At 41.2% G+C, this 72,089-nt stretch overlaps 1 protein-coding gene across 8 annotated transcripts; it reads left to right on the forward strand.

Moving 5' to 3' along the window:
• Positions 1-5,839: 5,839 nt before the first annotated feature.
• wipi1 (WD repeat domain, phosphoinositide interacting 1) lies at positions 5,840-56,296 on the forward strand. 8 transcript variants are annotated; one of them, XM_049560258.1, is made up of 14 exons: positions 5,840-6,215; positions 17,184-17,400; positions 19,723-19,805; positions 23,575-23,744; positions 29,171-29,267; positions 30,681-30,778; positions 31,488-31,580; positions 34,744-34,814; positions 35,156-35,263; positions 35,510-35,674; positions 41,662-41,769; positions 42,845-42,984; positions 48,440-48,540; positions 50,429-56,296. In XM_049560258.1, the coding sequence occupies exons 3-14, from the start codon at positions 19,772-19,774 to the stop codon at positions 50,537-50,539; spliced, it is 1,296 nt and encodes a 431-aa protein (XP_049416215.1). In that variant the 5' UTR covers positions 5,840-6,215; positions 17,184-17,400; positions 19,723-19,771; the 3' UTR covers positions 50,540-56,296. The 8 variants fall into 8 exon arrangements, 7 of the variants coding, with proteins under 7 accessions (XP_049416215.1, XP_049416216.1, XP_049416209.1 ...); XM_049560259.1 differs by having other exon boundaries at positions 23,578-23,744; XM_049560252.1 differs by lacking the exon at positions 17,184-17,400.
• The last annotated feature ends 15,793 nt before the right edge of the window (positions 56,297-72,089 follow it).

Raw genomic sequence — 72,089 nt, forward strand, 5'->3', positions numbered from 1 at the left:
CACTCTACATGCTTAATTTATTACAATAGGCCTATATCCAGAGGTGGGAGTAAGTCACACATATACAAGTCATAACCTTCAAGTCTCAAGCAAGTCCCAAGTCACTGTGGTGAAAATCAAGCAAGTCAATTTGAATCATTGCTATAATTCATGCAAGTCAAGTCATACACAAACTCATAAAGATAATATAACATAAACTGCACCCTGTGGTGGAATGTAACTAAACACATTACTCAGGTACTGTAAGTACAAATCTGACCTCTACTCCACTACATTTATCTGACAGCTTTAGTTACTATTAAAGGCTAAAATGTCCCCCAAAATTAAAAAAGAATCCTTGCTAATTTCAACAGCTATTTTAAACACATATAGATGGTTGATGACTTATTTGAAATTTGAATCCTTTATAAACTGTCATACCCAAGGCCTGCCACATCGGCCCCACATTGCCACCCAACAAAAATCTCACTCTGAACTGAGTTTAATCGACGAGGAGCGGTCATTACGCGTGACTATTATGCACAATTGTGAGGTGCGCAGCGGGAGATCTCCCAGCACACTGTTTATAAACCAGTGTACCCAGGGACGAAAATCCCATTTCATAGTTGGGGGGGACAATAAACAGTAAAATTTTAGAGAATAATTAAAAAAAGTTGTAGCCTGTCTTTTATACAGCATCTTTTACCGCAATTTGACACTTTAATCTTTTCTCTATCTCTCCAACAGGCAGGCATAGGACCTTCCACCTGCACATGTCCAGATTTAAAACAAAATGATTGAAATCAAATACTTATGAGAAATGGCTTAACAACTAAACATATTGTGCAATTAAACTGGTACACTGGTTTATAAACAGTGTGCTGGGGGATCTCCTGCAGCGCACCTCACAATTGTGCGTAATAGTTGCGTGTAATGACCGCTCCTGGTCTGTTCTTAACTTATCAGAGGAGGAGGGTGGCTGGTTGATTGTTATTTCATTTATCTATTTTATTTAGATCCCCCCTGTAGCCACAAATATTTTTCCTTGAGCTTTTCGAAATGAATGGTGAAAATTGCATGACCCTTCACCATGAATTAGATTTTTAAAATTTAGCTGAGTTCATCGGATGAACTCAGCTAAGCGTGCCAGGCAACCCAACTACAAAAGCCAGTGGACTAAAGACATCCTTTGTGTCTAATAGTAGAGCAGTAGGCCCAATGTAGCCCTGTGTGTGTGTGCCGGGCCCTTACCACACACATGATGGAGGAGAGGGTGGCTCCAGAGGAGCCTTTGTATTTTGTTGTTTTCCTATTGTGTGTTATATATGGGGCATTCTACCAAATGTGTGCAAAGTTAGGCTGGAAATATTTTGAAATTTTGTATGTTTTATTTCCAAAACTTTGTCCCTGTATATATTGTACCATATGTAAAGGTCACATATCTAGTAAAATGACTGTAAATTTTTATATTATATATTTTTATATAATATATATTTATATTATATATTATATATGTTTTTCCCTCTCCTAAAATTTGTCACTACTGAAACATATAGTATTATATTACACAAAAAAATATTTATCAACCTGTCATCCCTTGTCTAAAGATTTAAATTTTTACAAATTTTGACTGAAGGTTTTCACAATTAAATCTATAAAAATTATTTTAACAAATTTCTAAGTTCAAATTATAGAATTCTTCAAAATCTAATCTTTCTTTGTAAAATTCATAACGCTGATCAGATTGATTTCAGAGTTAATAATTGATGAAACAGAACATAAATGTAAATGATAGCATCATAATACTTTAGTTGATAACTCAATATACTTTATTTTTTACATAACACCCAGGGTTTCGGTAGTGACCATTATACTGTTTTTAAGGTTGCATCATATTTCCTCAATGTATGCTTTATGGTGGGAATTACAAATTCAAAGACAAATGTTTTGTGGTCAATAAAACAATTTAATTTTTGAGAGAGCAGAGCAGAGCAGAGTAGAGTGGAGAAGAGTATAGTGGAGCACAGTATAGTAGAATAGAGCAAAGTAGAACAGAGTATAGTAGAGCAGAGAAGAGCAGAATAGAGTAGAGCAGAGTAGAGCAGAGTATAGTATAGTAGAGCAAAGTAGAACAGAGCAGAGTAGAGCAAAGTAGAACAGAACAGAGTAGAGCAGAACAGAGCAGAATAGAGTAGAGCAAAGTAGAGCAGAGTAGAGTAGAGCAGAGCAGAGCAGAGTATAGAGTAGAGAAGAGTAGAGTAGAGTAGATTATAGAGTATACCAGAGTAGAGTAGACCAGAGTAGAGTAGAGTAGAGCAGAGTATAGAGTATAGCAGAGCAGAGCATAATAGAGTAGACTAGAGCAGAGCAGAGTATAGTAGAGCAAAGCTGAGCAGAATAGAGTAGAGCAGAGTAGATTAGAGCAGAGTCGAGCAGATTATAGAGCAGAGCATAGTAGAGTAGAGTAGAGCAGATTATAAAATAGAGCAGAGTATAGTAGAGTAGAGCAGAGCAGAGCAGATTATAAAATAGAGCAGAGCATAGTAGAGTAGAGCAGAGCAGAGCATAGTAGAGTAGAGCAGAGTAGAGCAGAGCAGAGCAAAGTAGAGTATAGTAGAGTATAGTAGAGTAGAACAGAACAGAGCAGAGCAGAGTAGAGTAGAGTATAGAGTAAAGCAGAGTAAAGTAGACCAGAGTAGAGCAGAGCAGAGCAGACTTTGCAAGACTTTGGACCACAACATTATGGGGTTTAAGTACTGACCATTCCATTTTGTCACTACCGAAATGATAATATCACTACCATAGATGTGCTGTGTTATTTGGGAGCGGATATGCATACATTAATGTTATGCATGTGTGGCCAAATGGAGAGCAGAGGGAAATGAACCAACAACGCCATCTGTGGAATTGCACCCCAGGGAATACACTCAAACCTGTAGACTACTCTTAACAACAGAAGGTCACACAGATTCGTACACTGGTAAATATGAGGACAGGAGACGGACTTCCAAATATAACACAGAGGTCCAAAGCCACATGAATGCACAGCCACATTACAGTGTGCTTTAATTAGTCTGTGGAAAACCGGCAGAACAGCAGTGGAAAACGGAGCAGCCGCACCAGGGCTGGAGGCCGTGGATAGCCGTCCTTCAGGATGCCCAGCTGACAGCCCACGTCACTGGGCTACGGAGTGCAGCCCCACACAGTACGCAGAGGAGGAGGAGAAGCCACAAGCTGTGGTCTCAGCTACAGCAGGATAGAGAGCAGGACAACAACATGAAGTTAACTAAACTAGCAGAAGTAGAAATAAAACAGAGCGAGTTTACCGGAGCGAAGGGAGCTTAACGCACAGCGCACAGCTCAAACCCAGTCACTGTCTCGCAGTGAGGAAGAGCAGACACCACGTTTTTCAAAGTCCCCTCCGAAACTGCACACAACAGGAATGGCCAATGCCGTTGTAAAGCGAAGAGTCACGGCAGCTGTGACATTATAATACGCTTTAACAGTACACAAATATTGCAGCACCCATGCCTACCTTACAAGTCCCAAGTTTGGGTACAGAAACCGGAGCACGACACACACAAAGCACGCCAACCGGAGCACGCCACACACAGCCCTCGCCAGGTAAATGCCAGGTAGAAGTGAGTGCGCCCGTGAGGGGAATACCAAATAACACAGGTGCCACCACTGCACAATTAGGCTCCGACAACTGGAAATTAGGCCCAGCTGATGCCAATTAAGGGCAGAGGTGTAGCAGCACTCACCCTGCCACACATGGAATGTTGGAGAGAAAAGCACCGTAGTAAAGTAACGTTAATGGGATAACCTAGCTAGATTTAAAATTAACACTAGCTGGCTAGTGCAGTTAATAACACAATCTCTGTGAAATAAGGTTAGGTGAGAAAAGGGATTCATTATAGGAATGATTTTGATAACCAACTTGCTCAGCTAGCTACCCATCAACTGTGTGTGTCACCATCTTACCCAAACATTGGAGTCTCCTCTCCCAAATAACGCAGCACATCATCCACCATGGTGGATGAATGATTCAGTTGAATTCGACTCCCAAGACGATCCTTACCTAGCTGTCAATTCAATTGAGACTGGCCAATAGGAACGTGGCCCCGCCCATGACATTATTTTCACAGTGAGAGCAAAATCCTGACACCAGAGCAAAGACTTAGGTTTTGAGAGAGAGAAGAAAAATGTTTTAAGAGAAACAATTTTTTTTGAGAGAAAATGTTTTCACACTGATAGCAAAAAAATAATATTTGAGAGAGTTTTTTTCTTGGAAATCATTTTTTAAATCTCAAATTATTGTTTTTTTTATATTCTATGACAAAATATTTTCTCTCAAAACTATTTTAGTCTCAAATATTATTATTTTTTGCTATCAGTGTGAAAACTTTTTCTCTCAATATTTTTTTTTCTCTCAAACATTTTTTTCCCTCTCATATCATTTATTTTCTCGCATGTAATAAAGAATATAGCTCCATATACTACCCCCTTTCTCAGAAATTCAGGGGTGTGGCTAAAATCCAGACCAGTGCATTAAAACTCTTGTGTTTCAGTAGTGACATGAAAACAAGGGACACTATTTTTTTTAGCATAGTTTCTTAATTTGAAAATGAATCCCACAATACATCTAAATCTTTCAACTTCTGTTGAAGATGTTTTAAATTAGACTTTTGAAAAAAATATGAAAAATGTTTTAAGTGTTATTTACATGAATGAATTTTAGAGGTCAGGGTTGGGGACAGCTACTTCCCAATATAAAGTACCCTATAAATGAATAAATGAAATGAATTTTTATAAGGCTTAAAGTTGCGCATAATTGAGGGCGTGGTCACTTTGAGTGACAGGTGGCACCATCGGGGGTGGCTAACTAGCCGCTGGATGTCTGCTAGGCATCATCTCAGCTAATTTTCAAGTCACTGAACCTGACCTCTCAGCCGTGATATTTTGTTTCGTGAGGGAGCTGGCACCAAGCGGGAGCATGAGCGGGAGCAGACAAGCGTCCGGGAGGAGAAAACACTGATTTTTTGTTTTAAAACAAAAACTATTAAGTATGAATGATTTTTAATAAAAAGGAAAGAAATACATAATACAGACAGAGATCTATACGAGAAGTTCCTTAAAAATATCAGGAATACCCCCGCAATATTTACAGGAAATAATCTGCTCATTACAAATTTCCAGCAGTTCTGTTCAGTAGGCTATTTGAGTTAACTGTGTAGTCAACCAGTTGTTCTGTACTACATTGTTAAGCATTGAAAATAATACGAAATATGCATTAAATAGCCTATATAACTTAGTCAGGGGTCGTAAGTTTACTCAATGATTGAGAAGGGGTCCCTTAAGGAAAAAGGTTGGGAACCACTGCATAAATAACATAACGAAAGATTTCCTGGGATCATCAGGATGATCTGATATATTCGGCATATGCAAGTAACTATCAAACAGCACCGAATTTCATTAAAGTTGAAAAGTAGTACTGCACCACAGTGCTCCTCCACGGTCTATTTTTCATGTGTGACCAGTAGGCCTAAACAGTATTTAGTTATGTTAAGTTGATGTTATGGCCCATGTTTTAAGAAATGCAAAATACAGTCACGTTAAATGTGACTGCATCTCGAGCATAAGAGGAAAAAACAAACAAACAAAAAAGTAGCCTTGTCAGTTCCCCACAGCAGAGAGCAATGTTGATATCGCTGTAGGCTACGTCAAATGAATGGACGAACACAAACAAAGCCCTCAATGTTTAAACAGCCAATCAAAAGACACTGTTGCACGTCTGTCAAATCAAAAATAGAAGCCAGACAACATGGTTTCACTACCAGCCAATCGTAAGAGGCGGAGATGTAACGTAGTGCTGTCAGCTGTTCCTGTTTTGTTTCAGTTTTCCCCGTCTTTTCCTCCAGTGTCTGGATCACCGACTTCAGTAAATAACTGCAGTAGAACTGAAATTCATCTCATCTACAGCGGAGAAACACTCCAGCTCTGCCCGGGGCTCTTACCTACACACCAGCCGGTCACCATTTCTTCCACATTGGAGCCGTCTTCCGCCGACATCGAGCGAAGAGGTGCAGCCGATCCCGGGCCTCCAATCCAGGGCGGAGGGAGGGAAGGAGGGCGCTGGGAACCGGGATGGAGAGCGGAGAGGGTGTCGGCGGGCCTGGTGGGCCGGACGGACCGGGGCTCCAGTTTGGCTGCGCCTCTTTCAACCAAGACTCCACGTAAGCAAGCCGCCAGATAACAAGCTACTGGGTCAAGTACAGACCGCTCCTGCTTCATTTCTCCCTGGAATTTAACAGATGGATAAAGCTGTTGTCATTTAGGCCTATAACAGAACTGGGTATTCAGACTAGGTTTTAAAGTGGCACTACACAACTACAACAACAAATGAAAATCAGTTTGATTATCATGAGAAGTGCCATTCAACCGGCAAAAAAGCCATCAGTATCATGTTTTCTGTGGCTCTGGAGAGGCTTTCCAAAGTTTGAGAACATAACCCTTATTATGTCATCATAGTGATGTCACCAGAGGGGTATTCCAGGTAGGAGGTTCAACAAACTCTAAGTCTATCCCTGAACTCTGAGTTGATTTACCCTGAGATGGGAAACTCTGAGTATCCGGTTCCAGAACAGCTGATCTGAGTTAGTTCAGTCAACTCTGAGTATGTTCACTCTGAGTTAAACCGACAATAAAAAGCCATCATCAATGGAGCTCCGACTCACTATGGCAACAGGTAAATAAAAGACAGCGCCTCCATTTTAATCCAGTGGATGTAGAGATATTAATGCATGTGTAGCAGACGGTGCACGTTTATCTTTAAAAGAAGAGCCTGAGTCAGAGCGAGGAAAGTGTAAATAAGTTAACCATAAAGTTAATAAAAAAAGTTTTATTCAGAGTTGTCCATTTATTCATCATTTATCAGACTTACATTTCCTTAATGAAGATAAAGTGATGGAATCTGACTGTGTATCAGGCTGTAGATACATTAGGCTACATTATATTAATTATATACAATAATATATTTGTTCAGATTTAATCTGATGGGGAAAAACACAGGAGGCAGCAACTGAAAAAAAGTAAGATTTAAAACATATAGGCTAGGCTATAGATCAAAGACATAAAGACATGACTGTAAACTCACAGTCTGACCCAGTAATAATGTTTGGTGATTTGCACTTAAAAAGACGTTGAGGTTAAAATACAGTAGATTTTAAAATGTTTCACATCTATTTGTATCTTGACTCAACAGCATTCAGTGACTTTATTTCAGCTACAAATGTAGTAAATTTAAAGACACTGAAATGCTGCACCATTGCTCACTCAGAAATATGAACATATAATCCCCAATATTAGGCTATAGGAATTATGTTCCATCAGTGCGACCAGTGACATCAGTGATAGAGATCATTAGTCATTGATACTACGTGTCTAACGCTTCATACTGATTTTTAAAATTTAAATAATTAGACCTACACATTATGTGCAATAAACATTTCAGGATTTAGACTGTGACAGACAGTAAATCTCCGCTAATGAATGCGCTTCGATACAAGCTTTCACGGACTGAATGAATGAGGAAATGAAACAGCGTGTAAGAGGGAGGAGACAGAGAAAAACTCAGGGTTTATTGAAGAAAACCTATCAGCGAGCAGGTTATGTTCACAGAGTCTGTAACCATGGTGATTGACTCAGAGTTTCAGTTACCTCTCTTTCTGAAACGGATAACTCAGAGTTTCCCTCATCTCAGGCTTAACTTACTCTGAGTTTTCACATAACCCGCTTTCTGGAATACCCCCCAGGGTTATCTTGGTTTGAGCTTGGAGACTACAAACAACAGCCTGAAAACCTGGGTGGGTGGGTGATTACATGTAGTGGGGGAGGGGTTAAAAATCTGCAGAGTTGCATTAGAGGAAATGACAGATTCACCATTTTTTGAGCTTGAGTAAACCAGATACTCAAAGTCAGGATGTCATGGCCTCAGTGGCTGCACAGATTGTGACCAATCCTACTTTACAAACTGGGTGTCGATGTTGTCTCGAAGATGTCAGCTGCTTTTTTGCCACTTACTACTGTAGGTAATAATAATAATAATAACAATGATGATAATAATACTACTACTAATAATAATGATAATAATAATAATAATAATAACAACAATAATAACTTTATTTGTACAGCATCTTTCATACATAAAATGCCCAAATTGCTTCACATTTGAAACTTCAAAACAAATAGGTACAACAATATTATAGTAGAAACACCAATCAAATGCTGCACTCAAGTCTAAAAGAATAAGGACTGACACTCAGTTTAAGTCAGTGGCATGTCTAAGATCGTTTACTATTTTGACTAAGGCTGTTTCTGTACTATGATTTGATCTGAAACCTGATTGGAATTTCTCTAGGATACTGTTATCATTAAGGAAGGTGTTGAGCTGATTAAAAACCACTTTCTCAAGAAAGTTAGGTTAGATATGGGTCTGTAACTAAGGACAGTCATATCCAGATTTGATTTTTTGAGTAAAGGTTTCACTACAGCAGTCTTAAAGGCACTATGTGTAACAATTTCAGTTGTTCTTTGAGACAAACAAGTTTTGCAGTCAAAAGTGTGTCCTAGCACATGTGTATTTACCTCCATCAGCGTATCCAAGTAGGTCCGTAAGCTCCGAAATTCTCATTTACATATACATTGCGACCGGTGTCTCATGATGTACGTGCGCAGCAGCTACCGTTATTGCAATACGCATTTGAAACAGTGAGGAGCTAGAGTGCGCTATCCGTTTGAATGCAATATATGATCTCAACACTAGATGGGAGAAATTCCTACACAGTACCCGTCTAAAGGCAGTAGGAAATATACCTGCTTCCAATGAGGTGTTGGTTATCTTAAGAATGGAGAGAGCCAAACTGTCATATATGTTTTTGAGGAATTTTGTAGGTACTGGCTCCAGAGCACATGTTGAGCAGCTTGTTTGAGTTACAATTTTTTGCAACTCAGATTGCGAAATACTGCTTAAACATTTCAGTTTCAGGGGACTGATTTTTGGTGTATCACAGGAGTTACCAGCATTTAATGTATTAGCAATACCTGTCCTAGAGGTGACCCTGTCTTTGAAAAAGCTTGCAAATTCTTCACATTTCAAAGCAGATGCCTGCCATGCCTAAGTGCATCAAAGGGTGTTGGATTTAGTAGTCTGTAATTAGTAAGTAAGTAATCAGATAGTAAGTAATTATCTGATCATAATTTGTGATGATGAGTGACATAAGTTCAGAGAACTGATCGAGAAAACCTGCCCGTAGTTTAGGGGGATGGTACAATGTTAGTAAAAGTACAGCTGGTTCATCCTTTAGAGTGAGGGCAATGTACTCAAATGAGGTGAAATCACCAAAATACACTCTAGAACAGCTATATTTATTTGAGAAGATGGTGGCAATTCCGCCTCCTCATTTGCCTTGCCTAACCGAATGGAAGAAGTTGTAGTTGGGGGTCAGGTCTCAATAAGAGATAAAAAGTCTAGTTTCTTTTCAGTGATAAAATCATTGATTGTAAAGGTCTTAGAGGTGAGAGTTCCTACATTCAGCAGAGCCATGTTAATTAAAGATAAATCTGGTTGTAGTGGTACATTTCGAGGTACAGTTAAAATATTAGTTGGATTCCTGAAATTTATAGCTTCGGAGCTGCCATGGGAACGGAAAGAGCTTGTTGTGACAACAGTCTGAACGGGGAGACCAACAGCAGATGGGGTTAGTGACGGCTGGGGCCTGTAGGGGGAGTTGTCGCGGGAAGAGGTAGACTGAGAAGGCACTGCAGAAGAAGAGGGAGGTACCTGAGCATGTGTTAGATGTGTAAATAGTCAGTCACGTGGGTAGGATTGCACAGCATGTTGCAAATTGGTCGTTAACATGCGGCTGCCCAGCTTGTTGGGATGGACACCGTCGGCCTTAGAAAGGATTTGCGCTCCCAGAAAAGATTAAAATTATGAATGAAGCCTACATTGTTTGACCTGCATGCAGACAGGAGCCATGTATGCAGGGAGAGGACTCTGGTGAACCTTTCTGACCCACAGCTGTGAGCAGAACGTGGCCCACTGATAAAAACAGATTTTCCACAGTCTTTTAGGAGCTGCAGAAGTTTGTTAAAATGAATTTTGGTTACCTCAGACTGTCGAAATGCCGTGTCATTATAACCAAGGTCAACAATTACACTGTGGATGGAGGACAGCAGTGTGTGCAGCAGACCTGGGAGCTTCGCCAAGATGTCAGGGACCGTGGCTCCGGGGAAGCAACGCCTTACTGCATTGAAAAAACTAATGTTTCTGGTTATGGAGTCACTGATAATCAGGATAGTCAGAGGAAATAGGGGGCGAGGAGATGTTGTGTGTGGGCTCTCAGGACTGGATGATGGAGGAGTGGATGGTGTAAACAGTGGTATGGAGCGGCGTCTATTGGAGTGGGAGGATTGCTGAGGTATGACTGGAGGAGGGGTCGGAGTTGATGAAGATCCACGGGGCCCCTGGAAAGGCAGGAGGAATGGAGAAGAAGGCTGGGGCTCCTCAACTAGTGGAGGAAAATTGTGCTCGTCGAGAGGGGCAAACTTATTCTCCAGCATAGTGATAGGTTGGCGATGGAGGGTAGTAGCCGCTAGCAGGGAGGGTACGGGCACTTGCACGCAGGGGCTCCAACCCAGAGCCCACAGCGTTGCAATGGTTTAAGAAACACAGAGAAGACCGGGTGTCAGGCAGCGGGACTTAACCGGCATGCTGCGGAGATCAGGCTTCAGCTGGTGGAGATGTTTAGACAGTGTCTTGACACCCAATAAAGTCCTCGGTCTGGATTAGCGCCGCAGCTAAAAACAAGCCGGTGTAGAAGGCAGAAGGGAATTTTCCCATGCTGACAAGCAGGTTGTCACTTGCAATGATTTTGATAAAAGCATAAAATCCAGGGCAGGCGACTGAAGTCCTCAACAGGTTGAATTATATAGTTAAAACAGCCACTATAAAAAAAGTGCAGTGAAAAAAAAAATGCGGATAAAAATTTGATAAAAAGTTAATATGGATAGAGGAACGGATAGAGGAACGAGCTCCTGGCAAGCATACACAGATGCCGATGCATGCACTGACGCAGACAGCACTACCAGCACTACCAGCCAGGTAGGCTGGCCCTCTTACACATTGACTACTGTGATGATAACACTAAAATTAATTGTTATGTAATAGCCAGATATCAGGGCTGGGAATCACCAGAGCCTCTACACAGCCTGTACAAGGCAGGAATATTGCCTCTTCGTTGCTGTGTATAAAAGGTACAATTGCGGAATGAGAGGACAGAGTTGTGTTGCCTCTGAGGTGGCAACAGAGGTAGTTATGGTGCTGAAACACTCTTTGTAGAAATCGGACAGGACGCGATCGTGGTTGGCAACGTTATGACATTTTGATAAAGTGTTATGCGTTCAACCCACTGCAGGAGACTTAAAAAGTAGGTGGTAGCAGTTAGTGGCCATCTTAAAGAAGAAGAGCCGTGGCTGTTAATGTCTGCAAATTGGGAAAGCAGTAAGGTCCAGGAGCTCCTTAACCTCCAAGCAGAGGATGAGATCAGCCGTCATAACAGAGATGGTCAATGATTGTTATTGACATATTATGCCATTGTTAATGTTTATAAAGTGCTGCCGACGTGTATGTTATATGTTACACCAGAAGCCGAAGCTGTTGGGTTACATGTCACACCTCTTCTGCAATGCCAGTATACTGTCTGTAATCACACACTGGAGCAGCATGATGCTGCAGTTGTTTTGTTCTATGTAAAAATACAAAGGCAGTATGATTTGTAGCACCCCTGTGATGCGATCTCTGTGTTAAAAGGACTATATATTCAGATTTTTTTTAAAAATTTTTTCAACTGATTTATATAGTAGTGAATTGTTACTTGGTGTCTGTGTATCGATACAATATTGCCACACAAAGTATTGCAATACTATACTGTATTCATTTTTTCTCCGAACTCTACTATAGATACCTCCGTCCCACCTTGTACTTACCTGTCCAGGGCAGGCTGTTAAATTAGCAGTGATAAATTTGGCACAGTGGCTGCTGTCTGTGGTGCTGATGCCAGGCTGTTTGCAGGATCAGAGGTGCTTGGCGAGCCTCTCCATGGTGACACAGTACTTGTCTGCTTTTTTCTGGAGTGGTTGTGTGTCTGGTGTGCACGAGTGTGTGCTTGTGTTTTGGATAAAGCGAGGGCCCAAGAAAAACTATTTGCTCTGGGGCCAGTCCCAGTTATGCTAATCTGCTGGGCCTTGGAGTTAACAAGGTGAACTGTTTTTTCATTCATCCAAACTAGGGTCATGCTGTGTCAAGATATATCGGCCTCTGCTGGAAAAAATCTGTCTCAAAAGTCCACTTGTTTCGTAGAATGAGGTTGGGGTTGCTGGAGTAGTCCTTAAATCCCAGTCCCACTGGGAGCTGCCCAGTCTATCCACAGTATCCTCTGTTGATGGCTGTTACAGCAGCTCTACTGGGTCAGTAGGGTGTTCTCAGTGCCTTGATCAAGGGCAGTCTCTGCCAAACAGATGCTCTAATTTAAGGGTGTATCTCTTGTTGCATAGAGTCACTGTAAGCAACTGCAAGTTCCAGCCAGGATTCAAACAAGAGGTCACAAACCCCTTACTTAAATAATAGTACAAATATACAACTACACAACTACAAAGAGTTGCTTTATGCTGAGTACGTTCCACTGTTTGTACATTAAACAGGATGTTCACACAAGTCAGCCTCTGTCCATTCAATTTAAGTGCTGTGTAATGCAAAGATAAGAGGGAGATGTTGCGAAACAAAGGACTGTGTTCATTTCGATGTTGTCTGTCTGTCTGTCTGTCTGTGTGTGTGCTAACTCACACTCACCTGACATAATCATCTCCAGTTCATGTGGCAGGAACAGTTTTCAGACAGCAGAAGACTCCATTTTATGTTTTGTCTCCAGCATGTACAGTATCTCACATAAGTGAGTACACCCCTCCCATTTTTGGAAATATTTTATTATATCTTTTCATGGGACAACACTACAGAAATGACACTTTGATATAACTTAAAGTAGTCAGTGTACAGCTTGTATAGTAGTATAGATTTACCTTCCTCTGAAAATTACTCAAAACACAGCCATCAACATCTAAACAGCTGGCAACATAAGTGAGTGTGCCCCACAGTGAACATGTCCAAATTGGGCCTAAAGTGTCAATATTTTGTGTGCCAACCATTATTATCTAGCACTGCCTGAACCCTTTTGGGCATGGAATTCACCAGAGCTCACAGGTTGCTCAGGAATCCTCTCCCACTCCTCCATGATGTTTTGAGTAATTTTCAGAGGAAGGTAAATCTATACTACTATACAAGCTGTACACTGACTACTTTAAGTTACATCAAAGTGTCATTTCTATAGTGTTGTCCCATGAAAAGATATAATGAAATATTTGCAAAAATGGGAGGGGTGTACTCACTTATGTGAGATACTGTAATTACCCAGTCCTCTCTCTTACATTAATCAACTCTGTACAAACTAAGGAGGAGATCAGAAAAAAAAGATACATCTGTCACAAAATGAGATGATTGTGCATGAGCAGCAGAGATGTGCTGTATCTTCTTCAGAGTTCTGCAGGTTTCCTTCTGCTCAGAAACAGGATGAGGCAGGACAGGAATGTACACATCTCATGGTGGGGAATGAGGGCACAGGTGGCCATTAAGAAAATGACTGGTGTGAAAAGAGACAGGTAAGCAAGCAGGTAAGAGACAGGGAGTGACAGGAAGTTGGTTAGCTTGTTTGACAAGACATCAAATGAACTTTTAATGTGTGGTCCTGAGGGCTATGGCAACAGGTGAGCATTTACAAATGTCTCACCTTGACAAAATGTTTTTCATTTTTGCCCTGGTGTTGCGCACCAATTGGAAATCCATTTCAGGGCATGTTTTTAAATCACATATCAATTTTTGGACCCAGCTACCGAGGGGAAGTGAAGCACTGTAAAACCAGTTGGAACTGATTTTTTTGATTAATGAGGAACTTATATTTTCTCAAATATAAATATAATAGGGAAAAGAAAGGGCCAGTGGGTGCTATTTAAATCAACTAAACAAACAGAATCAAAAGAAGACTCTAAAATTGGTCCCCTGACCTGCAACTCCTGAATTGGAGGTTTGGACTGGGTGCTACTCCAGTCAGGATCTCTGGATATCTAAGCAGGCAGTGAGATGAGCAGTTCCAGGATAGAGCCAAACTTGAACAGGGAACCACACATCCTACTTGACTTGCAAAGGAAGCACTACATGGGTTATACACATACACAGAAGGTGCTGGAGGCAGCTCTAACCACAATAGAGCAATGATCCACTTGTGCTGTGTCTTGGATCTGTATCTCAGTTTTGTTATAGTGATGCATTGTTGTTTTTCTATGACTAGAAAGACAGTTTACTGGTGTAGACATGGTCAGCAATAAAATGTATTTTAGCCACCTAAAAAAAAAAAATCAATATTAGTTTAAATGTATGCTATATTGAGTGTATTTTCACTGCTTTACCTTTCCATTAGACAGCAATTTCCGTCAGGGAAATGAAGCCATTGCATCGCTCTAAAAGCCAGATTCCACTGAGAAAAACAGTGATTTAACATAACTGAACACAGGAGCTGCTGGTCTACTGCTGACTCTTAGTTAGTTTGTTTTGTATTGTGTGAATTGGGCACTTTCAGCAGTTAGATTAGATTCACCAAAGTCACACAATAACACAAACTAACTAACTGATGATGGCAGTGATAGATCAGCTGCTCCTGTTTTCAGCGAGCTAAAATTACTGTTTTTGTCAAAGGAGTCTGGTAGCTTTAAAGAGAGCACAGATGTGGAACTGAAGCTGTTAACAGATTCGCTGTTAAAATGGGCTGTCCCACGGAAGGGTATAGCGGTGAAATATAGCGCACACTTAAACTGATATTGACTTTTTTAGGTGGGGCTTTTTTAAGGTGGGTAAAATATGTTTTGCTGATGCCCCCCATCCACAGCAGTACAGTGCTAAGCTTCCATTTTGGCACTCTTGACACTTTTCCATACTGTAGGGGTGTGCTGACAGACATCTATCGTAGGTAATACATTGATTTGGAAAAGGTCCTCATACAACCCCACTTCATAAACATCTAAAGTATCACATCCAAAGTATCCCTTTAAACTATCCCTGCCTACTGAATGCATATTTCTTTAAAACTCTACAGCACCATTGTAATGCAGGATTTCTATGAAAAGTTTTAGGTCTAAAGCCCAAATCAAGATAACCCTGATGACATCATCATATTTTGTCTGACTTGACTCTTCCAGATTAGATTAGATAGATTAGATTAGATAGAACTTTATTAATCCCTTGGGAAGACTCCCTCAGGGAAATTAAGATTCCAGCAGTATTGGATAGCAGCACACAGGGTAAAGAGCACACAGGGTATCAAAACGTAAAAAGTAAAAAAAAACAAAATTTGCAAAATATAAATATAAGATATATGATACAGATATGATACAGTACAGGCCAAAAGTTTGGACACACCTTCTCATTCAATGCGTTTTCTTTATTTTCATGACTATTTATATTGTAGATTCTCACTGAAGGCATCAAAACTATGAATGAACACATGTGGAGTTATGTACTTAACAAAAAAAGGTGAAATAACTGAAAACATGTTTTATATTCTAGTTTCTTCAAAATAGCCACCCTTTGCTCTGATTACTGCTTTGCACACTCTTGGCATTCTCTCCATGAGCTTCAAGAGGTAGTCACCTGAAATGGTTTTCCAACAGTCTTGAAGGAGTTCCCAGAGGTGTTTAGCACTTGTTGGCCCCTTTGCCTTCACTCTGCGGTCCAGCTCACCCCAAACCATCTCGATTGGGTTCAGGTCCGGTGACTGTGGAGGCCAGGTCATCTGCCGCAGCACTCCATCACTCTCCTTCTTGGTCAAATAGCCCTTACACAGCCTGGAGGTGTGTTTGGGGTCATTGTCCTGTTGAAAAATAAATGATGGTCCAACTAAACGCAAACCGGATGGGATGGCATGTCGCTGCAGGATGCTGTGGTAGCCATGCTGGTTCAGTGTGCCTTCAATTTTGAATAAATCCCCAACAGTGTCACCAGCAAAACACCCCCACACCATCACACCTCCTCCTCCATGCTTCACAGTGGGAACCAGGCATGTGGAATCCATCCGTTCACCTTTTCTCTCACAAAGACACGGCAGTTGGAACCAAAGATCTCAAATTTGGACTCATCAGACCAAAGCACAGATTTCCACTGGTCTAATGTCCATTCCTTGTGTTTCTTGGCCCAAACAAATCTCTTCTGCTTGTTGCCTCTCCTTAGCAGTGGTTTCCTAGCAGCTATTTGACCATGAAGGCCTGATTCGCGCAGTCTCCTCTTAACAGTTGTTCTAGAGATGGGTCTGCTCTGGTCTCTGATCTGAGCTGCTGTTAACTTGCGATTTCTGAGGCTGGTGACTCGGATGAACTTATCCTCAGAAGCAGAGGTGACTCTTGGTCTTCCTTTCCTGGGTCGGTCCTCATGTGTGCCAGTTTCCTTGTAGCGCTTGATGGTTTTTGCGACTCCACTTGGGGACACATTTAAAGTTTTTGCAATTTTCCGGACTGACTGACCTTCATTTCTTAAAGTAATGATGGCCACTCGTTTTTCTTTAGTTAGCTGATTGGTTCTTGCCATAATATGAATTTTAACAGTTGTCCAATAGGGCTGTCGGCTGTGTATTAACCTGACTTCTGCACAACACAACTGATGGTCCCAACCCCATTGATAAAGCAAGAAATTCCACTAATTAACCCTGATAAGGCACACCTGTGAAGTGGAAACCATTTCAGGTGACTACCTCTTGAAGCTCATGGAGAGAATGCCAAGAGTGTGCAAAGCAGTAATCAGAGCAAAGGGTGGCTATTTTGAAGAAACTAGAATATAAAACATGTTTTCAGTTATTTCACCTTTTTTTGTTAAGTACATAACTCCACATGTGTTCATTCATAGTTTTGATGCCTTCAGTGAGAATCTACAATGTAAATAGTCATGAAAATAAAGAAAACGCATTGAATGAGAAGGTGTGTCCAAACTTTTGGCCTGTACTGTATATACAGAGAAAATAAGTAATGCCTTATTATATTCCTTATTGTAGTGGCTACAGGCTGCTGGTTACTGCTTCTTCCCATCCTCTGTCTTCCTGTTACTCCTCCTCCCCCCGAGTAAGGAGTTGTACAGTCTGATGGCCTGAGGGACAAAGGAGTTTTTCAGTCTGATAGTCCTGCACTTGGGAAGGAGCAGTCTTTGGCTGAACCACAGAGGAAAAGAAAGAGCACTCAGAAAAGTACTCAGAGAGTGCAGACCTCCGCCAAGTAGGTGATATTCCCTTCCCCTCTGCATCAGATTTTGCAGCCTGCATCACAATTAGGTTAGGTTATTTGCATTATATATATATATATATATATATATATATATATATATACACACACACATATATATATTAGGTTATATATGCCTTCACCATGGAGACACTGTGGTGTATTTATTTTGTTTTTATTTTGTACCAACACAGAATATAATATGTTTTTTGTATTTTTAACTTTCTTTCTTTCCAACACAGAACATTAATTTCAACTTTAGAATTACAACAATATTTAGCAAGTAGAACAAGATGTGCTTTCTGGCCACCAGATGGCACTATTTAGAAATTGGAATTGCTGCTGAGGCTGTTAGACGATAGACTTTATTTTTCATTATTTTATCCACTTTGCTTCAACCGATCACCACCAAAATTTTATCATCTGTTCCTTGCCCCATTATCCACGTTTCCTGAAAATTTCATCAAAATCCGTTCATAACTTTTTGAGTTATTTTGCAGACAAACAAACAGACAAACAGACCAACGCCGGCGAAAACATAACCTCCTTGGCAGAGATAATTATACAACTGTTTTCACAAGCTGAGTGATACTCTTTGAGATGACTAAACGGAACTTGAAATGTTAATAATGCGAAATGCACCTTTAACCTAAGCTTGACCTACTGACTGTACACCTTGCTTTTAACTGCTTCCAGTGGTCTTCCTCAGCAAATACCATGAGTCATCTGTGATCAAAATTACTACATCTCTATGACCACTGACCAGAATTCATTCACTTAGGAAGGCTATTAGATGCTCTGGAGAAACGTAGGTAGTAGACTGAAGCACTTTGATGAGCTGTGAGGGTTGTTTGATTACAACTTCAGCTGATCCCTTTGTTCCCACAAAAGCTTACTTTTTGTACATGACAATTCTTACCACTAGAGGGCTCTATATAGCAAGTATCAGGGAGAGTGTGACGATCAGGAGTGAATCCAAACCCCCTCATATCAAATTTCCCCTGAATATTCAGGTGGAGTGCAACAGAATTTGATAGATTTATTCTTTCCCTGCTGAGAATGGCTGTAAATTAAATAGTGAGAGAAATTAATTAAAGGGATAGTGCACCCAAAAATGAAAATTCACCCATTATCTACTCACCCTCATGCCGATGGAGGCCCTGGTGAAGTTTTAGAGTCCTCACATCCCTTGCGGAGATCAGCGGGGGGAGCGGCTAGCAAACCTAATGGCAGACGGCGCCCCAGACTAACGTCCAAGAACACAAAATTGAATCCACAAAGTATCTCCATACTGATCATCCGTAGTGATCCAAGTGTGCTGCAGCCGCGACATAAAAAGTTGTTTCAAAAAACATCATATGAACTCTGTTTTTAGCCTCGCTGTAGCCTGTAGCTTTGACTGCTTCTCTGTGCTCTGCGGTCACGTGTGCACGCTCAGGGTGATTGGTGATGCACGGTCTCTGAAGAGCAGCAGTCTCGTCATTACTGATGTTCTGATTCTCAAGTGCAGGCATAACCAATTCCCAGTCTGAGCAGCAAAGACTTTCCTCATCCGTTGGCACTGCTTTGCATTTGAAACAACTACACCACCAGGTTTCCAGTGCTCGACTCCGGGATTCTGCGGCTGGCTGAGGGGTAGGCTCATGAGCTGCGGCAGCTGCTTCATCCAGTAGCCTGAGTTCCGTGCGTATACTCAGGCTCAAACAAATATGGCTCAACAAAGAAATGCTGTTCCTCCTCAATTTCAAAGTCTTCAGACATGTTGGGCTGTCCTTTGCCAAAAGACCGTAGTGAAAATTATCTTTTAGCTACTGTGGTTACCGTTGTCTCCCCTTGTGGTGCACGTGTCACGTGATGCAAACACGGGTGAGCAAAGCTCATGCTTTCGCTGGTCTCATGCAGGCGTGCACACATTAACGTGGAGCATAGAGAAACAGTCAGAGCTACAGGCTACAGTGAGGCTAAAAACAGAGTTCATATGATGTTTTCGAAACAACTTTTTATGTCGCGGCTGCAGCACACTTGGATCACTGTGGATGAGCAGTATGGAGGTACTCTGTGGATTCAATTTTGTGTTCTTGGACGTTAGTCTGGGGCGCCGTCTGCCATTAGGTGTGCTAGCCGCTCTGCCCGCCGATCTCCGCAAGAGATGTGAGGACTCTAAAACTTCACCAGGGCCTCCGTCGGCATATGGGTGAGTAGAAAATGGGTGAATTTTCATTTTTGGGTACACTATCCCTTTAAAGCTTTATAAATGTGTTGCAGTTGTACTGATGGTGGATATACAGCATGTACATGTTTGTGTTTGTGTTGCAGGTCACTGGCTGTGGGAACAAAGACTGGCTACAAGCTGTTTTCTCTGACCATGGTGGAAAATTTGGACTGTATCAATGAGAGTGGTTAGTATGGAGCTCTAACTCTAGACTTTGCATCAGCGTGGACTAAACATCCTTCCAATGGCATCAGTTTAGCCATTAAATGAGGACAGCATGAACACCAGAATCATCCATATATCCCTGATGGATCATTGAGTTTTATATGACAAAAAGGACAAACATTTTTTTCCACTTTTATACACTTGTGCACTACTTCTACACAAGCTGTTGTGTCTGTTGTGTTAGCTCATCTGTCCTAGACTCACCTCCTTAGGTTTCACTGAAAGGAGCACAGTTATTGAAAGACTGAAAATACTGGTTACATGTACCCACAGTGCATACTCTGTTTTTTTTTTGTTTTTTTTTTATCTCTAGTTAAACTCCTATTAAGGTTAATCTGTTTCCATCAAACAAACTTTTTTCTGAATCCCTCTCTTGCCATGAGTTAACCTAACAACTATTAATTCACCTCTACTGCTGCCTTGTAAAACAAAGAATATACGTGAAAATGCTAAATATAACTCTTGGTCGCATTTTTACATCAAAATATACCCACGGCATGATGTGCACCTGGGTGAGAACACAAACACAAATTCAGAGTCACACACACAGTGACAGGGCTAATCCTTAGCCTCTCATGGCTAACATTACATGGTGGTTATTAACAGGTTTAATAACTTAGTCATTTATGTGTCGGAGTGAGATTAACAACTCAGTGTCAGATGTTAACCACTGCTACAGGGCTTCTGCCCAAGTGGCAAAATATGACAACTTGGAGTGAGATCACGTTGTGCTGTGTTAGCTCATAATAATTGGCTTAGAATCCGTGTCAGCATTGGAACTGTTTTTGCAATTTTCACTTGCAAAATTGCCCCCACAATTTCATCGCAAAAAACACCTATAATCATTGCAACATGCATCACAGTTTTTTAGAAAAGGTGCAGTGAAGTCACACATTTCAGGCCACAACAATCCCAAAAACAGGACTGATTGAGGGCTATGGATGTCTGGGTGCTAAGTAGCGGTGGGGGAAAAAAATCGAGACAGCATAGTATTGCTATATTTTGTGTGGCAACATTGTATCGATACAGGAACACCATTTCTTGATTTTTTACTAATATAAATTATAAATATTGCAACTACAAATGAAACTTTTGGTAGCCCAATAGAATAATGACATAAATTGTATTTTCAGTCCACTAGACACATGTTGCTTTCATAAAAATGATTAAAGTGAGATGAACAAAATGTGATCTTACTACATAAAAACAGATGTTGACAAAGTTTTTCCTTAATTTGCAGTTGAAAAATGTTTATAAGTCAGTATATCTATCACAATACTCAACATATCACAATACATTTAATATTGCAATAATATTGTATTGTGACCAAAGTATCATGCTAGTATCAGATTGGTGGGCCTCTGGTGATTCCCACCCCCACTGCTAATCATTTTTGCCATCTTTTAAGTTGTCAAAAGAAAAACAAAAACAAAACAACAAAGGATGGAATCTTAGAAATGTTCTACAGGAGCCAGCTACAGTATTAGCAAATTTTGTAAATTTGGTAACACATATGTATGTCACAATGTGAAAGTGCAAAGGAGTAGGTGTTGTGTATTTGAGCTGTTTCTCATTAAAAAAATAGAGAAATGTAGCAGCCAAACAACCAACAGTACTATCCACAGAGCTATGTCAGAAGTATGGTTAACCATGAATTTATGAAAATAATAAAGATCCTATATTAGGTGGGAGGCAGCAGTGGTATGCAGTGATGCTCCAGAGTTATAGAAGAGTGACTGGAGTGCTTTTGATATTCTGTCAGTTTGTAACACATCTGGAGAATGAATGTTCTGATTGTCTAGTGAGCTGAAATACTGATTGGCACTTTTTTTTCTTTTTTTTCTTTACTTTTACAAATATGCTTAACATTTCCATTTGGTTGGAAAGCTACAGTCACTCTCAGACTCTCAGACAAGGCTGTGCTTGCTGTAATCACACAGTGCTCAGTGCTTTTGGCAGCAGCCTTTATAGCACAACAATTTAAAGTCTAGCTGATATTGGATTATGTAGATATATCTATATTTGGCAATTTAAACATCAGATCCAAATCTGATCAATATGTTTTTGGCATTTCTGCACTGCAACTTTTGTTACTTATTGGCCGACATATCCACCGATACTGATATTTGTGATAAACTAAATTGGTTGATCAATCAATCAATCAGTCATTTATATGTCACATGGATTTATAAACATACAACTCCAGTGAAATGTGATCCCATCATCTCCTTTAACTTGTGCACTGTATTTTGTCATTTGTTTGCATCTTCTTACATTGTTAACTGCTGCTTTATAATTGTCCATGTTGCTGGATGGTTCTGGTAATCCATCGTTTCTGCTTGTGACATAATTTAACTGCCCACACACCCTGACTTCAGCAAGACGGTTGTATGGTCGCTCCTGCTGAACACGGGCAGTGCCGCACTGCACATGCCTCTGAGTGGTGTATAGCAGTGATCGGCAGCAGGAACAGGACAGCACTTCACATTCCTACTGTCACACCAGTCCTTATTCACTGTAAAGCGCTCTCCCACAGTCCTCTGCTCTACCAGATCAGCATATAGAAGAGAGCGTCCTTTTTGAGAGGCGCTGTCCAGGATTTAGCCAAGTTTAAGCAAATCAAAAGATATAAAAGGTTCTGATATCCTGTTGGAAACTGATGCAACATGGAGGTCGTCCAGTTTATTATCCAGTGTCTGTGCAATGGCCAGCAGGATGCTAGTTCAGCTGGTTCCCATCTTCTCCATCTTTTCCTGGATGTTTACTGATGTTTACATTTCAAAAACCCTCAACATGGCTTGTTAGCAGAGATTGGCAGGAGGAGAGTTTATAGACTGATGAATGGATTTCCTCATCCCTATGAGTGACTTGCAGGCACACACCAACACTGTCCCACACCAACCACAAAAGGCGCTACCAAGACTTGCAAAATAGACATTAGAGCATAATTTTAGCCCAAAATTGACAGTTCACAGAGAGGTGACTGGAAACATCTGCAACTGCAGTAAGTCATATTCAACGAAAACATTTGCTATACAATATATTGATCAGGCTGTAGATATAATGCACCTAAATTAATATGACAGATTTCATAATAAATTTATTTGCCAGCAGGTGACAGGTAGCCTGAACTTGTTAAAATTCCGATAACCTCAAAGCTGTTTCTGATCCATCTCACCTTTCCAAGTTGTCCATGATACAGTTTAAGCCTGTAATGAAGCATTGATGGATACTGAATGGACCTAACAGCCACAGGCCTTTGGGCTCCTGAGCCAGAGTTTCTGTTTGAGGTGACTGTTGCTAATATTTCTTGTCAGGCTTGTCACCATGCCTTTCAGAACAGATGTGAACACACTGCCTCTAGACATGTTTAGAGATACTCAGAACAAACTAGCTGGTTTGAAGCAATCTGAATCAATAGCAGTCCTCTGCAGCTTTACCTGTCTCACAGGTGTTTGAAGGGTCGACCCGAAGAGCTTCGACCCTCAGGCCCCCAGGATCCTGAATAACAAATATATAGTGAATAGAGAATACAGCGTCACACAGGATGGGAAATTATTTCTTCTGACCTGAAATTAAAGAGAACATCTGGGTTGAAGTGGGTTAGAATGGCTGTATTTCTTTTGAGGGAAAATTTGTAGGTGGCCTTCTGGGTCTAAGAGATAGTTTTGATTTGTCGACATTAAAGCTGTATTGTCATCACTGCCTGTCTGCCCCCTGTTCTTCCCCAGCAGAGACTCCAGATGTCTACATCGTGGAGCGTCTATTCTCCAGCAGTCTGATAGTCATGGTGAGCACCACCATGCCACAGCGCATGAACATCTACCACTTCAAGAAGGGGACAGAGATCTGCAACTATAACTATCCCAACAACATCCTGGCTATCAAGCTTAACAGACAGGTGAGCTACCCCATTTCATACCTACAACCCTCAAATATTAGTGTGTTTCCATGTAATTCATCATATGTAGGAACTGATTCACACAGGAAGCCTCTTGGTCAAAAACATCCATGTTGCTGAAGCATCTTTTTTGCCCTTGTGTCTTTAAAACCTGCTCACCATCATTTGCATTCTGAATGAGATGTGAGCTGCAGCACATGTAGAAGTGCAAATCTACAAGTTTAAAAACACACCCCATCCCATGAACTCCTCTGGATGCACAGCACTATGCAGATTACAGTTATGGCACTGGCAGTTAGGCTTAGGTGGTATCTATTTTGGGCTGCTGTGGCTCAGAGGGTAGAGCGGGTCGTCCACTAGTTGGAAGATGGGCAGTTTGATCCCCGGCTTCTCCAGTCCGCATGTCAAAGTATCCTTGAGCAAGATACTGAACCCCAAATTGCTTCTGAGGGCTGTTCCCTCGGTGTGTAAGTTAAAAACTGATCAGCAGATGGCACCCTGTATGATAGCCACAGCCACCAGTGTATGAATGTGTGTGTGAACGGGTGAATGTGACTTGTGGTCGGAAGACTAGAAAGATCAGAAGACGAGAAAGGCGCTACACAAGTGCATTCCACTTACTATATTTTTTTGTACCCTCATATCTGGAATTTCCCCCTGGTATTCAGTATATGACGATATTTATATATAGCGCTATCTGCACACATCTTTATTACAACCTCTCTAGTATGAGGTTAATAGACAGATGAGCATCTGTATGAGCATCTGTCAGGATTTCTAAACCACCTGGTATACCCCAATACTCTGATACTGTCCAAGCCTACTGGCAGTCCTCTGTCATAGCATTCATATCATGTCTCACCATGGGGAACACCTTCCGCATAAATTTGTCAGAAGATCAAATAATGTTATGTCAGCCTTAATTGGCTGGCACTTGTGAAGCCTATGTTAGGATGAGATGTGACCCTCATCCTATATATTTGGTTGACATAAGCACCTCTTGTCATTCAGAAACCTCTTCTCGCTTCTTGCAGAAGCCTGTTGAAAACTGTGCTATTGGGTGCTACGCTAAACTATCCACAAACAGTGGATAGCAGTGCGTAACTCTGATAATGCTTTGTTCCCAGCTGTATAGTTCACAAACTAGTTTACAAACAGTAGCAAAACTCTTCTACATCTAGTTTTGGTGTAATGTAGCAATACCTTTAACTTGGTATATTTTCCAAAGTAGTAACACTTTTGCGAATAGAGTTACTATTAGCAATATCAAAATGTGACAACACCTCATAGCAGGTGGTGTTAGCAGTACGTCCCAACAGGTAGCAATACATCACAGGGAGCAGTGCCTCCAAAAAAGTAGTACTTCTTTTTGCCCCCATGCTAGTGGGGAAAATAGCGATATTCTCCAACCTTATTCCACTCAGTTGCTGCACAAGCTGTTAAGCAAATTCACAAACCCACTAGCATCTACAACCCACTAACAAACCATGGCTACAGTTAACTACCCTAGTGAGGTTGGGAAAAGGCCAAAGCTTTCTTCCTGCAGCAAAAGAAATATCTATCTGGGACATTAGCCCTGTGTCTAACAGAATTAAAAGTGCACCAAAATGCGTGTATGATGTTTCAAATTGTAAACAAAATAAATAATAGATTGTCTGAGCTTTTTTGAATCTGCAGTCCTCAGCACATTTACAATACCAGAAAAAACATCTTATCTATGGTAAAAAACAGAAGACTTAAAAACACCAGTCTGACCATTGCTTGCAGGGGCCCGCAGATTTGGAATGAGCTCGATGAGGGCTTAAAAATGTCCATCTCCACCTTCAAAAAACTGTTAAAGGACAGTTCATATATTTGACAGCACTCGTAGGTCCTACATCTAACTGATCTGAGAAAGCTAGAATTGTGATGTATATGGTATGTATGATGTTGTGTATTGTTATGTTATGTATTGTTAGTATATTGTAAATTGTTATTTATGTACCCCAGTCTCCCTTTATGAGCTTTAGATAGCTCCTCTGGGAGACCTGATTCACACACTGTAACCTCCTGCCATGTTCTAAGGAAACGTGTGTGTGTGTGTGTGTGTGTGTGTGTGTGTGTGTGTGTGTGTGTGTGTGTGAATAAAGAAAGATAAAGATAAAGAGCATGCGGCACGTCTGGGCTTACCCCTTATATGCTGCTTTAACCTCCACCTATGAGTGTATTCACTGCGTTGCTTTTCCCACACACTACTTCACTGCTGGAAGACCTGCCAAGCTAGCCAGCAGTGAAGAGAGGGGGCCCATCTATGTGTGATGAAACTGTGCTGCAGGGAGAAGCAGATATGTCAGAAGGCTTGGCCTCTACACCTGGACCAAGCTGGGTGGAGGCAGACCCCCTGCTCCTGGCCCCTGTTTTCATGTCACAAGAGACAGATAAGGGTTACAAAGGCATCACTGCTGCTCATGCCATCCTAAAAGGAAATGATGATGATGATGATGATGATGATGATGATGATGATGATGGGGGAAAGTTGGCCGATTTGAAGTTTCCTATTTGATGACAGTGAGGAGAAATTTACCTTCCTAGGCAGCGCTCGCAGGGCTGCAAAGCCCCTCGCTGCTAAGAAAGGTAACCAACCTTCTCCATTTTCTCCTCTGGATCTTGACATGCAGGACGTGTATAAGTGTGCAGCTACTTAGCATTCCATGCCTGTTGTCTAAGTGGAGGGTGTAAAATCTTAGCCTGGCATTGCCAGGCCCAATTCGCAAAACGTGAATGGGTCTGGATACGGACTGTACATTTCCTCTATTCCCGAAGGGTGGTATCAACAGCTGTCACTCAAAGTCCCCTTCACGCAATTGGAAAGACGGAAAACCAATCAGAGTAAACGAAACGTGTGACTTAGGCAAGCACAACGCCACTGTAAACAGACCAGCAAGCAAGTGCAGCGTGCACTGGAGATGAGCTGTGATGATATTTGGGATAGATTGTTGCTGTCTTTGCGGATTTCCTCCTCACTGTGGACTCCGAGTTGCATGGCTGTGATTCCTAGTGATGGTGAAATCGAAGCTTCATGAAGCAGTGAAACACTTTGACACAACTGCTTCAAGAATGACACACTGCTTCAAAGCATTTCCTACAGTCAGAAGAGTGACATCTGCTGGCTGTGTGTCAGAACGGCATCTAAGTGGAAGACCTGGAAAAGCCTGTAACGAGGCCTCGCTCTCGGTAGTCACGTGATTGTGGGCGTGCCAAAGCAGGGATCGAAACACTGTCTCGGAACAATTGCGCTTCAAAAGATCGACACTGTGTCGAGCAAAGTGGCTCGAGCGTAACATCACTAGTGATTCCCAGCTTGGTCGCTTCCCTGACCTGCTCCTCCATGAGAGCAACTAGCGGAGAAACAACAATAGCCACTGGGTTTTCACTGAGTCCCATCTTTTTCCCGATCAACGGAGCCAGTTGGTAAATTAAACTTTTACCAAACCCCATAAGAAGGACGGCAAACACATCCTTTTTGTCAATAAAAGCTTTCAGTGCAGCTGTTTGTTCTGCTTTTAAAGAAAATGAACATTCCAGTTCGTTCAACACATTTACCATCGCAGTTTCAAAATCAGTAGCCATGTTGGTTGTTTACAAAATGCATTCACTCCACTCCTTGTCCCTCCTACTCTGATGACATGATTTCAAATAACCCGCACTAAAGTCATAAACGGTTGTGATTGGCCCGGTAAGCCAAAACCGATGCCAGAATTTGCGTTTATGACTCCATGGCCAGAGTGATCTGCGGAGCGAAATACAATATGAGCTTGCGAGATCAGGATGGTTTCACCAGGCTAGTAAAATCTTGGTTTCAGCAATAAACTACAGAAAGTGAAAAAGACGGTTAGGTAAGTGTTTGCTATTTTCGTGGTATTTCTCCCTCCATGACAAGTTTGCAGTGACGTGAAAAGATAAGCGATACAGTGAGAAACACCCTATCATGGTATGCTGGCTGATAGATTGTAAGGTGATGGAAGCCCTTGGTGTCCACCAGATGCATCCTATAGAGCCACCGGTAGTGACCCACCTTCAGACATACTGTCTCCGAAAATGGTTGCAAAATTGCACAAAATGATTGCAATCTGGAGCCGTGCACTATGGACATACTAGCCACACCGGCGACTTGGTTTAAGGGAGGGCAATGTCAGTGGGTCCACTATGTTAGTTCCATCTGATATAACTCAGTATGCATTGAGAGGATTGCCATAGAATGTTGTACATGTATGTTCTCCTCAGGATGAGGACATCACGGTCCGGGAGGCAGACACCGTCTCCACATTTAAGACTAGACTTAAGACTTTCCTCTTTGATAAAGCTTATAGTTAGGGCTGGCTCAGGCTTGCCCTGTACCAGCCCCTAGTTAGGCTGACTTAGGCCTAGTCTGCCGGAGGACCCCCCTATAATACACCGGGCCCCTTCTCTCCTTCTCTCTCTCTCTCTCTCTCTCTCTCTCTCTCTCTCTCTCTCTCTGTCTCTCTCACTCTCTCTCTCGTATTCTATTACTGCATCTTGCTAACTCAGCCATTCTGGATGTCACTAACTCGGCTTCTTCTCCGGAGCCTTTGTGCTCCACTGTCTCTCAGATTAACTCATATCACAGCGGTGCCTGGACAGCGTGATGTGTGTGGTTGTGCTGCTGCCGCGGTCCTGCCAGATGCCTCCTGCTGCTGCTGCCATTAGTCATTAGTCATACTTCTACTGTTATTATACACATATGATTATTGTCACACATGTATACTGCCAGGTATTAATACATACTTTCAACATATTGTACCGCAGTAACCAGAACCATAACTATAATATTATTACTTTCATTAATGTTGTTGTAAGCTACTGTCATTACCTGCATCTCTCTCTCTCTCTCTCTCTCTCTCTCTCTCTGTGTCATATGGATTACTGTTAATTTATTATGCTGATCTGTTCTGTACGACATTTATTGCACGTCTGTCCGTCCTGGAAGAGGGATCCCTCCTCAGTTGCTCTTCCTGAGGTTTCTACCGTTTTTTTCCCCGTCAAAGGGGTTTTTTTGGGGAGTTTTTCCTTATCCGCTGTGAGGGTCTTAAGGACAGAGGGATGTCGTATGCTGTAAAGCCCTGTGAGGCAAATTGTGATTTGTGATATTGGGCTTTATAAATAAAATTGATTGATTGATTGATTGATCACCATGTCAACATTTTAAATGTGTCCAATACCTTGGTTTATGACCAGATACCTGCAAAAGTAATGGCATTTCCATCATCCTCGGCTGTACCTTGTGTTTAGTGCAGTCAATATGCTAGCAAGCAAGCTAGCAAGATCATTGACTTTTTTTTAGTGGGATTTCACTGATGTGAGTAATATAAGCCAGTGCTGACTGCATTACATTAGAGTAGAATGACCTGAGGTCTGCTGTCTTGCAGAGGCTCGTGGTGTGCCTTGAAGAGTCCATTTATATCCACAACATCAAAGATATGAAGCTGCTCAAGACTCTGCTCAACACTCCTATCAATCCCTCTGGTAAGACATTAATACCAACAACTGCAAGTAAGTTGTTAATGCATACAAACCCACTTCCTGTGGCACTGTGATAGCTGGGTTTGTCAACTGAAACATCTTTTGAAAGGATAATTCCAGTTCAAGGCCGTAACTACCATTGAGGACACTGAGGTCATGACCTCAGTATTTTTTCCCGACCTAAATGAATGAATAAAATGAAAATAAAAATAAACCATTTCATTTGTGCGGTGAAAGTATGTGGGGGGACCGATGGAAGGTGATTGAGTGACTCTCTCTTCTCTATAATAACAATTATTTAAAAAAGAAAATTCTGGTACTCTTGTTTGATCGACGCAGCTTTCATACAGCTTTGCACACACATTATTCTTAGATGGATTACTCACGAATGCACAGAAATGTCACACATATCACATGAAAGTGCAGGACCAGAGCTTTCCGAGGATACCACACACATCATTATGCTGTCATCCCATCACGCTATAAATCCAGATTAATTGTCTACAAAATAAAAACCTGATGAATTTCTTTACAATCCATTATACAGATCTTGTTATCAGTCACTTCATATAGTGAGGAATATCATATCGTTCCACGTCTGAGGCTTGTGTGTGTTTCTCCCTGTCTATCCACATTTGTAGTCCGGCTTTCAAGATGCAAATATCTCCATATTGTCCAGTTGACGCTCCATCAAACTTTGTATGACAAGACCAGCCACTTCACCTTTGCGCACCCAGACTAACTGGGTGCCTAATTGGGCTGTAGCCTAATTATGCATGCATGACAGAGAGTCTCCCCTCTTCATATATGGCAGAATATGTCAACTTCCAACTTGCTATGGTGAGATACATGTAAAAATGTAAGAATTTAATAACGGATTTTTTTTCATTGATATAAAATTAATATAAAATAACTGACAACTGACAGATGAAGAGAAGTACTTCCTGCTAAAGAATAAGTGGTTCAAACATAATTATAAATACCCACAAACGAAGTTTGGCGAAAGGCAATTACGCTATAGTACGAAGTGGGAAGAGAAACATGATAAGATTGGATTAAACTAATATGATGTGTGTAGTTCTTTATAGATGTAGCCTCTTAATTTGGCTGTCAAAGTACACCAGATTGAAGGCTTGTGATATATAATTGACAAAAATTTCTGACCCCCCCCACGTGCACCACGACTAAATGACCTCGGTATTTCAAAAATCTCTGTAAAACACATCTGTGCTCATTCCTTGTTCATATTAAGTTTCTTCATCCTTGCTTGTTTGGAATGTTGGAGTGGTTTAATAGTCTTAGTGCTCTGCCCATAAAAAATGATTGTTGAGTTTCTTGACTGACAAGCTCCACATCTTTCATGAACCGCCATTTGCCATTCAATAGATGTTTCTTTTTCCTTTTTCTCCTCTGTAGGTCTCTGTGCTCTTTCTATCAACCATTCCAACTCCTACCTGGCCTATCCAGGCAGTGCCACTATTGGGGAGATCATAGTGTATGATGCCAACAGTTTGGTAAGAAATATGGCATCACAGAACACAGTCAGTTGATGTTATAACAGCTACACTGTTAGTTGTATTTTATTTAGTGTGTGTAGACTTGGCATATACAGTATAGTCCAAAACATAAAAACATGATAAGTCCTCACCATCAGCCAGAATTCTAATTTATATCAGCTGTTAAATGGACAATCAAGTGCAACCATGCACTTTTTTAATAATATTTTTGATGGCAAATCACACAATCAATGTGTTGGTGTTTAAAGTGTCTTTTGACAGTAGTGTATTGAAGCCATCCCAAAAAAATCTGTTTGGCTTCCCCCACAGTTTTGAACTTTTGGCAGTATAACAACATGTGACTCTATTGTAAGTTTAAACCATATGTAAATTAAGAGGATTATTACCAAAAGACCCAAATTCTACTATATAAAAAACAATGCAGGCCAAGCCTGTGATATTTTTTATTTGACCAATGGTTTCCATTACAATTATATCATATAATTTCTTTATCAATAACAGTTTCTTTCAGGAGACTGTAAACCATTTCACTGTTGGAAAATTCTGAATTTCTGGATTTTACTTTTTTTTTTAATTTGATGCCTCTCCATGATAAACAAACTGCAGCTAGATGTAAATTCATCTCATCTTAGTGGCATGAACATAATTTCAGTATGGAATAACACTCTTTTTCCTGTCCAGTGTATCACCCTCTTGGTCATTTCAGAACACAGTGACCATGATCCCGGCTCATGACAGTCCTGTGGCAGCTCTCACCTTCAACGCCTCGGCCACCAAACTTGCCAGCGCCTCAGAGAGGGTAAAAAACCTATTTCAACTCTCAGACCCCCTGTGATAGTTTTACTGTAATTTACCTCCAAAGATAAAACGATAGTGAGGGTGGCAGTCTGTCCATCCAGCACTTTTGTCCTGTTATGGATGTTCAGGGTCCCCAGAAAATGAATTCTTGTTATTCTGACCTTTCTTTTTATGCCACTGTCAGACCATAAATTTTCTTACACCAGCATTTTCATCCAGGGCAAGGCAGTTCAAAAGCTAGGGCTAAATTTCCATTACATTTGTTTTGGATGTTGGATCTTTTCCTTAAGTGCCACCACCAGGTTTTAACAATCATTTAACAAAAATTAATATATCCAGCAGATCACTGAAATATGTTAAGCACATTTATTTTCCCCAGAGGATGAACCTTTTTCATTTTGCACAAATTGGCTTTCTACTTACTATATCTTTAAGCCAAAATGTGGAGTTTGGGCAGGGCATTTTGCAATGACAGTTGAGCACATCCTGTTTCCTAATGGAATAGAGTTTTAAATTACCTCATAAACTTTTCATGTGCCACCTTCAGGCTTTATATCCTTAACCAAACTACTTTTGTGGCTCTATTAATAATAGCAAATTCACAAGTACATTGTTTCTTTCTTTCAAAACTTTTGGATACAACAGCACTGTAGCCTCAAGTGCTGTAAGAGGGCTTAAGATACATTGGTATTTTTAGATGGAAAATAGATGGACAACAACTACTTTGGACTGATGCAAAAAACAGAAAATTATACCATTTGACAAAATGTGCTTGTTACGATCCCATGAATCAGCTCGTGCCAGTGGGATCGAACATAATCACAGGAGCCAGGAGTTGCGATTGAAAAGCATGTTTTTTTTTTATTAATCAACAAAATGTGACCAACTCAAAAGACCAAGTCATACAAGAAAAAAAAAACCCTGACTAAATAAGCCCCCCCCCCCCTCCCAAACTAACTAACTACTGGTGGGCCAGCTGAAAAGAACAAAAGAAAGGGAGCCACCACTGCCCAGCCCACATGGGGCCGGCGGAACACGGTTCTCCCTTCTACCCTAACATAAACAACTACCCTAAACAATGAAAAGAAGCCACGAAAACTGAACCACTGGACCCACCAGAAAAGAGAAAATAAAGGAAACCAAAAAAGCTACATAAGGTCTCACCAAAAAACACTGCAGCAGCTCCTGCTGCTGCTGCTGCCAGGCCAGAGTGAGGAAAGAGAGTCAGCTGCATTCCCCTCCCCCTCTTTATAAGTACTCTTGATTAGTGTGCAGCCACACCTGGTGGAGAAGAGGCAGACACAGGATGAGGATCAAGGATCAAGGAGCAAAGGGGGGGGGCATGTAACAGTGCTATTTTACATTTTCCACACAGTTTAACCCAGGTGATAGTCTGAGCACATATATGATCTAAATTTGCTGTTAAACTGCTCAATTCTTCATTTATATGCACAGTCATTTTGGGTAGCTATATTTGCTCTTTTGAGCAATCCCAATTTTACCATGTTGTCCTGCTGCTTTCATATTCATTAGTTCTCTCAGAAAGATGCTTGAAACCCTGAAGGCCTGTTCTGGACCAGGTACCATCCCCTCTGAATAACCAACAGAAGGCAAAAAAAAGCGTCTTCTCTGACACGCTAGCAGTTAGCCTCTTTTTCCTGGAAAATGACTCCACCTAAAATCTGCCTTTTTTATGCTTCCTTCCCTGCAACAGCTGCGACTGGAGGCATTTTGTTTGCGGGTTGTCTGTCCATCCATATGTACATCCGTCCCATTCTTGTGAATGCGATATCTCAAGAACACCTTGAGGGAATTTCTCCAAATTTGGCAGAAACATCCACTTGGACTTAACAACGAACTGATTAGAGTTTGGTGGTCAAAGGTCAAAGTCACTGTGACCTCATTTATCACATTCTTGTATCTTAAGAATACCTTGAGGGAATGTTTTTCAACTTTGACAAAAAAATCTATTTGGACATAAGAGTAAATGGATTAGAATTTGGTTGTCAAAGGTCACTGTGACCCTGCATCCATCTCATTCTAATGAACTTGATATTTTAAGAAGGATTTGAGGGAATTCTCTTAAATTTGGCACAAATGTCTACTTGGACTCATGAATGAACCAGTTAGAATTTAGTAGTCAGAGGTCAAGGTCACTGAGACCTCACAAAACATGTTTTTGGCCATAACACAAGAATTCATAGGCATATTATGACAAAACTTCACACAAACATCTAATAGGGTAAAATAATAAAGTGATGACATTTTATATCCAAAAGGTCAATAGGCAACTTCACCTTGGCATCATAGTATATGGCAAACACACCGTTTTGGCCATTTTTCAATGTCGTATCTCAGGAACAGAAGGGGAGACATTTGGTCAGATACTGAATTGGTGACACTAATCTTGGGTGTCCACCTTGAAACTGTGTTGCTTGTATACATCTTTTGTGCTGCTGGGGGGAGATGTGTGTGAAACATCCACATTTTTGAATATGTAGCTTTGCAACAACATCCATATTTGAAGCACTGTCAACTGTTGTGGCTACATATTAATTTTAGGTGGGCATGGATGTAAACTGAAACCTAACTGGTTGCGGAGGCAATACAACAACAATTCTAGTTTTTGTTTGTTTGTTTGTTTGTTTTTAATCAGCAGTTAGGTTTATATCCATACCCCTGGCTGGTGGGCACTGCGGTATCTATATCTGAAGTATTTCTTCAAATGGGAAACTTCCAAATTCATGCTGTAGAAGAAAATCCACAGTGTTCATGATGACCACAGTTGCAGTCTTGTCTAAAAGAAATAACTTTTACCAACTATGAGCACAGTATTTGGCAAATAGCCATGCAGAATGCAGCAGGGCAACAGGCAATCAACCCCATCTGGCATCAAATTTGTATAATGTGCTTCAGTGTCAAAGGCTTTGGGTATGATATTGTTGCTTGCTCATACTCTGGGCACTGAACACTGAGTGCAGGGCTAAGCTCGTTTCAAACACCACTTTTCTAAAACTAAAAACTGGGAAACTTTCATGTTGCATTAATCCAGAATTATGTTAATTTCTAAGGCTTTGCCCCACTTGCCTCAAATGACCCATTACCTGACTGACACATGTGAACCAAAATAACAGTGACACCTCACTGGCTGTCTGTCCTTACAGGGCACTGTCATCCGAGTGTTCTCCGTTCCTGAGGGTCTGCGTCTCTTTGAGTTCCGCCGGGGCATGAAAAGGTCAGAGTTCAAACACAGCATTTGTGATCTGCACTCTTTTTAAAGAAATACACAGTTCTACGTATGAGCACAGCCAAAGATCATGATTTCAAATAGATATGGAGTCATTATTGGAGTGCTGCCTTGCTGGTACATTGGCATACATGCACTTATGCCTTCATTACATGCTGATGACAGATTTATAGTTATTGAATGGCACATAATCTCTGGTGGCTGGGATCCTCAAGAGCTGAGGAGACTGATGAGGTCAGATGCTTCAGTTAATAGTTTACTAATGGTCTTTAATAATTATCCACATTGAATTATTGATTATTCCTCAAGTTTTTGTACTCTGTCTGCAGGTACGTCAGTATAAGCTCTTTATCCTTCAGCCCTGATGGCCAGTTCCTCTGTGCATCCAGCAACACAGAGACGGTGCATATCTTTAAACTAGAGCAACTTGGACCAAGGTACACACACACACACACATACACACACACACATACTCTAAACACAGTTTAACCATGTGGCGAGAATTTGTAGACCTGTGTCCTATTGGGTGCTGTATTTAAGGAAAGCTACAGTTTATTCCACCTTATATTTTCTGTAGCCCCGACCAATAATTCTATCACTTTGGAGAACACTGTACTCATGAAAGTATAAATCAAGTTGTTGGATGAACTTGTTCTAAAGGGCACTTGTTACCCTGTATTTAGTGGAGGGGACGAGCCTAACACCTGGACAGCCTATGTGGGAAAGATGTTCTCAGCAGCCAGCAGCTACCTCCCTGCTCAGGTATCCGGTATGATGAGACAGGACCGGGCCTTTGCCACTGTTCACCTCGTTACATCCGGACAAAGGAATATCTGCACCCTCGCTATGTGAGCTTCTCTGTGGTTTATAATAATAATGATAATGTTAATAATGATAACTCTTCAGGGGAGTGGGGCCTTGGCACCCATGGTGCTGAGGCATGAGGTGGGGATGGTAAGGAGACCAGCAGAGGAAGAGCGCAGGTGTACTCCTGGAGGAGGTCAGAGAGATAGGTGGGCTAGGTTGTGGAGGGCTTTGAAATTGATTTACATTACCAGGGCTGTAGTCAACCAAAGAAAATCTTGGTTGACTGAAGTGGTAGATAATCTACATAATCAACTAGGGATGCACTGAATATTCGGTAACCGAACATATTCGGCCGAATGTTGCAAAAAACACACATTCGGTATTTGGTGGAATAAGTGAAAAGCAAGGCCGAACAATAGCGGCGTGTTTTGATAACAGAATCAAACAGCGTGCGGTGACGGAGTAAAATGTCGGCAGTGTGGTGATATTTTACTCCGTCTGTCACTGCAGTCGCATTTGCGACTAAAAATAGTTTTGTTCAAGCAAATTAAATCATTCAGCACGCTGTGTGAGTACAGATTTCAACCAGCAGCAGAAACGAAAGGCGAATCCCGCCGGTTGTGGGTTGAAGGGGGGTCACAGACACAGACAGGAATGCATTCCTGTCAAATACAGCAGCCATAGGCTTACCGTCGACGGAGAAGTCCGGCTCCAATAATGTCCTCTTCTTGGCGTCATGACTGCCCAAAAGTAGGTAGGTAGGTAGTAGGTAAGAAATGGGTAAGACGTGTCAGATGAGAAACGAGCCGTTCACTTTTCTCTGTTTGTGGCAGTAACGGTCTACAAACCTCACCGCACTTTAGGGACTGTTCTTTACTTATGACGGGACTGTTCTTTACTTGTCAGAGGAGGATGGTGGCTGGTTGATTTTTATTTTATTTATTTATTTTATTTCAATCCCCCCTGTGTTAATCACTTATTGATGCTGTTTTTGAAGTATGACTAAGTCATTAAGTAATTTATTCTATTGAAATATCATTGATGTATTATAGAAAAGTGATTCATCTTTTTATAAATGACAAAAGGCACATCTGCCTCATTTTCACTGTGGTATCGTGATACTACTCAGAACCATGATACTTTCACTGGTATTGTACCATGGGGCCCAATTTTGGTGCCATGACAACACTAATCTGAAGTAGAGTTTAGATTCTCTGCCCGAGCCCGAGCCCGGCCCGACCTGGCCCGAGGGCCCAAGCCGGGTCGGGCCGGGACCCGCCCCCCCTCTGGTGGGCCCAGGCCGGGCCGGTCATGATGTTTATTTTTTTTTAAGCTATGATTTCATAATGAAATGTTATAGGCTATGTATTATAAAAAGTAAAATTAAACCACACTTTGTATGACACATAAAGTTACAACAAAGTTGCGCAGCCCTTCACCACCTGTCTCCCAGTCCCCACGCTCGACGGCCTTGCATCCCAAAATGGAGCTTCAGGATGCAAAGAAGAAGTTAATATCTGGGGAATTAACACTCTCCAACTGCGCTGGAAAGTCTGAGGTATGGAGCACCTTCAAGTTAGTCGTGAACACCAGTGACAACATGTGTGTCGGCTTTGCCAAGTGCATGGAGTGTGACGTACTGATAACTTGTAACAGCAAAAAGACGGGGACCTCAACACTGAATTGGCACATGAAGAAGGCCTGCCATGGCAAAAAAGATGTAAGTCAGCCATCAGTGTTCTCATTTGTGACAACTGAGAAAACCATCCCAATGAGAGTGAAGCAAGCCATTACTGAAAAATGTGTGGACTTTTGCTGCAGGGATATACGGCCATTTAATGTTGTCAGTGGAGAGGGCTTCCAAGCGTTAGCTCAAGAACTGATAAATGTTGGTGCCACACATGGTCGTGTATCAGCCCTGTCGGTCTTGCCTCATCACAGCACCATTTCCAAAACATGTTTAGCAAAGGCAGATGAAAAGAGAGAGGCTTTCACACAGCGGCTCAAGGATGTGCTGAAGACTGGAGATGTTGGAATGAGCATGGATATGTGGACTGAAGACTATCGGAAGCTCAGCTACATGGCAATAACGTGCCATTATGTGACCCCCGACTTCATCTTAGTTGGAAAAACGCTGACCATAGCCGCGCTTCCCGCAGAGAATGCCAAAACGGGGAAAAACATAAGATGGGAAATAGTTAACCTGCTGGTTAACAGATTTGGCCTAGACCCCCTCTCCCTGAGCCGAATTGTGTGGGTGACAGATAAAGGCAGCAACATTATCAAAGCCCTGGAGCCATACAAGAGGCTGTCTTGTATGGATCATCTCATCAACACTGTCCTGCATCACGGACTGGGCACCGATGCCCTATCTGAAAACGCACCAGATATTGGAGAGACCATATCTGCTGCCAAAACACTTGTGAGGTATGTAAAACAATCTGGCCTGGCTGCTCAGTTGTCAAAGATAGTGCTACAAATGTGGGACACCAGATTTAGCACTGTTTACCTCACCCTCAAGATAGTGCAGGACATCTACTGGAGACGCGTGGAGAGCTTGAGTGCATCGAAAATATTGCAGCAGACACGGTGAGCTTTTTGGTCAGTTTTTTGCAGCCATTCTACGATGCGCAGAGAGAGCTGGGAGGCGACAAATATGCCACATTGAACCTGGCTTGTCTCTGGCTTGAAAAACTGAAAAGACACTGCCAGCCCTCTCCCACAGATTCGCAGCAACAAGCCTTTGTGTGCCAGAGACATGCAGAGTTAGTTGCGCAAAAAATCAAACTTGACATGCTGCACAAAGTTGCTCTTTTTCTCTGGCCCAAATTCAACCAACTGAGGATGATGTCAGCTGAAGAGATCGCTGAAGTACACGCCCACGTCCGCACCATGCTCTTGCCAACGATGGGGGAGGAGGAAGATGCTGCAGCAGAAGAGACTGACAGGCCGGAGAGGGACACTGGCTTTACACCGCCAAAAGCCAAAGCCAAAGCCAAGAGAGACTTTTCAGAGTGGGAGAACCAACATGTTGATTGTGAATCACACGAGGATGAAGTGACCATGTATATCTCACAGAGGCATGTCATGGAGGATGACAGGGACTTACTGGGATGGTGGAAAATCAACAGCATGGTCCACCCAAAACTGGCAAGGTGTGCAAGATCCGTCCTCTGCGTCCCAGCAAGCACCAGCAGTAGTGAACGGGTGTTCCCTACTGCTGCTGTTACTTAAATATGCTGTTGTAAAATGGTTGCACGTATTTATATGGTGGACAGCTGCAGCACTCAGCAATCGCCACACTTTCTCCGCAGGTTCAGAGCTGACCCCGGGGGCCGAGCCAGCCAGTCCATCTCTTTTGGAGTGCTTAAATCTGCTTAATTTAGCCTGTTCTTTTTGGATTTAGTTTTATTCATTTTGAATACAATTTATTATGTTCTATTTATTCTATTTATTCTATTCATCATAGCCTAAATGCAAAATTCATGTGCATAATAGCCATATTTGTTTGAGCTTTTTTGTTTATTGCAACCTGAGCATTTGCACTGTCTAATTCATTTATTTTGAAGACAATCTATTTTTCTATTATAAATAAGTGAATATGTATGTGTGTGTGCGACGTGCGTGCAAGCACGGGCCAGGCAGCCAGTCAATTTCCTCTCTTTTGGAGTGTTTAAATCGGCTTAATTTAGCCTGTTCTTTTTGGATTTCGTTTTGTTCGTTTTGAATATATTTTATTATGTTCTATTTATTCTATTTATCACTGTTAATTTTTTCGTTTGACCTTGGGATCCTAAAATAAACACCTGTTTTAATACCTTCCGTGTTGCGCCATTCATTAAGATCCCATATTTCTGTCATCCAAATAACAAGAATTGTGGTTTAATACTCTTAATTATAACAGCCAACTTATTGAAAAATGTCGGGTTTAAATCGGGCTCAGGCGTGTAATTACAGTTAATTGGACGGGCCGGACTGGGCCCGGACATAACGTGCACAGGCTCGGGCCGGGTCGGGCTGGATTTTTTGGGCCCAATCTAAGCTCTAATCTGGAGGGGGTTCATCTGCAAAAGCTAATGAAAAACTAAACGGTATTCGGTACTCGGTATTCGGCCAAGCGTATAATTTTACTCGGCTTCGGCCACAAATTTTCATTTCGGTGCATCCCTATAATCAACTAATCGATTAGTCGTGGAAAAAAAAATCTGCACGTTAGTTTTACTTCTGTGGTGGTGTGTCCAGTGTTGCCAACTTAGCGACTTTGTCACTATATTTAGAGACTTTTCAGACCCCTCTAGCAACTCTTTTTCAAAAAGCGACTAGCGACAAATCTAGCAACTTTTTCTGATGTTATTGAAGATTTCTGGAGACTCTGTTGTGAGAGCACGTATCATTCTTATTCTTCTCAACGGGCAGCGGATGCTACCGTGGGCTCCTCTCTCGCCTCAAAGCACTCACAGATGGCCCAGTCCTCCCTCCCAGCAGCAGTCAGAGCAGGAGATGTTAACCCCTCCACGTCCAGACTGCAAGTGAATCGCGCATGCGTGGAACCGCCGCTGGCTGATCCCGACGTGATTTACAGTCAGGGCGGCATGTAAATGTAAAATTTTCTTTGTCTAATATAAATCACTGAAAGAAGGTTCATTTGTAGTTCTAAACATATTCAGGGTGTTTTTTTACTCAGTTTTTGTCTCACCCACGACATTATTCCTCTGTCCTACAGCAACCATTACAATTACATGCATATGGACGATTATGCAAATTAGGCGATGACGTCATTTAGCGACTTTTAGGACAGCTAATAGCTACTTTTCTTACTGAGGAGTTGGCAACAGTGGGTGTGTCTGTCACTCTCCAGTTACACCTCCAAAACACTAGGTGGAGGACTCTGTTAAGTGTTGTAAAGTTTGGTTGATTCAAAACACACATTAAATATGGCTTAATAGAGACAGTTTCAAACACAATGCAAATTGGCTTCACTATAATTTGCAGCATTGACAGACAAACACTTGTCTTTATCTGGACACATTTCCCCCACCAATACAACATGCTAACGTTATTAGCACAAGTCTATGGCATTTTACATTGTATAAATTAGCCTAGCAGCTAGCGATCTTTTTCCCTTGTCTCATATAAAGTCAGGGACAACAGCAACATTTAAGAAAGGTAAGGGGACTCAATTTGGCTCCATTACAACTCACAAGATTCGCCGACATAACAACTGTCACACTAAACACGTTTTCCAAACAAATACAACATGCTAATGTTATTAGCGCCAGCCTATGGCATTTTACATTGTATAAATTAGCCTAGCGACGAGCAGAGATTTCCTCTGCTCATATGAAGCCAGGATAAATCCCAAAGTATAAATCCCTGAAGGATAAATCACATACAAGACTTAAAATGCTATTTTAGTGGAGGCTTTACTGTCTTCACAATTTATTGTTTCTTATCTATAAGCTTTGTTTCCACTGAGGGAAATGGTGTCAGAAACAAGGAGGAGGTCTGTCTCACCCAGGTCTCACCGCCACACTGAGTGTTAGGGTGGGTGAGTTCAATGTTGTGTAAACGAAGGGGTGTTTTGAAAACACCCCCATTTTCACAGGTACCTGAGCCTGTCCCTCCTGCTGCAGGAAATAATGGATTAATCCTGGAAAGCTATTGATGTAGCACTTTTCTCCTTATGAAAGTAACACGGCGATTATTCGACCAATGAGACTTTGGTCGGACGAGAGCATATCCACCAAATAATCAACCAGTCGACCAGGAGACTACAGCACTATACATTACGCATGGTCATACGGTGTGTTTGTTCTTGTAAGTGTAACCCTGACAGAACTAGTTGTCCACATTCCTGGTCCAGCTTTTCCTGGTACATAGAAGTGGTTAACAGCAAACTATTTGTAGGTTGACAAAGTGTAAATTAATCATTTTATTGTTCCTCTCACTGTTGGGTTGGGGGTAAGTGAATGTCTGTAATTGTTACAAAACAACTGAAACAGATAGCCTACTCACTCCGATGTTCCAGAATCCAGAAGCTTCCAAGGCTACTGGTAGCCACAGCTGATGGGCAGCTGTTCATCTACAACGTGGATCCACTGGATGGAGGCGAGTGCATGTTGGCCCACAAACACAGGTGAGGCTACAACTGATTTCATGGGGCTGGGACAGGTGTGAATAGTGTTTTTTTTTTTTGTTTGTTTGTTTTCACAATTTCACTAAAAGTTGCATACAACCTGATTCCAAAAAAAGTTGGGACGTTGCGTAAAACTTAAATAAAAACTTAATACAATAATTTGCAATTCCTTTTTGACCTACATTCAATGAAATTCAGCACAAAGATAGTTAATGTCCAAAATTATACATTTTATTGTATTTTTGTAAACATACAGTCATTTTGAATCTGATGCTGCAACACCTTTCAACAAATTTGGGACAGGAGCATGACTACCACTGTGTCACATCACGTTTTCTTTTAACGATACACAGTAAGTGTTATTGAACTGAGGACACTAATTGATTGTCTTGCTGGAATAAGCAGGGACGTCCCTGAAAAAGACGTAATCTGGATGGTAGCATATGTTGCTCCAAAACCTGTATATATACCTTTCAGCATTACCCATGATGCCATGGGCACCAACACACCTCCATACCATCACAGTTGCTGCCTGCAATTGTGTTGTTTTAAAGTGTTTGACTGTTTGCCGAAGCAGTTTTTCACAAAGTGACCATCCTTTCTTTTAAGCAACTGAGTCTTTTGAGGATGCCATTTTAATACCCAATCATGATACTGTCACCTTTTACTAATTAACCTGTTTACCTGTGGAATGTTCCAGGTGTTTTTTTTGACATTCCATAGCTTTCCCAGTCTTTTGTTGCAGGCATCAAATTCAGAATGAATGTATAAATATCTTCGCTTTGTACTGTACCAAAATGGATATCAGTTGAAAAAGATTCGCAAGTCATTACTTTAGCGACTATCCTGATCAATGATTAGCGACTCAGCTGGGTGCGGGTGAAGACCTGTTTTAAACCTGCTTGAATAAAAGAATGAATGAATGTCCAGACGGTCTTCCACTGAGAAGGTTGTAAAACACAAAACTTTGAGTCATTGTTTACAGTGCTGAATGCATCTGAAAGGAAAAGAATCAACTGTGCTATACTGCTTTGACTTCTGTGTTCTTGCTTCCTTCTTTCTCTTCCTCTCTTAGGCTTTTTGGTACTGATGATGATCAAGGTGAAGGAAAAGAGTCAGAAGGGTCAGAGGTCACCGGGCCAGTACAGGCCTGTCCATCCTATGCTGCGACTGCTGCCTTACCAGCCGCTGGTCCCGTTACTGCAACCCTTACTGGTTAGTAGTTGCAGACATTTCTCCATCTGTGTGTAATAGAAAGGATTAGACTTCTCGCTCAGTTCAGCTCATTCAGGGTTTTTTTTTTTTGTTTTTTTGTTTTTTTTTAAACCTTACTGCTGAAATCACTTCCCCATTTAAATAGAAGTGTTTAGCCAAAGGCCTTTTAGTCCTGGCTTTTTATTTACATTGTTATGACTGTGATAGCTTCATGTAACTAGGACTGCAATGTTTGTGGTAGGCAGAGTATTTTGGAAGACACAGGCAGTGAGAGTTAGAACTCTTACTAGTACTGCACTATAGCCACACTAAACCAAAGCTTGATGCATGTTGTATGCAGGGTTTTTTTTTTTTTTTCTGGCAGTGTCCGACCGTCCTCAGGCCCCCTCCAGATTGGGTCACTATTTTACGTCAACTGATTTATATACATTAGGTTTAAGTAGGTGTTCCACAGCTCCAAAAAAGTAGCCCATGAAGATCTTTACCCGTCAAGGCTCATTGGTGTTTCTCCAAATTATGCCCACATTTTTCTGTCACTGCCTCCTCCATCTGCTGTTACAGGAAGCTCTGAAAGCCTTAGCACTGTGTAAACCATACCATACCTTACCTGTTAGTCTCATGACAAATCTAGGTGATTTCAAATCAAATGTCAATGTAAAACACACCCATGTAGGCTGCTAATGTTGGTTGGTGTTCTTCTTGGTAACAGTAACAGTAATATTGTTTAAATCTCAATATGTATTGTATCATGTATCGATGTTTGTAAAACGCATGTACTTGCACCTTCCCAGTGGGGCGAGTCTTTGCCCTCGGCTTGTCAGAATGTGGTCTCAGTGTACTTCAAATAAAGTGCTTGTTGCCAGAGGTGTGGACTTGAGTCACATGGCTTGGACTTGAGTCAGACTCAGATCACATATTTAATGACTTGAGACTCAGCTTGACAACTTGACAAAAAAAACAAAAACAAAAAAACACTTGCAACTCCGCTTCAAAACTAAATGACTTGTGACTTCACCTGAACATGAGCCTTTTGACTTGAAAATACTTGATACCTAAAAAATGGGCTATGAGTCACAGGGTTCATACAGTCATGGAAAACCTGGAAAAGTCATGGAATTTGAAAATAGCAATTTTCTAGGCCTGGAAATGTTTTGTAAAATAAATAAACCTAGAAGGTTTTGGAAAAGTCTTGGAAATTTGCTGCACATGTATAGAGCATATATAATGTATAAATGTATTTAATGTTTGGACAGATCAGTCCTGTCACTTGACGTTATGTTGTTCTCTGCGTAGCCAACATCAGACTTGGACCTGAGTCACAGCTTCTACTTAGTCCGGATGTAAATTCACATAATGCCAGAAAATGCTGATTTATTAATGTCTGGCTTCACTCAGACAAGTGTAAGGCAAGACATGAGAAAGACCAGGACCTGGTATGTGCTAAATGTGGACAGAGTACTTAAACTTATGACTTTTTGAACATAGGAGAGGCAGCGTTAGCTAGCCATGCCAAATGAGCTAATGTTAAACTGCTGCTTCAAGAATCAAGTCCCATTACCAGCGCTTTCACCTGGTGACCAACGTGACACCCGCTGGCAGCTGCAGTGCTTCCCTCTCACTACCGCCAAACACAGGACCATTTTGGGTGCTGTTTCCAGAAACAAAGCCTTAACTGCTGAGGTACTATGGGTGCTCAAGGTGACTAATTCTCACTACCATTATTCTTACCAGTTATATAAAGACACAAGCTTGCTTTCTGAGGTCATAGTTTCCCCAGCAACCAGATAGCTCTCAGATTTGCATGTGGTGAACGCATGAACATAAATACTGTATGTTCTTTTGGGCTGGCTCCTAATTTTAAGAAAATGACTGTTGAATTGACATGGATTTTTATTCTTATTTATATATTATATATAAATATATCATATTTATATCATATTTTCATGTGACTTTTAAGGCAGACGTTTCAGAGAATGCTTGCAGTGTTTACCCTATAAACAGTAGTACTTCACCACTGCTACAAACTGTAGCTCCCACTAAGCATTCACTGATACTGTCAGGATTTACTGGTAACCTGGTGTCCAGCTCACCTGCCCATTGCAGACAGACACATTGTCCCTCCTCGCTCGCGACACACTCGCACGCACGCACGCACGCACGCACACACGCACGCACACACACACACACACACACACACACACACACACACACACACACACACACACTGCACTGAATGCTTCTGTAGAGGCTGTGATACACTCTACTGTTTTCTGACAGTGTTAACGTAGCTTTGTTTTGTCCTATTTCGTGCCCACACAACCGTTATTGCATCTTTATGTATTCCAACTTTTCATCTGCATTTCTATGAAATTTGAATTGTTTTGTCTCTGCAACTGGAATTGCAGGATTGATAAGGGGAGATTAGGGGCAATTAAAATGGTTTTTTGTTTTAATGTCATCACTCAAAAACCTCTTACACCTTTTGGATACAGTTTTTTAATGTAGGTAACTTGTCTGTGCGTTCCACTTGTTAACAGCCAAAACTCACTTATATGAGCACTGTTGGTGGAAAAGATCTTAGGGGAAACATGGTATGGTCATGGAAATTTGCCTCAGGGGCATAGACAAGTCATGACAGGTCAGAAATTTGTTGATAAAAATGTGTTTGAATGCTGGAATCAATTAATTTCACTTCATTTCCTGAATCGACGAACATTAACGCTATTCATTCTCAGCAAGTCAACACTTAAGCCCCAGATCCACTTAGTTTGAGCCAATCTGACAGCATCCCGTCAGGTTGCAGAAGTGAACCATGAAGAACTTATGTTAGGTTACTGAGTAGCGGTTGAAAAAAATTATATCAAAGATAATTTTACGAGATGGTTAAAAACAACAACCAAAAAAAGTAGAAATAGAAATTTATGGGTCAAAAATTAAATGGAGACTCAACATTTTCCAACTTTGTTCGACATTCGAAGTTGCACAAAGAATGGTTTGTCAGGACTAACATTAACATTAGCCCCTTCTCCACCACAGGAACTTTTCTAATTTACCCGGGATTTTGAAAAACCTCTGCGCGTTTCCACCGAAATTACCTGGGTAAAATCTTTCCCTCAACCCCAAATTTACCCTGGAAAAAGTACCTAGCAGGGGGGTAGGACTTTTCAGATTACCTGGAATTCTTGAGGGGTGGGGCTGTGTGCTGAAGAACACTGATTGGTGGAACACACACACACACAGTGTTCCACACTTCCTGGTACGGGCAGCTGCTGCAAACTTTATTTCACTTCCACAGGCTCCACTTCGTTTGTGTTTTGATTAAGGATGGGTATCGAAATCCGGAACTAAATTAGCCCTGGGGCTAAATAATCAAAGACCATAATATTGATAAGCGCTAACGGTATTGGCTCTTTTGTGCCGGTGCTGAACTCCTTCACACACACACACACACACACACAGACACACACACACACACACACACATACACTCACATCCATAGACACATACATCAGTGTGACACGATAACCGGTGAACAGCGGTGTAACGAAGTTAAGATAACTCGAAAATGACTCGAGTTAACAGCAGCTACACTCGTTACTGTAAGTGACATTAAACCTCAGCGAGTAAGAAGCCAATACTTTATCAATACATGTGTTCAGCAAACATGAACATGTAAACATGGAGACAGCGATATTCATTATGCTCTGTCCACAGCCTCTCATCCACCGACACTAACATTATGTCTTACACATGGACAGCATGCTAGTTCAGCTGATAGCGAATTGTAACTACTAAGCTCAAACGACAGCTGTCTGTATGTAGACTAACTTAATTTGACACGTATCTTAAAATACTTTAGAACTTAGTTGCTGGCTGAGACAAGACAGCCCCAACTCTCTACCAGCACGTAACCAGCCAAGCTGGTGGAGCCAAATACAGGACACATGTCAAATCATCTATGTCATCATGCTAATTTGAAAAAATTTCCCAGACCTTTGAGGTGGGTGGAAAGGCAAACCACACAGATTACCAGGAATTATTTTTCCCAGGTAAATAGATTCCTGGTAATAAAAGTTCCTGGAAATGTTAGTTGAAAAGGGGCTATTGTCAGCTAAGTAACTTTTTAACAAACTGTTTTAAGGAATAAAGACAAATTGTAAAAAGTATACATGATTTTTGTAAATGTAACACATTATTATTATGTTGTTAAGATGGCATTATCTTGGGAAAGAACACATTGTGACTGGTTAAGGATTCAAAACTCAAAGTTTAGAACTTGGAGCTCACTAGCTTGTGAGTCTTGGAACTTGACTCAGGACTTGTCTCCCTTGACTTGGGACTTGAGTGAGGACCTAACTTTGGACTAGCCTGTCTTGACTTTGGACTTGACTCAGAACTTGCCTGTCTTGACTTGGGACTTGAATTGAGATTTCATTGCAAAACAATGACTTGGTCCCACCCCTGCTTGTTGCTTAAGCCTAGTTCACATTACATGATTTTCACCCTGATTTTCCGTCGCAGAGACTATTGTAATCTTTTGAGTGTTCATACCTGGCAACGTGTGTTTCTGTCATCAGGAGTCTCGCCAACTGCGTTACGACCTGTGTGTGCACACCACAATATTTCTCCACAGAGCCCTCGCCGGCAGAGCCCCAGATAACACGGTGATGTCACCAAACTACGTTTAACTTGGAGACAACACATCATAAAGGCATGGATATTCTTCCAGTGTTGAATCAGATCTGCCTCGAGGGCCTGGGTCCAAACACAACGCACTCCCAGTGATCCTGTGGATGCCGTCATTGTTGTTGTTGCTTGCTGGCTTGTCAGTGTTGCCAGATCTTAGTAGAGAAACAAGCAACCAGGGCTATGGAAACAAGCCCTAAAGAAGCGACTATCATGCGTTTAAATAAGTTATTATATAGATATATATAGAGAAAAGTTACGTTTAGAGAGCATGCCCAAATAAGCATCTCCACTTTAGAAACAAGCCCAAAGTTGCAGCTAATAAGCAGACCTGGCAACCCTGCGGCTTGCCCTCCTCACATTTCTTCCGTCCTGCGTGCTGACGTGAGACGTATCCTGCCTCTCATTGGCTGATGCTCTTTGTCAGTTGTGTCACACTTTTCTAGCATGCCAGATATCCAGACCCAGTCGCAGACGAGGGGGCGACTTGCTTGTAGGCTTGTTCACACATGAGGACTCGTCGTGGCAAACTACCTGCCGACTCACCTCAAGGGGGCTGTCAAGATCCTCTGTGACATCACATTCACGGTGAAAATCATGTAATGTGAACTAGGCTTTACTTACTATCATACTTAGACCTAGATGTGGGTAAAACTGAGCAGATCCGATGGGAACTCAGGGTATATGGTGAATTTGAGGTCTGCTTGTGTCAAGTAAAGCTGAGGCTGCTCTCATGATTGGTCTGCCTCTGTCACCTGTGTCTACCCAGGCTATTCTGAAGACGGTGGTGTAAAGAAAGGGGAAGTCATTCCAGAGCATGAGTTTGCTGCTGGACCTGTGTCTCTGGACGACGAGAACGAGTTTCCTCCTGTGAGCATCCAGAAGTGCTAGCTGTCAGCTAAAGCTACCTCTCCTACAACAGGTGTACTTTATAGGCTTGCCAGAGTGAGATTACAATATCAATCAATCAATTTTATTTATAAAGCCCAGTATCACGAATCACAATTTGCCTCACAGGGCTTTACAACATACGGCATCCCTCTGTCCTTAGGACCCTCGCAAAGGATAAGGAGGACTGACTGTGTAACTGACTATTTGGCACAGTTGAGAAAAGATGATCACGGCAAACTCCCCGATACCAACAGTAGATTTACTGTCAAATACCAGCAAGATTCTCTGCAAGTGAGAGCAAAGTCTGGCACTTTGGACTTAACTCAACTGAGGACAAAGTTGTCTCAACATAATCTACATTTGCAATAAGTTGTTAGTTTATTAGCGTACACAGAGTTAAACTAATGCAGTTTAATCCAACAGTCCTGCCATAAACCCTACTTTCATGAAGGTTATAATGTTCTATTTTTGTTTAAGCTGTTTTAGAGAAGTTTATTCAACTGTACGGTCATTTTGGAGGCTGCAGTTTGAGCTGCGGTTGATTAGTGTTGCATCATAGTGAGAGGTTTCTGAATATTTAGTCTTCTGTCATTGTTTTATATTGGGTGAAAATACTTGAGGGAGTTAGCAGTAACAGCAGCCTTCATACTCACCATTTCAAAAGGTAGAAGTAGTTGAAAATGAAAAATAAGGTGCCCTCCTTATCCTCAGGGTAATCACTGACTTTCCTGTCCAGTTTAATTTTTCAGCATTATCTGTTTCTTTATAATCAATCATTAAAGCCCCTGTCAAACATGCACCTCTTAATGTTAAGTTGATAGCAATTCAACATGTTAGTCTCTTGTCTGAGTAAGCACCCGGGTCAAATGTTTGTTAAAGTCATGATGACAATCTGACAAGGTTGGACCTGAAACATTTCTGTATCACCTTTAATATGACAAGTCTGAACAGAATGATTTCAGATGAACATAAAGGCCGCAGCAGCACAAGGTAAAACATGCAGAGGGAAATTAAATGCATGCTTGCTTGCTTTCCTTTTAGCAGTACTTTTTCTCTCAGACCAACTTCATGTATGAATACATGACCATCTGGCAAAACAGTGTTTTAGCTAATAGGAATTATATACAAGACTTTACATGGTGTCATTCTATACTTCTGCACCATTTGAACATTACAAAATAGGCAGTGTGATTTTTATAAATAGGCGGCACAGTGGTGCAGTGGTTAGGTTGTCGCCTCACAGCAAGAGGTTTCCTGGCTTAAGCCCAGGGTGGAGGAGCCCTTCTGTGTGGAGTTTGTACGTTCTCCTCGTGTCAGTGTGGGTTTTCTCTGGGTGCTCCGGCTTTCTCCCACAATCCAAATACATGCAGGCTAGATTAATTGGTGACTCTAAATTGCCTGTAGGTGTGAATGTGAGTGTAAATGGTTGTCTGTCACTATATGTCAGCCCTGCAATAGTCTGGCGACCTGTCCAGGGTGTACCCTGCCTCTCATCCAGTGTCAGCTGGGATAGACTCCAGCCCCCCCGTGACCCCCAACAGGATAAGCTCTTACGGAAAATGAATGAATGAATAAATGAAGTTTTTATAAATGATGAAACGGTAAATCCCAATCCGGGATTCACTTTGAGTAGACGAGGCAAGCACCCCTCATGTTTATTATAATATAATCTTCAACAGCAAAATAAGAATTAGAATCCATCATTAATAAAGCCTGTGACCTTGTCCACATGTACACAGGTATATTTATGTTTTACATTTTCATTTGGACGGATATTTTTTTATAGAAGTGCTTGTGTGGAAAGGAATTTTTGGGGAATGGCGGAGGGAAAAACCATCCATCTATCCATTTTCATTCGCTTATCCAGGGGCCTGGTCGCTGGTGCAGCAGGTTGAGCAAAGTACTCCAGACGCTCCTCTGCCTAGCAACACTTTCCAGCTCCTCCTGGGTGACCCCGAGGCATTCCCAGGCCAGATGAGATATATCATCCCTCCAGCGTGTTCTGGATCAGCCCCAGGGCCACCTTCTAGTGGGACATGCCTGGAACACCTCCAACAGGAAGCACCCAGGAGGCATCCTGATCAGATGCAATGCGAAGGAGCAGCGTCTCTAGTGCAGGCTCCCTCCAGATGTCTGAGTTCCTCACCCCTATCTCTAAGGCTGAGCCCAGACGCCCTACAGTGAAAACTCATTTTGGCTGCTTGTGTCCACATGTCACTACCTAAGGCTAATGACCATAGGTGAGGGTTGGGATGTAGGTGGACCAGTAAACTGAGAGTTTTGCTCCCTCTTCACCACACCAAACTGCCCATTCTTCTCACGCCCCAGATTACCCTCACTCATGAACAAGACCCAGAGATACTTGAAGTGAGGGCAATCCACTGTTTTCCAGCAGGGAATCATGACCTCAAACTTGGAGGTGCTGACTCTCATCCCGACCACTTCACACTCAGCTGCAAACCGCCTGAGTGCATGCTGGAGGTCATGGTGTGATGAAGCCAACAGAACCACATCATCTGCAAAAAGCAAAGACGCAATTATGAAGTCCCTAAATCCCCCCAAAAGAACCATCTACAAAAATACCTGTTGTTTTTGTTGACTTACCATAAAAAAAAACATGAAACACTCTTCTACTTTTGTATCATTCTTTAACAGCTGACAAAAATTACACAAGCAGCAGGGGTCTTTCCATAACAGTCATGTCTGAATAAAGCCATGAGGAATATTTGTTTGTGTGAAAGTGCCCTGAATGACAACAGGCTATCACTTCAACAGACAGGTGAAGCCAGAGATGTAATGTATTCTGAACAGAGCTTAATTGGAAATCTATGTAGTAATGACACTGACGTAGTACTCATGTGGTCTTTGACTGTTTGCCATGTGAAGACCTCTTGTGTTAGCAGAAAAAGGCCTCCTGCCTGATCATGAAGAGTTTCTCTTTATCAGCCCATTGAAACACTCCATTCAAGTTCTATGGTTCCACACTCAATTACAGTATGTTACCACATGACCAGAGTGAATACTATGGGCATTACCTGATTATGCATTAAAAGAAAATGCTGTTATTTTTCAGCTTGGGGTAAAGCCCAGACACACCAAATCATGTCTTGACCAAAAAGTTGCACATGAACACCAAACCAATGGCCAAAAAGCACGTGTCTGCGCCTGAGTGAGAGGACATACCCCACCCTACCAGCAGATGGCCGTTGTCTGTAATCGTCATCCAAAAAGGGAAACCAGAAGATTGTCTTGATGCTAGTTAGCCAGTTAGCACATTAACAACACAATCCAATTTGAAAACAACATAGCATATTTACCGTGCGCCAGTGAACAAGAACACAAACCATTAGGAAATGTTTCTGCTAAAGAGATCAATGGCTAAAGACAAATAATCTTAACTCACAAAACAAGTTTGTTTCGACCTCACTCCCTCTCAACTTAAGTCCTTAGTTAACATTCCTCACTTCCGTTTCTCTTCTTATGCACAGAGCTGAACTGCCAATTAGAGTCGCTCATGGGCTCCACTGTGTCAACACTGTGTCAACACTGAATCAACATGATGAATCGGCAGAAAAAAAGGCCAATTGGTGAGGGCCAACGATACGGGACACACCGCACCAATGAGGGTGGCAGACGCTCACCAACGGCCCAACTTTGACCAACGGCCAACCATCGGCTTGGGGCATCAGGGCCTTTACTCTCATGGATGTATTAAGAGACCTGGATACAGCATTGGCGGCAGGGCTCTGTTCATTCTTATGAAAGTTGCTTAATGGCACATGAAGCCAAAATTGCTCTATGTCTGCGGTATGAAATTACCCAGATGATCAGCGCTGCTTCTGCATCATAGAGCAGGCGTACTAGAGACTTACGGCTGCTGTGGGGCATGGCTGAGCAGCTAGCTCTTGTTGACCAAGTGGCTGACTTCCAGTTTAGTGCTCCGCTAACTTGGATGGGTATACAACAGTTTGATCTTGTGGCTCTTTCAGACTTTCATGTCCAAATGTTATTGGATTGAGTGAATTAAATCTTGATAGCGAAATTACTCATTTTGTGATGGCTGTGACGCTTCACAGATGTCTCTTTCCCAGTATAGGTCTATGGGAAAAAGTCTTTTTGGGGCCCAATGGCATCATGTGATGGACCCAGGAAACTGCAGTAACACTGTATGGCCATTACAAAAATTGGCTTCAAAGCCCAGGGCACTTCTCGGGCACCTGCTTACTCCATTCTGTCTGTGAAACATGGCAAATTTACATCTCCTTGAATGTGGAAAAAAATGATCAGGATTAGTAGCCTATGCCTCCTAAAGCGCTCCACATTTACGTAACTGTACATCAATTTTTGATGATATGTTTCTGAGTCCAACTGAGGTAAACACAGGAATTAGCCCTTTTATTAGCTAACTGCTAATTATAACTAACTGCACTGAGATTTTCTTTATTTTTTTTATTTTTTTTTATTTTTTATTTTTATTAGTGAAATTACAAGACAAAAACAAGGTGATACAGGACAAATAAAGTGCAAAACAAAGCAAGCAGACAAGAAAATAACAAAAACAAAACAAACAAAAACAGAAATAAAAACCAACAGAACAAAACAGGTAGCCGCTTACATCAGTTTTTGAGTTTGAGAAGGGAGTATATAGGAGTAGGTGAGTAGGTGTGTGCGTGTGTGTGTCTGTGGGTGTGTGTGGGTGTGTGAGTGAGAGCGTGTGTGCATGGGGGTGTTTGGATGAGAGACAGAGGGTGCGATATTAATGTTATAATGTAGTAATAAAATGATATAATAATACTGAAGCTATAGATTATGTCCACTATGGTATATCATTATATAGAATAATACAGTACAACAAAACAAACTTAACAGGAGTGTGCTATAACACTGTATAAGATAATATGACAATCTAATGATAATATATATAAATATAGTATAATAACACAATAACAAAACACAATCTGATATAGTAAAACATGAAATAGAACTATAATAATAATAATACTGAACTAGAATACAGTATAATAATAATAATAATAGATGATAATAGTCATCATCATCATCATAATAATAATAATAATACTAATAATAATAATAATAAGAAGAAGAAACAAACAAAAACAAGCAAATAATAAAATAAAAATATGACAAAGAGAGGAGGCAAGGCCAGACTGGGGTATCGGAGAGGCCAGGGAGAGGCCCCTCCACCAGGCCCCAAGCAGGACAGCCAGAAGCCCCAGCAGGAGACAGGCGAAACGGGAGTGAAGTCAGCCCCCGGCATTTTAGAGCAACCTGCCAGCTAACCAAACTAGCTTCCTTTTCATCTGCATTATTAGCTAAAAATTTATTATGTAATGTTTCATATATTTATATATAGGATGATTTTATGTCAGCAGAGGTAAACACGTATTACAAAACATATCATGAAATGTTTTGATTTTTTGTATGTGTTGTTCCCACAGACTGCATATAAAGATGGACTAAATGTCCCCAGTTCCTCCTATTGCATAAAACTGAAGCCAGAATATTCCAAATTGGCCATCGCCATCTTGTGTTGGTGACGTCATTTGGAGCCAGTGTCTACACAGTAGCCACCTCTGAGATATCGATTTAAAACCAAACTCATCAGGAAAAAAAACACTTGGACATACATCAGTATGACCATAGCTACCTAAAATGACAAAAAAACATCTTCATGAAAAATGTATTTGACATGAAGGCCTACTTTGAATTTTTAGTTTGCCCATGTCCCATCCACTAACATGGAGGGGGCAAGGATAATGACCTATACTGCAACCAGCCACCAGGGGGCAAACCGACATTTTGCCTTCAGTTTTGGGGAGCTGTCATGTCATCCATTTTTATATACAGTCCAGGAGGTAACTGGGATGGGATTTGTCTCCAACAGCAACTTGCCAGCTAACCAAACTAGCTTCCTATTCATCTGCAGTATCAGCAAAACATGTATTACTTATGGTTTCATGTAGATAGGATGATTTTATGACAGCAGAGGTAAACACATAGTACAAAAAAATCCTTAAAATGTTTTTATTTTTTTGTATGTGTTGCACAGGAATTTGTCTTAAACTCACAAACTTGGCTGTGAGCTGCATTTGACAAACCCTGTAGATTAAACTAACAGATCTGTTCATGTGTTTTGGTAGATTAATTGGTGCCGAGACGGGACTGGAGGTGGCCAGGCCAGGCCCTCGTGAATGGGTAGAAGGACAGTCGGACAGACAGACAGGCACTGGCAAGTGGGATGAACAGCAAAAAAGGGGGGAAAAAAGTCATTCAGGGTGCCAAGTTACGTTTTTCCATTTGAGACAAAGTAATATTGATTGCCATTGAAGTTGACGTTGAAAACAAAACACTGACCAAGAAGTAGATGTCAGAGAAATTTCTGAGAGAACCTGTATCTGGTCCTGATGTTACCTAATGGGTGTGTTAAAAATACGCTTCTGATTTTGTAACATCACCAACAGCACCTCGAAACTTCGTTTCAGCTTAGGGTTGAGTTTTAAAACAACTGAACTCAGAGGAAATTCCCCAATTTATAGATGCTGTTGACTACTTAAAAAAATCAGGGAGTTTATCTTCATGGAGTGTTATATGAAAGTATGAGGTGCATGCTGGACAAGAAATATAACCACAATTTTCATAGCTTTTTTACTTGACAAATATTTTAGTAAGTTTCATTATTGTAGCAAAATTTTTACTTCTCATAATAATAATATCTTAGTTGACGTCCATAATAATAATCTGAATTGTTTTCATTTTTATTTTGTATTGTATTTTACTGCAATGACATTGATTTGATGTTTCTGTGTATGTCTCCTGGATACATTTCAGAGGGCATGCATGTACTGTATTTTTGTTTGTGCCTATTATGATTTGTAAACAAGCAAAGCATTTTGCTACTTGCACAAGACCAAAACAAGTAAAAGAAACAAATAAATAAAGTGGAGTAAGAATGAACCTATGCAAAGCAAAGAATTGGTCCTGTTTTATTTTATGTTTGACATAATTAAAGAGATAGTATAGTTTTTTAAGTGGGGTTGTATGGGATACTTATCCACATACAGTATATTACAAACATTAGATGTCAGGAGGAAGGCCTCCAGTTTGGAGAAGCAAAAAGGAGTCCAGCATGGAAGCTAAGCAGTTCTCAGCGCTATATCATGGGAACTTTGTTAGAGGCATTTCACTTCTCATCCAAGAGGTTTCTTAAGTTCTAACTGACTGTTTAGGGGGTTGCAGGCTTGAAACCCTGTGTGGGTGTGAACCCTTATAGAGTCTTTGGGTCACATGTGAGCCCTGAGTTTCAGAGTCGTTAAAGTCACTTGTGAATAGTTGACCCACCCAGCCATCATGTAGGTTGCATTATAAGTGGGTGATAAGTGGTGTTGTAGGCCACCTCCTCTGTTTAACAAGTCGTTCCAGTTTGACGTAGATCAAAATTGTCCAACTTTCCTGCATTCTACATGCTTAATATTTTTTGAAAGACAAAAATACTGAAAATGTTTGTAATATCACAGAGTGGCACACAATAGCATAAGTCATGATTTTATGGTGTCTGGTAGATTGCTGGTTTCACTTCTGAAAAATGTTTAAATTTTTTTGCCCATTTTGTATGAATGCATTAAGTTCTCACTCAAAACCCTTCATCATAAAAGTAAAATGCAATTTGAAAATATTTTGATTGTAAGTCAAACATTAAATACACTGCAAAATCCTACTACCAGTTTTGTTGTTATACCCTTAAGTTAAACCATGTCTATCTGGGTGCAAGCTTCAGACTATTGTGCCACTTTGCATTACATCAGACGCTCTCTTTCCATGCTGGATGCGCTGGATATGGAACTCTGTTGCATCATGTTTACCTAGCAGCTGTGGTCCCAGAGTAACCACTGAAAAAATGGGTGTATATGTACCTCCTTATTATTCATATTCACAACAGTACTATCACAGGTAACTTATAGATCTCATTGTTGAAGACACCATACTATATAATACCACCGTGTCCACTTTGTAAAACAAGCTTGCTTGCTAGCCTCCCCCCCCAATTCTTACCAGAAATGTTCATCTTCCTGGCCACCTCCCTCCAGCCAGATGCCAACTGATTTAGGTTTTTGTAGTGAAATAAGCACAAATCCTGTGAATCGGCCGTTCCTCGCCCACTGTGGCTCTATCAATGTAAGCAACAGATAAGAAAAATAGAACTGGGGCGTCTGACAAAAGTTTAGCTCAAAACGATGTGCTGCATCACATCGTGCCACTCACAGGCAGTTAGAACAGAAAACATTGCAATCAAACTGATTTAGTTGCTGGCGCTTGCTTGCTTCACACACAGCTTTGACATGGTGTAATTGTTTTGGTTGCAGCACTCTTATTACCAAAATGAGAAAATCAACATGCTACATGATTTACATGGCAAGATGTGGGACCAGTGATTTTTTTTTATAAAATTATTGTTTCATGTAAAGCGCATTTGTAGCAACAATGTGATAACATCTTTGTTGACTGGCTGCTAATATTTAAAGAGCCCAAGATGTAAAACCTTATTTGTCCCATTTTACCTAAGGTCATGGATGGTCAGGATGGACAACATGACAGCTCCCTAAAATTGAAGCCAAAACATCTGGATCGCCCCCTGGTGGCTGGTTACAATACAAGTCATAAAGCCTGCTCTCTTTATGTTAGTGGATGGGATGGGAGCCAAACTAAAAACTCATGTCAAATGAATTTTTCCTAAAGATGGCCTCTGTCATTTTAGGTAGTTCTTATCACGCTAATGTTTGATTAAGTGTTCATATTTTCTCATAAGTTTGATCATAGCTAGTTATTTGATGCTCTCAAGTCAATTTACACAACTACTTCTATAAAATTAGTGTTTGCATATAATTGAGTGCGACACCATCCTTTTTCCCAGCAGGAATTTTGACTTGTCACTGTAGGAAAAGCACAAGTGTTACTACTAACATTAATGGAGTTGTGTCATATCCAAATGTTCCAGTAAGGCAGACACTGAAACTTAAGCATCTAAATGGAATTCAGTCATCGTTCATTTTATCTGACAGGTCAAAATGTTTTTAGTGAAAAAAAAGGTCTATTAATGGTTTTGAGGGGATTGTTTTTTTTGAAGGTGTAAATGTTTTCGCCATTTGTATGATTCATCCTGTCTCCCCCTTTAAGTGATGTTTAAGTGATGGTTGGCTTTGTATGCGTGGCCATATAGAATGGTTAAACAGATGTTCCAGATGAAACATTGTACATAGTGAGGCATAAACTGTCTCCATGTGACCATGAATATGCCATACTAATGACCCCTCTCCAAAGTGAGAACCATTCCTTAAAGAACCATCCTCACAGATTGCTTCACAGGGGGAGAGGAGGTGCAAATCCACTTAAAATAAATCATCTGACTAAGATGTAATGGCAGACTTTAACTACGCTGGTCTCGTCCTTTAAAAAATTAGTTTTCCGTATTATCGAAAAATCTACTGAAACAAAAGCAGAGTTGATATATGTAAGGTTGGTTAAAAGCTACTCAGTTACGGTACTGAGAATACTTTCATTAAGTATCATTTCATTTCATTTCATTTCATCATGATGTCAAGCTCAGCTCACATCCACGCTACATAAGGTGATCTCAAGCAGCCCAGTCAAGTGATGGTTCAGCTGATTGATGGAGGGGAGTCAGCTGATATATCACGATTACTTTCTATGCAAATAACTGGCAAATCTCATTCAGGACGCTCTATTCAAACTTCTTCAGCCTGCCTACTGTTGCTACTTCCTCTGCAAGCCGGTTTGCTACTTGCCTCCATCCCAGCTTCCCCTTTTCAAGTTGCATCTGACTTATCAGTGTCATTTCTGTTTGTCATTGATGCTGCTCTGTTCTGTTCCTGGGGGGTATTTGCTGCTCTCTCTGCCTTAAGTGTGCCATGTAGGCGTGTGGAAGGGCAGGGAGGTTTGCTTTCTCTGCCTTAGGCTTTTCTGTGTAGGCCTAAGGAAAGGCAGAGAGGCCGCAGAACAGAAACATACCACCAAATATAATACTGCAAATGGAAATAAAGTTTTCTTTGACTGAAGTGGTCCTGACTTAACTTTTGTTCTGCCCACACTGTGACCCATTCATACCCGAATCCAGTCATTATTTAATGCCTGGATTTCACTGTTCACACATCCATTTACCTAGGTAGACTTTGATATTTACCTATAAGGGGGCTGCTGAGCAAAGTTTGCTTGGTGGGCCCCCACTGACCCTCCACACGCACCTCCAAACCTTTGTACATGATACCCAGACGTTGCGCTAGACTTTTTCGTCGCCGGCCATGCTGACCAACAGGGTCATAAAAATCCAGTCATAATCTATTTTAACCGGTCATTTTTCCGGTCGTTTTTAAATGATAATAAAGATATTCAAAGACATTTAGTTTTCATTCGTTCGTTTTTAATAAATCCAATAAGCAAATTATAAAGTGTGCATTAATAAGGACATGAACGAAAAGATGAACAGACATCCACACACCCATGCCATTAGGCTTCGCCCTGGACACACCAGATGGCACTAACATGTCACTAACGCGTCTGGGGTGTCCAGGGCGTTATGTAGTTATGGCTGTAGGCTGAACTGAAGCGCTGCCTCTACTCCGCGGGCGCTCCGCTCTGCTCAGCGGCCTGTGTGGACAGTCAGATAGGTTAACATGGGTGCTGACTGAAAACTGCCTCCGCTGCTGGGTGCCGTGCTTCGGTTCCGCGTCCGGTGTGTCCAGGGCATTATGTCAACAACGCTACATGAAGCAGATGAATGACTTTTTCTCTGCAGACAGTGTGAAAATGACAGCCACTTAAACCACTGACTGTGCACTCCGCCGCCAAGTGGGCAGTGGTAGCAATTGCAACCGGTCAAAATGACCGACGGCCTTCAGATTTTCCGTTCATTGTTGTAAAAATCCGGTCAATGACCGAGAATATCCGTTTAACGCGACTCATGATACCTGTTCCCTTTCACCTCAGAGATTCCATCAGGGACTGGGCACACAGAAACGAAGAATTTTTTATTTTTTTTTCTGATTGAGTACTACCTGGGCCCATATGCAAAAGAATATATAAAATATAGCTGCAAGCGGCAATTCCACTAAAGTTTTGCACTCGGCAAACTTTTGTCACAATTCAGTGGATGTGTTGAAAAAATTTCAGCTCTGTAGGATGTCGTGCACTGTGATTTATTATGATTTTTTGAGGTATGGAATGTGCAATATCTTGAAATTTAGATTTAATGTAGTATGCCATGCCCCCTTTAAACAATCATTTTCAAATTGGGTGCATCGACTGAGACATGAGCTTAGATGATACAAACCAAATTTCGTACAAATATCTCTGGCTGACTATGAGATATCAACTTCTGGCATGTGTAGCAGCTCCTGTATGTCAATTTGAATCAAACTTTTAGGGTATGATCCAGTTACTTATGTAGCCATTTCCAGTTCTGTGATGATTGGCTCAATGGTTAAGGAGTAAAATCCATTAATGTGCTGACCCCCACCCCCTCTCAAGTTCATTGGTCAATATTATATTATGCAATGACATATCAAAAAGCCTTTGATAGCTTTTGAAGACCTTTATGCCATGATGATCCAATTAAAAATTTGTACAAATCGGATCAACGTCTTAGGAAAAGATGTCAAAAATGTGTTTTTCAAAAAAATCAATATGGCAGACAATGTAGTCAGGCAGACCTTGAGGGTTCTTGAAGCTTTCATAGAACCCTTTTCATCTGAACATGTGTGTCAAATTTCAAGGCAATCTGTGATAAAGTGCGAGGGTGGTGGCCTTTCAAAATAACATTTTTTCAACCTTAATTTTAGCGCCCCCATCTGGCCTATTGGCATTATATTTCTTGAGCACCATTTGCACACAACTTCCAATCATTGGTGAAAATTTCATGTCTCTACAATGTACCATCTCACAGGAATTTATGAAAACATTTCTGAATAAAAATAGAAATAGAAATAAAAATAAAAATAAAATAATATTATTAATAATAAAACAGGACAAAAACAATAAGGTTTCAGCCCTTCGGGCTTCAACCCCTAATTAAAACAAAGTCTTATAATTAGATTGTGATACATGTACCACCTAAACCAGATTACGTTATAATGCAGGAGCCACATAATATTTGACCATTTACTTAGCTGGTAGCCCTGTCTGACTACTGACATTCTGCCTTGAAATAGTTCTCCTGCCAAGACCACTGAATGGCTGTATAGTTGTGTGACAGAATTCTCAAAAACTTGAAGAAGCAGGCTGGAGTCCGACATGGAAGCTAAGCAATGTACTGCTGTGGAGGGGGTCAGCAACAAAACATATTTTAGTCACCTAAAAAAGTCACACCTTAAAAAATCACCATCAGTTCAAGTGTATAATCTATTTATATTTTTTTCACTGCTTTACCTTCCTGTCAGACAGTGATTTCCAACAGAAAAATGAAGCTGTTATATCGTTGTCTTCAAAGCCAGACACCATTAAGAAAAACAGTGCTTTTACATTGCTGAACACAGGAGCTGCTGGTCTACCGCTGCCTCAGACAGTTAGTTTCTATGGGGTGCTGTTTGTAAAGTGTCTCACGCTGAAAATAACATCAACATTTTGCCACATTTTGCTTCAAACAATGTTTAAAAAAGTATTGTGAATTTTTTAACGTCACCTTTTACCACATTTACAGCAATATTTGTTAACTTAGAAATATATTAAATAGTTAAATCTAAATATTAAATGTGGCACATAAATGTTAAATGTTAAATCTAAATATTAAATCTAAATCTAAATGTTAAATCTAAATGCTAAATATAAATATAAATATAAATGCTAAATATAAATATAAATGTTGAATTTAAATATTAAATCTAAATCTAAATCTAAATGTTAAATGTTAATGCTAAATATAAATCTAAATGTTAAATGTTAAATCGAAACTAAATATTTAGCTAATATGCAAATTCACACTGCCGGTCACCGGAAGTACCAAAATAAAAGCTCGAGATGGTCAGACTGTGTTTATAGAATCAAATAACGAATTAAAACCAACTTATCGGGGGAAATGGACACTTGAACATACATTAGCGTGATAATAACTACCTAAAATAACAAGAAATATGTTTGGAGAAATTTTATTTGACGTGCAAATTGTGATATGTGATATTGGGCTTTATAAATAAAATTGATTGAAACTGATTGATTGAGTGTACTTTGAGTTGTTAGTGTCCCTTCGGAGGGACTAACAACCTAAGCTAAGCTAACAACCGTTAGCTCTTAGCCCCGTTAGCAGTGTCTGTAATGACCCAGCGGATGTCTTAGTTACAACATGATTGAGCTAGCAAAGCAGTTTTGTGTTGCGATGTGTGGTATTTATTCAGTTTTGGGAAATCACGATGTCTAGAAAGCATCAGTGGCTGCAGCAGCAGCAAAGCTATCAGGATGTCATCTGTTAAAAGCCTCCCGTTGTCGGATACATCACGAAACTACTCCAGATAGCTCAATCATGTTGTAACTAAGACATCCGCTGGAAAAAAATATTTTTTTTCACGGACCGTTTAGAGTTAATGAGTCATCACAGACACCGCTAACGGGGCTAACAGCTAACGGTTAGCCCAGCTAATCTACGATAACCATGTTATTAATTTCAGAACGTGATAGTAATGTTTGTTCAATCATTGTGTTTATAGACTTTACAAACACCAGATTAGTCTAAACGGTGATATAGTGACGTGAAAATGTGAGATATGCATATATATATGTAGCTAAACTCCGCTGGTTTTCTACCTGGAAGTATTTGTAAACAACAAGGTGATTCCCTCCGAAGGGACACTAACAACTCAAAGTACACATCAAATAAAATTTCTCCAAACACGTTTCTTATTATTTTAGGTAGTTATTATCACGCTAATGTATGTTCAAGTGTCCATTTCCCCCGATAAGTTGGTTTTAATTCGTTATTTGATTCTATAAACACAGTCTGACCATCTCAAGCTTTTATTTTGGTACTTCCGGTGACCGGCAGTGTGAATTTGCATATTAGCTAAATATTTAGTTTCACCCAGAACATTTAGATTTAACATTTAACATTTAGATTTATATTTAGCATTTACATTTAACATTTAGATTTAGATTTAACATTTATATTTATATTTAGCATTTAGATTTAACATTTATATTTATATTTAGCATTTAGATTTAACATTTAGAGTTAGATTTAGATTTAATATTTAGATTTAGATTTAGATTTAATATTTAGATTTAACATTTAACATTTAGGTGCCACAATTAATATTTAGATTTAACTATTTAATATATTTCTAAGTTAAGAAATATTGCTGTAAATGTGGTAAAAGGTGACGTTAAAAAATTCACAATACTTTTTTAAACATTGTTTGAAGCTAAATGTGGCAAAATGTTGATGTTATTCTCAGCGTGAGCCACTTTACAAATGGCACCTCATAAGTTTCTCTGTGTTAGTGTGACTTTTGCATTTAAAAGGGTTAGTTCAGATTCATGAAAGTCACACAATATCACAAACTAACTGACCAGTCGAAGCAGCAATAGAGAAGCAGCTCCCATGTTTAGGGAGCTAAAATGATTGGTTTTTTTTGTTTGGTTTTTTTCAGTGGAGTCTGATGGCTTTGATGAGAGCAGAAATAGAGAACTGAAGACGTTTAACGGCTGGAATAGGCTGTCTGATGAAAAGGTTAAGTAGTGGAAACACTCTCCATGTAGCTAAGCAGTTGCAACATAGCTCTCGGGCACAAAAGCTGCTGAGACAGTACCTGGTACCAACCAAGTGTTTAGCCTCATTTCCCTCTTGGAAACCACTTAAATTGGATTTAGAATTTTCCAGGAGTAGAGCAGAGGACAGTTACTGCATATGTGGTAGACAAGCAACATTACGCCATTATGTCTTGTTGTGCAGTTGCAGTACCAAGTGGGAAAAAGAACAAATAAATTGAATGGGTTTGGATTAGATGCCTGAATTCAAATAAACACAAGCAGTTTGTGCTATAGAGAAAGGATCAGCACTCAGTGAATAACCTCCTAAACCCTATGATAAGCTATTATGGCAAGGCTTAACTATACAGACCAGTGAGCAGTGATAACTAACACGTCTTTGGGGTCATGAGGTGGGAACCTCCTTTCACCAGTGAATGTTTCGTCTAGTTGGTCCAAAGACACCTCCAGGAAGCTACACAGTGATCTCTGGTGTTCCACCTTCAGCAAACCCAGGATCCGTTTATGTGCGCTCCAGGTAGAGACAGTGCCTTTACCACCTTTCCTAGCTCATTCACCATAGAGAAGATAAACTCACAGACTTTCTCAGCCCAAACAACACTTCCAGGGGAGTAGCCATTATTTCAGAAGTGAGGGGGACAAATAGTACAGAGGTCTATTGAGTGATTTATCATCCTGTCACATTCAATTGCACCTCTCCTTCGCGGCTGAAGAACCACATAACCACAAACAGCCACAGTACAGCATCAGGGGACCAACTTTATTTCTTTAAAATTATATACTATCAAAATCTAACGTTTTAGCTGCCAAACTCTGGTTGAGTTGACACAGAATGACCCTCGAGCATCTACAGGGTAAGTACCCAGATAATTAAGTGCCAAATACCTGCCTGGTCTCTCACTGTCCCTCTTCTATCTATTGCAATAATATAGATAATAAATGTGCAAAGCAAAATTTATAAATAGAATTAAGAATAGTAATGGTGACATAGCTGAGGAAATTAACTGCAAAGTCACTATTATGCTATAGATATTTTTTCTCAGCCAGTTATAATCTCTCCTCAACTGTGAAGACCCTGCATGATCATCCTTGCTGGCCCCTGGTCCACTGTCTCCTCCCTGACCCTGCTCTTTCTATTGTGAAAATAAAGATTAAAAAAATATGTGCAAAGCAATAGTGAGGACAAGTTCTGCACAGAAATTAAGGAGGAGTGGGTATTCCTAGCATGAAATTAGCTAGCAAGTGATTTAACATAGGTAACAATAACTAACTTGATATATTAGCATCTATTAATTAGTCACCATTTAGCTAACATTATCTACATGCAACAGCATTACTCAACTTACACGGTTTGTTTGGAACAAACTGTGCAAGGTTTTTTGCTTCTTGCTGGCTGGTTTACTGAACATAGTTGACACAGCAGCACTGCCCAGCAGCACACGTGTTGTCTGTGCAATTGATTCAGATCACAACATGCTGCCTGGCGCAGTCTACTCATGGTGCATTTAAAGATGGCTCAGAAAAACACGTTACCATGTGTTCAAAATGAATTGAACGGTTATAACGGCTGTAACAGCTGGGACAGAGGGCACAGTTAAGGGAAGTGCGGGGGACATGTCCCACACATATCCCGTGTCCGCTACACCCAAGAACAATGCCACCTTCAACAAACCGCGGCTCCGTTTATGCAAGTTCCAGGTAGTGACAGTGCCGATACTACCTTTCCTAGCACATTCACCATACTCTATTTCACACGGTACATAGCATAATTCCAATATAAGCAAAAGTAAAGGGGCTAGAGAAGATAAACTCACAGGCTCAGTAAACACACTCACCTTGCAGTATGGTCTCAAACAAAAGGGATTCAAATAGGCCACTCCCACACTTAAATATCCTTCCTCTTCCTGGATTTTCTACTGAGAGGACTGATTGATGGATCTCTCCACATGATCTCAAGGAGTTATGTATCCTGCTTAGTAGTTCCTCCTTCTGGCCCTCAACTGACATTATTCCTCCTCATCCAAATCCACTGACTAGCTCTAGCTGCTTCATCTGACATTTCCTTCATTGTCTTCCTCAAACTCTGTCCCCGCACTCCGAGTTCCCCCAGGAGTGAGACAGCTGATCTTGCTATGAATCCCCTACACCCCACTTCCACTGGACAAATCCTAGTTTTCCATCCTCACTGCTTAGCTTCTGTTTTTAAGTCTGCATACCTAAGCTTTTTTCTTTCATAGGCTTCTTCCACTGAGTCTTCCCAAGGAACTGTCAGCTCAATGAAATAAACTATCCATTGACTCACTGACCACAACACTATGTCAGGCCTCTGATTGGTACAAACTATTTCCTGGGGAGCAACAAGCTTTCCCCCTAAATCTACTTGCATTTCCCAATCACAAGCACCTTCTAGGCAGCCACACCCTTGCCTCCTTACTAACTTATCCCCTCTTTATTTCTCCCCCTCACGGACAAAATGAATTGCTAAACTCCTATTCTTAAAACCTTCTGAATTTGCCTGTCTTTGTTTTCCTTCAATGCCTGCAGCTAAACTTTTCAACACCTGGTTATGTCGCCATGTATATCGGCCTTGTGACAAGCTAACTTTACAGCCTGACAAAATATGCTTTAAGGTTGCGGTACATGAACACAATGGGCATGATGGGCCCTCATTTACCCACAGTTTTAGGTTCTGGGGTGTTGGTAACACATCGTATGTAGCCCCTACCAGGAATCTAATACGATTCTCCTCCATACTCCACAGGTCCCTCCAACTAAGCTTCCTCTTCTCTACACTTTCCCAATTCAACCACTGTCCCTGTTTAGCCTGGGCCACTACCTTTGCACCCCTTAGCATCTCTTCCTGTCTACATATCTGTTCTACAACCAGCTTTCTTTTATCTTTGAGACCTGCTTTATTCCATACTGGTTTGCCTGAGCCAAGCCCCAGGCCTCCCAGGCCAAACTGAACATTACCTACAATCTCTGCATGCCTAAGAGCTGCCTCTGCCTCCTGAACTGCCGATCTTGGGTTCCACTTCCTCCCCTTGGTTGGATTTGGAACCACACTCCTAACTACCACGTCCTTACTTCCAGATAACAAGAGCTCTGTCCCGACCTTGGTACATTTAAATTCCTTTATTAAACTAGATACTGGCAGCTGAAGTATCCCTTTTCCATACAATGCAACACTACTTAGACACCTAGGAGCGCCCAACCACTTCCTAATAGAGGAGCTAACCGACCTTTCAGTTCTCTCCACAACGGCTATTGGAATTTCATAAATTGAGAGTGGCCACATTAATCTAGGATATAGCCCAAATTGCAAACACCACAACTTCAACTTTCCAAGAAGTTCTGATTTATCTATACTATCCAGTCCTTCAGCCACATCTTTTCTAAATTTCACCACCTGTTCCTCATCATTCAACTCCACACTGTACCACCTACCTAAGCTCTTTACTGACTTTTCCCTAATTGTTGGGATTTCCTCATCATCTATGACAAACTTCCTATCACTTAACTTCCTTCTACGTATCGAGATGCTTCTAGACTTACTAGGCTTGATCCACATGCTGGCCCAATTGAGGTTCTTATTTACCTTCTCTAGTAGCCTCTTTATACATGGCATTGTTGTGGTCACCAGTGTCATGTCATCCATGTAAGCCCTAACTGGTGGAAGATGCAACCCATTCTGCCGTCTCTCCCCACCTACCACCTACTTACAAGCCCTGATGATTACTTCCATCGCCATAGTAAATGCTAATGGTGAAATTGTACCCCCTGCCATAATACCTATTTCTAGCCTCTGCCAACCTGTTGTGAATCCTGCCGTACTTAGACACAACCTAATATCCTGAAAATATGCTTTCACTAAGTTAACAACTAATTGTGGCACTTTGAAGTAGTCAAACGCACTCCAAATAAGGCTATGTGGTACTGAACCAAACGCATTTGCAAGATCTAAAAATATTACATGCAGGTCCCTTTTCTTAATCTTTGCTGAAATAAGGTCTGTGCTTAACACAAGCTTAAGAGATTTTCATGTTTTGTTCTTCTACATAAAAGACGCCAGTAAATACCAGTGGCCGTATAGCCTCATTGTTGTGGTGACAATTAGTCATGTGACCATAGTTCATTTGTTCATTTTACTTATAGCTGTTACATTTATGCTTCAAACATTATAAAAGTGGTATTCATTTGTGGAGATTATCATGCTGAACAAAACATATGAGTATTGTTAATTTTTGTCTGTCACAGATATTCTTTTCTGCAATAATCCAGAATCCAATGGAAAAGTCCTATAGACTCTTTGACAAGGGAACCAAGTGGACACTAAAGCCCCATTTCCACCAAACACTTTGGGTATGGTACCTTTGGAACCCAAAGTAACCCGAGCGTTTCCACGGCAAACAGTACCCTTAAATGTGGGCAGAATTGTTCTCACTCACTGTTCTGTCAAGCACACACTGTATTTCTTCATTATCGGTGACAGAGATGGAAGTCTGCACCTCCTTTAACGTCCACAAAGCAGGTTTGTGCATTTCGTCCTTCTCAGGCAATCTCAGGGGTTTAGTGTTGCTCACGAGAACGGCGTTCCGCGACACTGTTTTTAGAATATAGCAGGATCAGAATATGTACAGTTCACATAATCTGGTCGAAATTAATATATAAAAACATTTGAAGATCCACTCATTACTAAAAGTGTACATCATAGAAAAACTAAAGTCATGGTCAAAATTGTCACAATGAAATTTAAGATGTGTCGAATGATTCACATACTCAGCTTATGCATTGAGTAACATTACAAGTTAACAGTCCACCTTAAAAGTTACCAGCAGTCAGCCCAGTGAAGTTTCTTTTCTCTGACTACAGCTGCTGCGAGAGGCAGCAAAACATATTTTCATTTTTTATTTACAGTCTAGTTGTAAAACTCTCCACAATATGAACAGTGGTTACATAAGCCTCAAAACCAGCCACAGCTCAGCCCTGAACAGAGTGAATGGATCCATTGGTACCATCCACAACTTTTCACCATTGAAACGGAAAAAAAGCAAACCAAACTGAACTGTACTGTACCGTACTGCTTGGTGAAAACAGAGCTTAACTTCCATATTGGCCCTCAACAAAATGTCATTCCCAGAACACTCTGTGGTGGGGATCATGAATTAACAGGCAGTAAGAGCAAAAATAGTAACACGAAGAATGTTAAAAACTGAGTAGTAGACAGCATGGTAACTTTTAAGGTAGAAACACATCAGGCAAATATAAAGTAAAACAAACAAACAAACAACACCAAAAAAAAACATTCATACAAAAACATGTGAAATCAAAGATGACAAAAAGATTTCTTTGTCACTCACAGACTGGAGTGTTCCTTAGCATCAGCATGCTCAGTGCTGCCATTGGTGGCAGAAAGATGAATTACAGCACTGAATGAAAAAGTCTACTTTCTACTGTATCGCCTCTTTTCCACCAACATTTCCAGGAACTTTTATTACCAGGAATTTATTTACCTGGGTAAAGAATTCCTGGTTATCTCTGTGGTTTTGTTTTCCACCGCACCTCAAAGTTCCAGAAAATGTATTCAAATTAGTCTGATGACTAGATGATAGATGATTCACCGTGTCCTGTATTTCCCTGTATCAGCTTGGCTGGTTACATGCTGGTGTAGCTGGTGTAGAGAGAGTATGGGCTGTTTGTCTCAGCCAGCAGTTAAGTTAAGTATTTTAAGATAAGTGTCAAACTAAGTTAGTCTACATACAGACAGCTGTCATTTGAGCATATTAGTAACAATTCGCTATCAGCTGAACTAGCGTGCTGTCTTTGTGTAAGACATAACGTTAGTATCGGGGGATGAGAGATTGTGGACGGAGTATAATGAATATCGCTTTCTACATGTTTACGTGGTCATACCTGCTGAACACATGTATTGATAAAGTATTGGCTTCTTACTCGCTGAGGTTTAGTGTCACTTACAGTAACAAGTGTAGCTGCCATCAACTCGAGTAATTTGCTAGTTATCTTCACTTCGTTTCCACCGGGGCCGTTCGGTTGTTCACCGGTTACCGTGTTGTGTAGGCGTGTGTGTGTGTGTGTATGTGGAGGAAATCAGCGCCGGCACAAAAGAGCTGATACCGTTAGCGCTTATCAATACTACGGTCTTTGATAATTTAGCTCCGGGGCTAATTTAGTGCCGGGTCTCAGTACCCATCCTTAATCAAAACACAAATGAAGTGAAGCTTATAGAAATGAAATAAAGTTTTCAGCCACACTGGCACGGAAGTGTGGAACGCTGCAAGTGTGTTCCACCAATCAGCGTTCTTCAGCAAACAGCCCCACCCCTCAAGAATTCCGGGTAATTCCTACCCCCCTACTATGTACTTTTTTCAGGGAAAGTTTGGGGTTGAGGGAAAGTTTTTCCCCCGGGTTGTAGTGTTATCAGTTGTGTTGTGGTACATTTCTGCCACCTATTGGACAGATACTAGAAGTGTCCTGTAATAGGGATTTCGTTTAAATAAAGTTGCTACGAGGAAAATACAAGACGTGTTGTTGGGCTCTCATTCTTTTCCCCCCGTCATGACATAACATGGTGTCAGAAGACTTTGCAAGGACCGTGAAAGAGTCATCTGAGAGGGTTTTTCACGGAGGACAAAGAGAATCTGTGAGGTTTTTTTGTGTGTGTTGCAGCCGTGCTTTTTGCTAAGCGGAGTTAAGCTAATGCTAACGAGTGGACGAGCTAACCTACCTGGCGCTGCAGGTGAGGGGAAAAACCCCCCCAGAAAAGTCAAAGTGAGCGGCCATGGATCATTTTCAAGTACCACCACCACCACCCAGCTTCAATTTCACAAAGCCAGAGGAGTGGCCCAAGTGGATAAAAAGATTCAAGAGGTTCCGGATACCTTCTGGTCTGGAATTACAGGCAGAAAAAAAACAGGTAAACACTAATCTTTCGATGGGAGAGGAAGCTGAGGAAGTGATAACTTCACTTCGCTTGACAGCGGAGGAGATGAGTAGAACACAGTCAAAGCTAAGCTGGAAGGACATTTTGTAGTTCGCAGAAATATTGTTTTTGAGCGAGCCAAGTTCAATCAGAGACAACAAGAAGGAGGAGAGTCTGTGGATAGTTTCATCACAGCGCTTTATTGTCTGTCCGAACATTGTGGCTATGGAGAACTACACAGCGAGATGATATGTGACAAGTTAGTTGTGGGCTTGAGAGACAAAAGACTGTCTGAGCAACTTCAAATGGACCCTGAGCTAACACTGGAGAAAGCTGTCACTCATGTCTGCCAAAGTGAACAAGTGAAAAAGCAGCAGGACATGCTAGTGAGCAACTTCAAAACAGCAGCTAATATGGACAGTGTTGGAGTGGAGCAGCGAATGGTCAGCAAAGGCAAAGTTAGGCAGCAGAGCAAAACGCCCTTTAAGAGTCAAAACATGCACCCTCAGTCACAGCCATATAGTGACACACACTGCAACAGGTGTGGTAGAGCAACATCTCATAGCAAACAGCAGTGTCCAGCCAAAGATGTGTTTTGCAACAAATGTAACAAAAAGGGGCACTATGCAAAAGTGTGCAGATCTGGGACTGTTGGAGAGCTCCATGCTTCCTGTGAAGATGCCACAGAGGAGGACATTGCCTTTTTGGGCTCAGTGGGCGCAGGTGGAGGCGACAAAAGCTGGCTAACAAAAGTGAAGATAAACGGCCACAAATCCGTGTTCAGAATAGATACAGGCGCTGATGTAACAGCCTTACCTGATTCTGAATACCAAGCTTATGGACAGTTTCCTGAACTAAAGAAATCAGATAAAACTCTCTACGGAGCTGGAAGGAACTGCCTGCAGGTGAGAGGAAAATTCACCGACACTAAGAACACACAGCAAGAGCACAGTAGAAGATGTGTATGTAGTCTCAGGTCTGAAGTCAGGTCTTTTGGGGGGCACAGCAAGTATAGCACTCGGACTGGTAGCCAGAGTGCATGCCATATCCCTGGACTCCACTGCATCAGTTAAAGAGCAGTATCCCAAGCTTTTTGAAGGGCTTAGCAAAATGGAGGGGGAATATAAGATTGAACTCAAGCCAGATGCAAAACCATTTTCCCTGACCACTCCGAGAAGAATCCCTCTACCTTTCTTGCCCAAGGTGAAGCAGGAACTGGCTCGTATGGAAGACCTGGGTGTAATCTCAAAGGTTGAACAACCCACAGACTGGTGTGCTGGAATGGTCCCTGTACCCAAACCAAATAACACAGAAGTGCGCATATGTGTCGACCTAACAAAACTGAATGACTCCATCAAGAGAGAGAGGCACATACTCCCCTCAGTCGAGCATACACTTGGACTACTAGAGGGCGCTAAGGTATTTTCAAAGCTCAACGCCAACTCTGGATTTTGGCAAATCCCCCTATCCAAGGAATCTGTGCTCCTAACATTTATCCTGACATTTATCATGCCATTCGGCAGATACTGCTTTAACCGCCTGTGTTTTGGCATATCATCTGCACCAGAGCATTTCCAGAGGAGAATGTCTCAGATCCTGGAGGGCTTAGAGGGAGTATTATGCCAAATGGATGACGTGCTGGTGTACGTAGAGTCACAGGCCCTTCATGACACATGCCTGCATGCAGTTCTCAAGAGACTCGAGGGATCAGGAGTCACACTGAAAAGTGAGAAGTGTGAATTCTCAAAAGACTGTGCCAAGTTCCTGGGGCAGATCATAGATCAGTCTGGAGTCAGATCAGATC

The sequence above is a fragment of the Epinephelus fuscoguttatus genome, linkage group LG19 (assembly GCF_011397635.1).
Source record: "Epinephelus fuscoguttatus linkage group LG19, E.fuscoguttatus.final_Chr_v1".
Lineage (NCBI taxonomy): Eukaryota > Metazoa > Chordata > Actinopteri > Perciformes > Serranidae > Epinephelus > Epinephelus fuscoguttatus.

Bases quoted from the DNA above. Each gene is read 5' to 3' on its own strand.
- wipi1 (XM_049560252.1), top strand. From the start codon at position 6,127: ATGGAGAGCGGAGAGGGTGTCGGCGGGCCTGGTGGGCCGGACGGACCG. The intron at 19,806-23,574 runs GTTAGTATGGAG...GTTCTTCCCCAG, and splicing joins GGACTGTATCAATGAGAGTG to CAGAGACTCCAGATGTCTAC. The intron at 48,541-50,428 runs GTGAGCATCCAG...TCGCTTATCCAG, and splicing joins ACGAGAACGAGTTTCCTCCT to GGGCCTGGTCGCTGGTGCAG.